Source organism: Streptopelia decaocto (genome assembly GCF_964273445.1).
Source record: "Streptopelia decaocto genome assembly, chromosome: 12".
NCBI classification, from domain to species: Eukaryota; Metazoa; Chordata; class Aves; order Columbiformes; family Columbidae; genus Streptopelia; species Streptopelia decaocto.
The window spans coordinates 8000822-8072477 of record NC_138667.1 but is presented as its reverse complement, the minus strand read 5'-3'; the positions used below and the strand labels follow the sequence as shown (position 1 = coordinate 8072477).

Here is a 71656-nt window from a genome sequence, read left to right as displayed (position 1 = left end):
ATTTCTCATAGGGGGAGACAAGTAAATTAAAGGCCGTAACATATCCAGAGACATCAGTAATGTAAATAAGTGAGGCTGATCTTAGAAATACCCAATTCCTGCTTAACTGGTGGAGGATATCCAGCTTTTAGCAGTCTGCTGTCTCCATCACAAAATACCCGGAGATTTAGCAGGTATGAAACCATCTGACTTCCCTGCAGCTTGAAAGACGGCAGGGGGAAGTCCATGCCAACCGCGATTAGAAAGCACTGAGGTTTGGGTTGACAATTGCACATCATCTAGAAGTACCATGTGAATTAAGAACGCTCTTTGCTAGAGGCAAGTTGTATGGCCAGACACTGGAAAGGATTGTGAAATACACATATTCTCCGCTGGAAAGAGCCTTGGGAGTGCAAACTATTTATTAAACAATAAAACCCAAACTGCTTGTAATATTCTATGTGAGGGGAAATGCATTGATTTCTATTATTTTAAAACACCTTTGGAGGAATGGGAAAGGGATCTACTCAAAGTAAGTGTAGATTCTCCACAGGCAATCCCAGCCTGTGTTTATTATGGATATTGTCACATTGCAAGATGCAAAAAGAAGAATCAAAGCTCAGCCTGTTGTGTTGAGTTGCTTTATACTCTAAAAAAAGCCAAAAGGGAGGGGGAGCTTTAGGAATGCTGAAATGACATCAACTCTTCTCTTGATCAAAATCAAGACTGAACAAGTAGAAGTATGTGATCTTTCCAAGTGCTGAATGCCAAATGACCCCATACCAGGAAATTCTGAGAGCTGCATTATAGATTGAGCCTGACATCTATCAAGGAGAAGCGAAGAAACATTTAGTGAATGGATGGGATTTGCCTGGAGCTGGTAATAGGTGACCATGCAAATTGGTCAAACACTAGCATAGCTGTGAAGCTCAAGAACATGAGAAGAAATCCCATTAAATGTGACTAATCAAAGATTTGGAGGAGAAGGGTCTAATAACGCCTGCTGTTTGCCTCTGTGCCGTGGTTTTTTCATGCTGCTGAATATTTTTGAAACTCTGTATCCTGGTCATTTGTGTGCTTGGTGCCTGGCCACAAAGGCACCTTCTGCTTGAGCTTGTTCCTGCTGCTGCCAGCTACGTTCTGGGGGAAAACAAGCAAACAAACAAACAAAATCTGTGGTGCAAATGTTGGTGAGCTGGACAAAAAGAAGTCAGTTCATTTCTGAAGCACTCTTCATAAGAGATTAGTTTAAAGTAAATCAAAGGTTATAATCCAACAACAGCAATGGAAAAACATCATAGAGACACTAGTTCAAGCAGTCACTTAAAGAAATGGGCAAGTATTGATAGGAGAATACGGCACTTTATACATTCCCTCTGGAAGTCTTTCTTTCTAGTCACAAAATGTTTGGGTCCAGGGCCTGCCTCCAGGAACAGGCTGTGTAAAGTACCAAAAAGCCCCAGCTGCACATGCAAACAAGGAATTAGTTGCTTCTTGATGGCCCAGATTGCCCACACATGCCCCCCACCCCCCAAAAAAAAAAAAAAAAAAAAAAAAAAAAAAAAATCACAGGTTGAAGCCCTGTGGGAAAATCAGTGCTTTCTATTGCAGAAACAGGAACATAACCCCAAAAAAGGGATCTCCCTTCTCTGGAAAATCTTCCCTGTTTTTCACTGGAAGAGCTTCAGCTTATTTACTCTGCCTAGCTGGGTATCACATAGCAAAGCCAACTGCAACAGGTCCAGAGGAAAACAGAAACAGCCTGGGAAAACAGTGGAAAAAGACTGAATGAACTCTTCAGCTGGGAAAAAAAAAGACCAAGAGAGGAACACAATGAGCTTCAAATGCATAGAGGGCTTCCCTACTACAATGGAAGAAGACACTTGATTTCCATGCTTATGATGGATTAGTTGAGAAGAAATGAGCTTCAACCAGAGCAAAAGGGATACAGAGTGGATGTTTGAGGATGTTTGAGGTCTTCCTGCAGCTAAGGAAAGCAAAGCACTGGACTAGATAAGATGACTGTGAGGGCTCCAGCCATAAGGCCCTTAAACACAGATTGAAGGGGTCAGCAAAGGCAGGTGTCATAACCATAGGGTCATACCTTATGGCAGGGAGCAACTTTCTCTTGTGCTCCCCCACACAGGGGGAAACCCATCTCCAGAGATAAGGTTGGTTGTGTAGGTTAAATTGCTAAGGAGCATTTCTCCATGTGGATCTGAGCTTTTCCAGAAAGCAGAAAACAATGCGACACTGAAGAGCAAGGTGGGCACATGGGGTCAGATATGACCCGGGGGGCTCAGCACTGTCCAACCTACAGCTCACCAGACCATGGGACATCGCTCACAGTGCACATAGCCCTGCAAGACTGAAGCACATATGGGGACAAGTGAGCTTTGACATCTCACAGCACAATAGCGCCAGCCACCCATCTCCTGGGTGCAGCTCCTGTTTTCCCATGGGACTGGAGGGAAACATCTGGGTCAGTCCATATCTGTATCCCTTGGGACTTGCAGCTTTCTCCTGTTTCTGCTTTCAGTTCACATTAAAAGAAGCAACACTTTACAGCCCCAGCCAGCACAGCACCTTCACTACCAAATTGCTGGTTAAATGAGAATTCAAAGGAACATTTAAAAATTTCATCAATGCCACTTGGACATATGCCTTCAGGCTGTTTATCTTTAAATGAGATGTCGCATGTAATTTAGTGGCTATATTAAGTATTGTTTTTCACTTTTAGCTGCATTGCTGTGGGCAGCCCTGTATCAGCGCACACCTTCATTCTTCATTAGGAGAGATAAATGAAAATGGCACCATTTTTCTGAATTAAAGTCCAAATATCTGACATGTCAATACTATCTAATGGAACAAAGCACTACAGATTCCTAGAGCAGGTGTTTAATTTGCATGTTATTACTGACAAGCAAGATTAATGCTGTGCTAAATACTTACACTGCAATAATAAGGAAAGCAGAGGGGGTTATACTTAAAATGGCAAACAAGGACAAATTATTTTCAGTTCCTTTTGTTCCTCAAGTGGTTGTCTTCACAACAGAACTAAAAGTCTTATAGCTTTGATATTTCTTTTTAAATTGGCTCCCTGTCCTGAAAAGGCAGCCTATGGAATAAGATCCTCAGACTGGAGAAATTTGTGTTTTCATAATAACAAAGGAGGTGCTGTACTGGGTACACTCTGCACCTGGAGGTGCAACAGCTCTCCTGCCTCTGCTGCCAAGCAAGCTTAGAGACATGTCTTTCCTCTCTGTGCCTCAGTTCTCCCAGCTGCAAAATGGGAGCAGTGACGCAAACCACAATCAGTAGGTCAGACTCCCTCCTTGATACAAGGCAGCCAAGCTCTGTTGTCCTCAGTTAGCCCAGATACAGCAACGCTGGGAATAGATCTGGCCCCAGGGAGCTGCACAGGGGTAAAACCAACAGCCATAGTGGCAGGATGCCAACAGGGTACATGTTGTAACAGTTCTAGTTTATCACAAGCACACGCCGCCTTTATAGATTTTGAGGTGCAAACCCAGCCTTGGAAAGGCAAGGATCATCCCAGGGCAGCTCAGCAGCCAAGCCGCACTTGGACGTTTCTGACAGCAGCGCAGGCAAACAGAGCCCTCCTTGCCGTGGGATGCGTTTGCTGCAGGAGGACGAGATGCTGCCCCATGCAAAGTGTTCCTCTGCCCTTCTGCCAGGGCACCACCCCTGCCATGGCCACGTTCGCCCTTCACTCACAGCCCTGGTCCTCTGTGGTTCCCACCATCGCTCACCCGATGAGTTATGGATGTGTATTATTCAGTTGCCCTTGAACTATGGCTTCAATGATTTGAGGTCTCATTTTTCCCTGGTACCTATGTGAATAACATCAGAGTGATGTGATCAAGAGATGGACCTGGGCTTTTCAGTGCCTCACCACAGTATGTCTTTAGGATTTTTATAACCTTATCTTCCATTCATTTTCAACAAAAGGACTTTTATTTGAGACAACAAAATAAAGGCTACTATTCACTAGCTGTCAGGTTAATGATTCAGAACAACCCTGCATGCATGGAGAAAAACAAGAGTTCAAGGAGCAAACCAAGCATTAATTGCAAATAAAAAGCAAGAGTGATGTTCATATTTATTAGCTGCCCTGTCCACAGTGCAGTGATGCTCCAGCACCTCTGCCAAACCAGCATCCTCAAGCCACGCGAGTCCAGCCCAGCAGGTCAGCACACACCACAGTCCCATCTCACAACCCAGACACAAGGGACTAAAGCTGCAGGGACTGATGAACCTCAGGCCAGAGGGGATGGTCTGAGTCACCACCTGCAACGAAGTCCTTCCAGGGCTTTTGAAAGCCTCTGACAGCAACAGTGACATTGGGCAATTTCCACCCTTTCCCATGCCAAAAGCTTTAAAAAAACCCCAATCCCTCAGCTCCATGTTGTTTTAAAAACACCCAGTTCCACAGAGAGTTGCCAGCTTGCAGGAGATGCTCATGGTAACGCCAGCAGCCAGCACCTTCCCCATCCCTGGGGCCAGTGTCATCAGAGCAGCCACTTGTAGCTTCTTTGTGGAACAAACCACCCACAGTAAACCTCTCCAACAGCTCTTCTTGCAGGCACAGGAAGGTGAAGTGCCCATCAGGGATGGCTATTGCTGCTGAGGGACGCTGGTGCATGGACAGGGAGCAGCTGAGGACACCTCTCCTTACAGCTGTGCTAAGGGACATATGCTGAGGTCCCACACTGCTCTGAATGCTTCCCTGCACAGCCACCGAACTGGGGAGACGTTCTGGCTCTGCCTCCTGACCCACAACCTGGGTCATCACCCACAGAAGGTAGACGTCCACCCCACATAACATCCATTTACAAGCCTGGCACCACTTTTCCAAGTGCTTGCTAAGGCATTTAAATGCACTGGGCTCTCCTGCAGTTCCTTACATTAAAAGATTTTTTTTTCTAAGAAACACTTCTCACCTGCTATCTCCTTTGATCCTCTTAAGGGTACAACTCCGCAGCTCCACAAGCCACTTCTGCACCTCAAAACTTGTGATCAGGACAAAATATTTCACATAATCACACAGACCCAGCCTGCCTCCAACCTCACCCACACCAAGCACTCCCAATTCCAGGGGCTGTCCCTTATTTATACCCACCCACACTGGGGCCCTTAGCTCATCCCTCCTTCTGGGCAGCTAACGGCAAATTGGCTGTAGGTTTTGGGGAATTATTTGCCCTGAAGTGATGAATTCAGCTGAGGGCACCACCTGGGCTAGGGGCGTGGGGAGGATCTGGCCCAGCAGCGTGGCTTTCCCCAGCATGGCTCAGGAAGGGTTGGCCCAGTGGAGTTGTCCCCGATTAGCAGCACCTTACCTCATTGTTAACATTTGCTTTATGAAAAGCCAGCCTCATACTCCTGGGGAGAAAACTCAGTAAATAAACAGCTCCTTCAGCTGCTCCTCTGTGACAGCTGGTGCGTTGCAGCCTGTGGGCTGGCAGGGAACTGTTGCATTCAGAGTCTTTAAATAAAGCAAAATCCAGTGTTGTGTATCATAGAAAAGAATGAAGAAAAAGAAACCACCTAAATTACAATTGATTTTAATAAATGTGCTCATGTTATCAGATGGCAGCAAAAAATGGCCAGAGGCATGGAAGCTGCTTTTCAGAAGCTGTGTGAGCGGCTGCCTGTGAGCCTGGCTGCACCAGAGGCTCAGCAGAACCCCAGAGACAAAACGGGACATTTCAGTCTCTTAGCCCTGATAAAAACCAGAGCTCGCTAATGTGGTCAAAAACTTCAGTGTCTCCAACCTGTTCTGATCCTGAATGTGTGCTTTCAGCAATTGCTTTAATGTTTGGGAAGGTAAACATTATTTTACCAAAAGTCCTCCTGGGCTGCAACACTGACCGGAGCCTCTTCACCACCTCCCCTCCAGCCCCAAGCTGTCTGCAATGCACAAATCCGGCTACACCATGAAAGTTTTGTGCATCGTCACACCCACCTCATCTCCCAGAGCCGGGGGATGTGGCCCAGGGCCACGAATCTAAATCTTCCATTGCCAAATGTGGCCAGTTTGTCTGGAGCTAATTTGGTTACTTCCCATTTGGGCTTTGCTGTTGCTGCCTTGTTTTGAAGTCCTGACATTAAAGGAGCCCTTTTAGGTGGGATGAGGCTCCTGGCATCCCTGCAGGGGTGGTGGGTGGCAATTTGTCATCTCCTGATAGGAGCAGGACAGACCCACCACATATTCCTGCCACCAGTGAGCAAATGGGCTGATCTCCACTGATGATGGAGAAGACCAAGCTCAAGGCACTGAGAGACACTTTACTCCACTGCTGAGCCACAGAAATTGAGGAAATTACTCAGCGTGATGAACTGGGCCGTCATGTAGTGGCCACAAGTACAGTCAATGCCCCAATTCGAGAGATGTGCCACCTTCACCCTTAGCCGACCCAGTCATGCTTAGATCAGGCTGGCTACAGATCCTCAGCTCTGGTGCAGGTTTGCCCCAAGATCAAAAAAAGAGGCTCTTTTAGGGAATCTCCTCCAGCAGCCTCAGTGGGGAAAATTTTACAGATCCAGCGGTGTCTGGGCGAATGGCTGGGATGTTTCCAGCATAAAACCTGGCAATGTTCAGTGGTTTGTACACAGAAAGACCTGCTGAACATGGGTTCAGATTTGTGTATGTGGCTTCCTCTAAAACCAGCAACGTGGGACAGGCTTGGGCTCTGCCATGACTCTTCCCCCCTCAGCAACAACTTATTACCATGGAAATCCTGAAATATCCATAGTAGCTTCAGAAAGTGCTTGTAAATACCATGGCCACAGTCAACACTGTGTTTACAACTTAGGGTCAGACTCTAACTTCTGGCCAATAAGTTTGATATGTGGCTTCCTTGGGTTCTTATTTCAGCAGTCTTCTAGAAATATGAGCCATACATCTTTAAATAGCCTGATAAGAGCCTGATCCAGGCACAATTTATGTTGCTCAAACGCTGGAGTTCCTTCCAGATAAAGCGTAGTTTCTCGTTGGAGCACGAGCCGTGGAGCCGATTGCTCCCGGCGTGGTGATTTACATGGCTGGATTTCTCCCTGGAGCTCCAATGTCAGGGTGCTGGTGCCTGCAGAAAACACTTCAGTTGCCATCAGTCATTTGCACTATTTTATTATCCTAGAGGAGAAAAAGTAGCATGGTAATTAATTCCACAGCTTCAATTGTGGTTTCGTTTTTATTTTATTTATTAGTAATTATGGACTGAGAAAAATGAAAGATAGCGCGTGTGCTCTATCTAAATAACTCCTTTGCCCACCACTGCACCCGTGCTATAATCTGCAGGGCTGGCTGCACTCTCAGAGTTAACTCTTTAAAGATTTAATCAAACAAATTAATCCCCTACCTCGCCTGTTCCCTCATAGTTGTCATTCAGGAGGCAGCTTATTTTCCGATTTCTAAGAGCCCAATTTCTGCCGAGTACCATTTTAAATGAAACAGTCCTTTAAAAACGGCCAGATAAAAGATCTGCTCAAAATTCCCCAGTTTATATCCTGGTGTTTGCTGTATGTGAAATTGAGATCCATTTAAATTCAAGCCCATGCCATGGAGCGCTGCTGAAGGCAGGGGCTGCTCAGAGCTATCAGAGGAAGCGATGGGATCGGCAGGACGGGGCTCTCCTCCCAGCCCTGCTGCTGTCTGCTCTGACCTTGGCCAAGCCATTTAAACACCCTACACTGTTTAGTCATCTGTAAAATTAGTATATTACTATTTACCCACCTCCAAGAGATATAGCAAAGGTCACCGTTTGTGAAATACTTGGAGACATTTGGAGGGAACAGACCTCAGGTCATGTCCGCTGGTTTCTGAACAGCATCCTGAGCCGGATCCTGCAAAGCCCCCATCTTTAATGGAGCCTGGAGGAAGAGACGCCAGTGTCCTGGGGCTTCTGGACCAGGACCAGCAGCTGCGATGGGTATTTTTCAGGTCTAGTAGCAAAATACTGTTTCTTGAAAAGTAAGCTGCAAACAGTTCTGTGGTTTGTAATGATTTGACTCATTTTACGCTTGAAATAACAAAATAAATAGCCCGGTGACTGCTGAAAGTCTGCAGTGTTCACCTTTAAGATGCGAACGAAGCTGAAAAACATTTAATTGGTTCTGCCAGCCACTTGGCCTGGAAACACTCCCTGTCCTGCAGACTGCACCAATTCTGCTTGAGTTACTGATGAAAACGGCCCTGAGAGCTGAGGTGCACAATGGCTGTTGAAGCAGGTCACAGCTCTTTCTTTTTGCCCAGACGTTTAGGATCTTCTCTGCAAAGAGATGCTAATGCCTGCTAATAGGCAGAAGCAACTTTAGAAAAGCTTTACAGAAAAAAATTAGATTTTTGAGCTTCAGGATCTATCAGTCCTTTCATTATAGGTGCACCAGAAAGTGATGCTGAAAGAGATGAACTAGAGGCAGGTGCTTGGGTCTGACGCTGTGCCCCGTTGAGCCCTCCCACCCAGCCTTTTGCCAGCACCAAAGCAGTCAAGGGAGCTGGTGCACCACAAGCAAAGACCTGTCTGGATCAGATTTAGAGACTGAAGCACAAGACACAAAGGAAACAATTGGGATTAAACCAAATTAAAACACCTGCATGCTACAAAGATGGGGAATGCTGTGCCCTGCTCTGAGCACCAGCCTGCTGAGTGCTCTCATTTATCTCCAGCGTGCATGCATAGAAAACAGGCTGCTGGAGAAGCAAGTTAATAGAGGCACTGCTGTATTATCATTTATTTCCCTTTCTTCCATGCGTTAGAGGCATTTGTCACCATTCTTAAATCCTGAGGGTAACGGTTGGGAGAGTGTTACACCAATACAGTATATTTTCTACACAGATTCTCCAGAATGTGAGCAAGAAAGAAAAGACTTTCTAAGTGCAGAAATCCTCAGAAAATGGTTAAAACCAAGCACAGCGACACTGGCACACACCCACATGTGCCTCTGCATCACCTAGAGAAACAACAGTACACACTTCAGCCCAACAAACCGTGATACATTTAAGATCTGGCCCTACAAAGAGATGAGCGGTGCCAATAGGAGCAGGGGTGCAGCTGCTGCCCAGATCCTCAGCGCTGAGTCCCGTGATAGGGCTGGACACGATTTACCTGCCCGGTGTGGGCACCCCACAGTCCCACACCCACCCAGGACCGTGTCCAGCTCCGTGGGGCTGTTTGCAGGAGCTGCTTTATCGGCAGCACTGAGCGTCCCACAGAAATCACTGTATCATTAACCTGAGCTTGGATTTGAACCAGGGCTTTAAGAGTTTATACAAGTAGTAGCTAAAAGGCATTTAATAGCACACTGCAGCCAATAAGCAATTAATTATTTAGAATATTTTACTAAGAATAATCGCTGTTTTTAAAGCATTTTAGTCCCATTCTCCCTGGGGCCTGTAAATGATTTCATGGTAGTAATAGGGAGTAAGAAAAAAACCCAAAATACAAAGCCACCTAATAGTGGCTGTCTGGGATGAGCTAAACCATGATGTAGGGGAGAAAGAGTATCTCAAATGTGGTTTCAGCCTATGTTTACTAGTTAAAGTAAATACACAACCGCAGACAATAAAGCAAACGCACTGCCAAGAGCCAGGTTCACAGCCCAGCTAGTCCAGGCAGGACTGTGCACACTGTTCCATTTTTAAAATGCACTGTAACTACCCCAAAATGCTAAAAAAATGTTGTTTCAGGTCCTGATCCCATGTCGGAGATGCAGCGCAGGCTCCCCAACACGATGCTGTACGCAGCCTTCCCGCGGGCACGATGCTGCACGGAGCATCACGGCACAGCCCGTCTTCCTTTTGCCTCACAGGACTGTCACAAAAATAAGCAAAAGCATTATTTTTTTGTAATTATTTGTGTACTTTTTTTTCCCCTCCTCCCCAATATTTAACAGGTGTTTGTGGGTGGGTGGGCTGGGGGCTCCAAACCTGAATTTCGACACAGAGCCAATTCCTACTGCTCGGGGACAAAGAGCCAAAGGCCACGGCACAAACTGTCCCCTTCGGTGGTGCCATGAGGTGGGGATGGCAGGACGCCACAGCCTGGGTCACCCAGCGGGGCTGGAGGTTTGATGCAAGTCACTCCATTTGGATAAAAGTGATGCCCAACAAACGCACCTGGTCATGGTCCTGCTCAGACCGGGGCTGAGGCTCCAGCAGCATCCAGAGGATGCTCTGCCTGCTGAGAGCCCCCTGTCCTGGAAACCCGGCAGCTGCTGTTTGCAAAAGCAACAAAATCTATTTCTTATTTACGGGCTCTTTCAGGCTGTGAGCACTGCTTGGGGGGACGGGTACAAGAGAGGAGGGATCAGAGATTTACTGCCCAAAGATTTAAGGGAGAGAGTTAAACGCAGGCAGGGGCGCCTCTGGCTTTTGCTCACATGTTTTGGAAAATCATTCTTTCCCAAAACCCCAGGTGAGGAACCTCTGTCTTTCTTTAAAACACAGGCAGGAAGGAGACATTCTACTCAGGACACAGAGGAGTTCAGAAGAGAAAGGGAAAACAAACACACCCCCAAAAACTCAGTTAAAAAAACAAATTGGGGATTTTCCAGCTGTCAGTCATTTCCTCTGGATTGCAAATGTTTCCTCTAATTAATAGTACTCTGCTCTTCAAGTGTCTACTGATGATAAGCTCCAGGCAAAAGACCTAGAGCAGGGAGCTCTCTATTGATTCCTGTATTGATTTTTTATCTGTTTCACTGTTGTTATTGTACATGCAAATGGCTGGTAATGACTCAACATTATGACCACTCTCTTCAAGTGACATTTAGGAAAAAGTGATTTAATCGGAGGGCCTAACAGGGCTGTTTTCCCTCTCATCTCCCCCAAACAAATTTTGTTTGAATGTGGCAGAAAGAGAGGAGAAGAGAAGAAGAAGAAGAAGAAGAAGAAGAAGAAGAAGAAGAAGAAGAAGAAGAAGAAGAAAAGAGAAGAAGAAGAGAAAAGGGAGAGGAGAGGAGAGGAGAGGAGAGGAGAGGAGAGGAGAGGAGAGGAGAGGAGAGGAGAGGAGAGGAGAGGAGAGGAGAGGAGAGGAGAGGAGAGGAGAGGAGAGGAGAGGAGAGGAGAGGAGAGGAGAGGAGAGGGAAGAGAAGAAAAGAAGAGAAGAGAGAAAAATAAAAGAAAAAGATAAAAAGAAAAAGGAGAAAAAGGAAAAGAAGAAAAAGAAAAAGGCAAGAAAGAAAAGAAGAAGCCCTGTAAGAAACAAGGGGTCTCGGCGCGGGTGGGGAGGCAGGACACCTGCCAGCATGTGTGCTCCTCTGGACAGTTCAGCTGGAAAGCCAAAGACTACAGATTTTCTTGGGAAATTCCTGACATTTTCTCCTTCTGGATGGGCCAGAAGATATCATGAGAGCAGCCTTTCCTCTGGTGCTTTGCTATTTCTTTTCTGGGAATCTCCTCAGTGCAGCAGGCAGAGCCAAGTCTCCCCTTTGGCTTTGCCCATGGCTCGGCTGGCCACGAGGGACAGCACAAAACCCCCTTTGACCCCTGGCTTTGCACTGTGGGAAGTAATGTCACTTGCCAAATAGCAAGGGGTTTGTTTTGTGTTGTTTTGGTTTTTTTTTCCAAAAAAATTTTGTAATGTTTTACAGATTGGCTCCTGCAGCCACGAGATGGTTTGTTCTTGCCCTGAAGAGAGAGATGGCGACACTCAACCCAGAGAAAAATGGTCCCTGGTGGAACCAGCTGCGCCATCCTGGGGTGCTCAGGTGCAGCAGCGAACGGAGCGGACGGGAGAGCAGCTTGATTGGAGCAGGGTCCGACCTTGGCTCCATCGCATCTCCAGCACCCTGAGGGAAGCCCCAGAGGAGATGGTGAAGCCATCTGACCTCCTCGAGCTGTCCAAATCCCTGCCCCGGGAGAGTTTCCCCTTGTGTTATGCAAACAGCTGCGGGGGTTTCTGAGCAAAGGTGTCCATGAGGTTAATGACATTAAATGAGGGTCGTCTCATGGTTTAAGGTGTGGTTCATCAAAGAGGTGACGCATAGCATCCAAATCCAGATATGAGAGGAGGGAAAGAAAGAAGTAAGAAGTGGGACAGAGGGCAGGAGCCCTTCAGAGCTGCACCAAGTCCTGGAGCCCTTTTCCCAGCTCTCTTTAAGAAACATAGAGCTGTAAATGCCGAATGTACATCACATTAATCTGATGACTCTCTGAGATGTCTAGACTATTGTTGGAGCTGATAGGAAGCTGGCATCATCCGAGCTCTTTGAGCTTTTCTTGCCTTTTTTTTTTAACTCGTAATAAGATTCTTTTCATATTATGCACTGCTGGAAAGTCCCGTTTGCATGCAGACAGCTGCCGTGTTTATAGACACCATCCAAAATGCAGCTAAACACGACAGCTTGATTTAAGCAGAGCAGCAGACATTTGTTAAAATGATCATTTCCAGAGGGATTGCTGGAGTTCTCAACTCTTTGTTGTTGTTGTTTACTATTTTAAAGTAAAAACCTTGTCTTTATGCAAATAAAAAGTGTCACATGGAAACACGCCTTGGGAAGATCCTAAAAGGAAAAAAAGAATCCTTGAAACTGAGTGACAGCCTGAAAATCAGCAGCTCCTATTAATGTCAACCAGAAATACAAACGCTGAACTAAACTGGCCATTCCATGTGAGTGGTCGAGGGTCATTTTGAAAGCACAAGAAGGACAGTTTGCCTTTAGCACCAACCAAACCAAAATCCTTCCTTGCAGATCTGCAGAGAATAAAAGAAAAAGGAATTGCATCAAAACTGCCTCCAATTAAAAACAAAGTCCATGAGAAAGACAGTTGGGGAGGGTTTCCTCCAAGCAGTTTTCCCTGTTATAACATGACAGAGTTATTGTACAGAAGAAAAAGAAGGATGAGAGAGTTAATTTGAATAAGTTTCAAATGAAACACCATTTCGGCCCCACACACACACATCTGGAGAGGGAGAAAATCAGTTTAGATTAAAGCTGTGTACAGGTATTCGGTGAGGATGCTTTTGTTGAAGAGCGATGCGGATGCTGCCCACACCACTGCCCAGATTCACCTCCCCCTTTTGCCCCAGCCCTTCCCATTGACAGCCCCTCTACCCCCTTTAACCCAGCATGTTGTACTGAGCAGCTTTTAATTCAAAGCCAGCATGGGATGGGACGAGGAGCAGGGAGCAGCTCTGGCTTCACTGGCTCTTTCCTCGAGAGTTTTCCCCCACAGCCGCCCACCTAAAATAAACTCATCCCCAACGCAGGTTCCCTTGGATATAGCAAAGCACACAGTGCCCTCTCCTGCCAGGCGCCACTGCTTTTTAAATCTTCCCCCAGACCAGCCTTTTTGCCCTTGTTTAAGTAAGGAAAATTAATTCCCAGCTCGCTTTTATAAGGTGTTGGTCATAAACTGCCAGTGAGCTTGAAAAAATGGTGCAGTTTTTCCTGACCAGCCACTTGGGCTCAGGCAGAGCCAGGGAGAGCAGCACAAACCCAGGCCCAACCGTGACATCTAGTGGGTAAGCGGCTGAATGCTGCTCTTCTGCTCTGGAAATAAAGGTCCTTTTCCCTTCGCAAACCCATTCCTGCGGTCCAGCACCAGCAGCCCCTTCCGCGTCCCCATCCCAAGGGCTCCAAAGGCCGCTGCAGCCCCGCGGTGTCACAGCTGGGCAGCGGCTGTTTGCAGGGACAGGACCCGGCTCCAGCGGGACAAGGGCAATGCCACGGTCAGCTGCAAGCACTAAGATTTAAACATGCTCCCAGCTCTTTTCTGGGATGGCAATAACAAGACTCCAGCTCTATTTTTTTCAAGCCACTTCCAGCTGCCCAAAGGCAAGCACCTTCCTTCTCTGTGATGCTATCTTGCTGCAGACCTCTGTATTTACGTACAAAAACATGAGGTTATGCAGAGGGGGCACGGGGCCATATTCCTAACAAGCCCCAAAGCCTGAAAAGCTCAGGCCCTTATGGCACCAGGTCGTATGTGCCTCTTCCTCCTGGGATGTGGCAACACCTGTGTGTAATAACAAGCATCATAAAAAAGGCAAACAAAGATAAAAAAAAAAAAAAAAAAAAAAAAAAAAAAAAAAGAGTTAATTAGTTTTCAAAATCAAGTTATGCAAGTTTGCTTTTTATTATGTTGTTTCTATTTTCTTTGCAAAAAGATTGCTATCAAACAACACAGGACTGCTGCCAGAAGTTTAAACGAGCTCAGGCTCCTGAAGTGGGGAGCACCTGGAACCAGAGCCTGTCCAGCCAAGAGAAATTTGTCCCGGGCCTCTTTCTGCAGGTGCAGAGAGAACATTTGCTTTGTTTCCATTTATTCACAATATTTAGCACAGCAAACAGCTCATGCAGAGTTAAAAAGACCTAAAGGGATTTTTTTTTGAGGGGGAAAAAAAAAGCACAGGAAACTGATTTTATTTTTAATTCAACTCCAAGAGGACAACAAGCGAGGAGACTGTGGGATTCACCATTCTAACATCATGGAAACCCAGGCTGAAAAAAAACCCAGCAAGAACAAAACTTTCAATTAATTAATGACAAACCAAGATAGCATCCAAGTCAATTTTAGATGCAAAACATGTTGACTATACATAGTTTAATACAATAATAATGTAATGCATTTTTATTGTGCCCTAGTTGAAGAGGAGAAAGTGCTGATAAACTGGGCTTATGAAACAGAGTCTAATTACCATCAGCTTTTGTGTAAAAGAAGTTATGAGCTTTTCTGTAGTTAGTAACCTCAACCACACACGTCCCTAGGCAAACTGACATCCTTTTGGAACAGTCACATCTCATCTGTCTGCAGTGCCAATGACACCCTACCAAAGGTGAAGTGAGGGTGCTCTGGTGTCCCCTGTAGAGCTCAAATGTGACAAAGGGGAACAGGCAGCTGGCACAGGACCCGAACTGAGGGAGGATGAATCCCACAGCTCGCCCGGAGGAACTATTTCAAGCACGTTAAATTTTAACCACGCATGGCAGCATCTCTGCGCTCCAGGGAGAGGTCATTGCACAGAATCACAAGCTCCATCCCAAGTCAGTCCAAAATAAGAAACAATTTTTCAAAACCTCCCAGCTCCCTGCAAGCCAAGAGTCTGGAACAGAGCTGCTCCTCCGCCTCAGGGCAAAAAATACACAGCTCCCTTCAGCACTGACCTTTAAATCGTCAGGAAACTAACACAAGTAATCTTCCCTGAGAAGCCATGGGGAAGGTGAAAGGAGAATGTGGTATATGAATAAATGTAAATTCAGATGGGTGGGGGAAATCAGCATTATATGGTGCTGTGACTGATGAATGAGGAGAGGAAGCACAGAGTAGATGAGAGTCCGGCTCTCATCCCCCGTTGATGTTGCTCTGATGCAAATGGAGACGCTGCATCCTTCTCGGTGCTGACATGCTTCACGTTGCTCTGGTGCCGCACCAGCACAAGAAGCGTGTGTGTGCATGAGGGGCAGCTGGGAAGGAGACCCCTTTCATCTGTTGTTGCCTCCTCTTCACGCACTGATGCCAAGGTAACATCAAGGTGAGCCATTAGCAAAAGCCTAAAAGAAGAAGAGCTCTCCCAGAGAAGCAGGAGCTAATGCAAGCACCCAAGTCAGTGCAGAGCAGAGGAGTGTGACACACTTCACTTTCACATGCTTTTGCCCTGGTCACCTTATCATACGGTTGGCTCTGAGTGATGGTTTCACACTTCCCTTGAGTGGTCAAGTGTCAAAAGAAGGAGCAGGTTGCCATCTCAGTGCAGGACATGGCTCTGCCGTTAGAAGCATGGGATGAAGGGCTGCTCGTTCCCTGGTGCCTGCTGCCTCCAAAGGGTCTTCCACGTGAGCCACTGGAACCAGTTCCAGTAATAAATGGGCTTGGTGACCATGACCAAATCCCCTATGTCCCACCAACCTCCTTTACTTCACCCACATTGAGTTGTTACAGCACCATCACTGTAAACGGGACCACAAAGGTTGGACTCCTCCCCGTCCGTCCGCTCTCAAACGGGGACTCCTCAGGTGTCCCGCTTCTCCATCCTGACCTAGCGGAGGTGGCCGACCTGCTCCCTGCCAGCGCAGCAATGAGCAGCAACGCCCCATTGTCCTGGACGGGCGAGCGGAGGTGCCTGCGGGGACGAGGCCAGAGCCGCCCCGGCCATGAAGAGCAGCTGGTGGGCACAGCTGCTGCCTCCCTCCTCAGGGCTGGGGGAAACACGTTAATCAATGAAACTGAACGCGATTCATCAGAAACTACAGCCATCTGTTAGATTATTAATAGACGTAGAACTCAAGTAAAGCACTGGCGTTAACACTCCAGGAATAGTTTATTTTGAGCAAAAGTTTAGGTTAGTGACAACTGCAGTTTTGGGGGGGAAGAGAGGGATGTTGATGGTGGTGTTTAAATCAGTTTATTATTTTCCTTCTGCAAAATCAAATTAGCGGATTTCACCTTCACCTGCCTCCAGTACAGCACCTCACCCTCAGAAGGCTAAAGCGTCATTTACTTTTTTAATATAATTCTCACTCCAAGCATTCTTTAGATTCCCAAAGCACTCACCTGCCTGCCTGCTCATTTCCAAGGATTCTTCCTTCTGAAGGGGGCGCAGGGTAAAGCGGGAAAGCGTCTCAATAACCCCCAGTCCTGACTGTGCAAGGAACACATCACAGCCTGCTCAGGTGCACAGAGTGAAAACTGGGAGCGATTTTCACATGGGAGACCAGTAAAACACTTACAGAAATTCAACAGCACTTAAAACAGCTCATTTTCAACTCTTGTACCAAGGGACTGAACACGTGGGGATCAGGGAGACAAAACGTTCCAGATTATTTTAAACCATCTCTACTATTCTTGAGATATGTATTTGAACTGCATGCATATTTTGCTCTTCCTTTTTTTATAATCCGGTCATGTCTGTACTGTGCTTATCTTGTGAGAACAGGCAGCTAAAATAAACACACCATATTTTTCCAAAAGGAACTGAAATATAACTGACGAGTGGCCTATTTTTCCTTAACCTCTGGCTTCATGTCCTTGAAACGTCATAACTGGAGGCAGCAGCCTCCCTCGCTTGCTTTGCTCCCTCCGAAGCAGACACAGCGGATGCACCACAGACGAGGCGTTTTACATCTGTGCAATTTTTCTTGCGCCTGACAGGTTAGTGGCAGCACAGCCAGAACAGATGTAATCCATCCTTCCCTAATGCATGTGAAGGGGAACACGAGGAGCCCTGCCCCTGCACCCCTGCACAGCTCTGGGACCGGCTCAGCGCTGCAGAATTCACCTCTGCAGCCCAGGAGTTAAACTAGTCACGGGTGGATGGCTCTCAAATGGGCCACCCACAGATGTCAGACAAACTGCACCTAACAGGCTGAGGTTAGGAAAGCAGTAGTAGTTCCTGGAGATGAGAATACACCAGCCATGACTATAAAGACGAGCAGGCAGCAGACAAGAGCAGCAGCTCAAGACCTCAACCCGCTGCGTAGAAAAAGCAAAGCTGGAGCCTGAAATAAGATCCAGGGTCCAGCAAAATGGACTATTTCCAACTATTTGGAAATCTTCAAACAGCTGTGGGGAGGAAGAAAACTCTCACAGTCCGTGACAAGGCAGAGCGAGACAGACACGAAAACAGAGGCTCCTCTAAAGCAGAAAGGGCAGTGAGTCTCTGACAACAGCTGGGGGTGCTGGCTGGGCACACCCCCACTGCTAAATGATGTTTGAGGAAAATCCTCCTTCAAGTTATTTGACAAGAGTGGCCCACTCTGAAGAGTCCCAAGAAACCATCACAGCCATAAGTCACGTCTTGCGGGCTCAGGAAAACACACGACCCGTCCCAGCGGACGACAGCGAGAGCTTCGCTGCCCCGGGTGACTCGCCAGCACACCCGACCTCCCCGCAGCAGCGCCTGGCAAAGCTGAAGCTGCTGATGTCCCGACAGAAGGCTGAGTACCAGTCAACACTTGCAAGGTAAAGGATTTTAAAAGCTGTGAGGCTTCAGGGAATGCACCTCCTCCTGCTGCAGGGTCCAACCTGCGAGCGGGGCCGGGGCCGAGACAGCCCCTCCGTGTAGCACCGCGACCGGCGCCAGGAGCCAGCAGGACTGGATTAGGTTCACAATTATTCAGAGCTGTTTGAATTAGTTTTCATGTGAAGTGCTTGAGAAACTCCAGATATCTGTAAGACTGTTTTTGCGGGGCTACTCAGAGCTCTTGAAAAAGCTTCTGGTTTATTGGATATTTTCTTCTTTTGCCTTAATTCAATATTAAGCTTTTCTCTAGGGAAAAACGTGCGGGCTTCTCAGCAGCGTGAGCAGTAACTCATTATTGTCTACAAACCGCAAGTCATTCATTTTAGCACAGACGAAAGGATTTGTCAGTATTTTCCCAATTTCTAAGATTAGAAATAGAGATTTAGCCATAGCTTGTGATATCAAGGAAGAAAAGCAGGAACATTTCCAAGCTCTGCTTTCCAAATAGCGATACTTTTCTGTTGTGTAGTTAAAAGGAATCAACATTTTAAACACAATATTGTTCAATTAATTATAAGACACAGGTATGTTGTGTGACTTGACTATTTGATTAAATTATAAAATACCTCAACATTCGCCATTGCAAATGGGTAATGTTGAATTACACCTTGCCCTGAACATTTCATGAAGAAAAAAATCTGTTTAATCTTTAATTTAATGAAAAAGTACTCATCAATTTCTTCTTAGTAAAATGAGCTATTCCTACATATTTGGCCTTTTTAAAACAAAACAAAACAACTCTTTGCTGTATTCTGCTTATATTTTCCCTTGCAGTTCAAGGGAACTGCAATATAAGCAGAATCCTCAGTGATTCCTAAAATATGTTGCATTGCCACTTGTTAGACTGCTGTAGTATTCCACTACAAAAGAAACCCACAACCCAAACACCCAAAACTGACTCCTTTGGCCGTATGGTTATTTCTGTTTATTGTAAATCAGGATAACTAAAAACTGTAGCTTTTATTTTAATATGTAACACCAGAAATTGGAAGAGTATTTGGGATACCAATACTTCTGTTTATGGGGATATATGTTTAAAAAAAGGTTATATCTAAAAAAGCCTCTAGCTTTATTAAAAAAGGGGGGAATTGTGTAACGCAGTGTGTGTCCCCAGCAGCCTGGAGCAGCGGAACCGAGCGCTGCAGCGGGAGATGCGGGACACGCAGCGGCAGCTGGGGCAGCAGCGCCAGCGGCACCGGCTGGCGGAGGGGAAGATACGGAACGCGGAGAGAGCGAAGGAAGATGCAGAGAGGAGGAATGAAATGCTGCAAAAAGAAATGGAAGAGTTTTTTGAAACCTTTGGGGAAATTAACAGATGGAAATAAAGCAGAGTGTGGTTAGTTTGAAACAGAGCGGAAGGGTAAGGGAGGGAAAGGCCCCATCCCAACTCCAGCACATACTCGATGTCAGAGGTGAAAGAACAAACCCAGCAGTAAAACCAGGCTGTCAGTTACACAGGGACAGCTGACAAAGCCCTTGGCATCCCTGAGCCCGGGAGCTCTGCACACCCGCTGACCCCAGGGACACTTGCTCTTCTGGACACCCCACACCCTGACTCACAGTTTCACAGTATGTTTGGGATTGGAAGGGACCTCAAAGATCATCCAGTCCAATCCCCCTGCTGGAGCAGGAACGTCTGGGTGAGGTCGCACAGGAACGTGTCCAGGCAGGTTTTGAATGTCTCCAGAGAAGGAGACTCCACAACCCCCCTGGGCAGCCTGGTCCAGTGTCTGTCACCCTTACTGAGAAGAAGTTTTTTCTCAAATTTAAGTGGAACCTCTTGTGTTCCAGCTTGATCCCATTACCCCTTGTCCTATCATTGTTTGCCACGGAGAAGAGCCTGGCTCCATCCTCATGGCACTCACCCTTTATATATTTATAAACATTAATAAGGTCACCCCTCAGTCTCCTCTTCTCCAAACCAAAGAGACCCAGCTCCCTCAGCCTCCCCGGGCAGCCTGTGCTGGGGAAGCACCCGCTGGGTTTGGGCCACCCTGGAGTCTTGTAGGGACGCCCTGAAAGCCCGAGTGGTTTTAATGGAGGGATGTCATGTGCATCTGGGGTTTTACCAGCTGCCCCAGAGGTCCCACAGGTACCACATGGGCTTCAAAAGAGTATTTACCTCTTCCTCAAAATAAGTATTTTTTCAAGTCAGCTGTACCTCTGTCTTGTTCAGTGAGAACAAAATGAAACAACACTGTTTGAGCATGAAGATAAAATTCCACCTAAGTCCTTTTACATATGTACATATACATACACTTGTATATAGCCAGTAGATTATCCAAAACTTGCCAGTAAGTCGGACAAACTAATTCTGATACTGTTTAACCTCCCGATGGCAACACAGATCTGTCAGAATTGCCAGGCAAGCTGCTGCAATTCAAAAAAAACCTTCCCAGATTTCAAAATACACTTGATAGTAAAACCAAGTGCTGTTAATGTGCCCAAATGTTTCAGCTGGTCAGAAGAAAGCAGCACCAACCAATCTCTCAAAACTGTTCTTCATTCATTTTTCATACCAATACTTACTTTTTGGTTAACTGGAAGCTGAAGTGGTAATTGAAACTTTATGTTCTAAGATAACTACGAGCATACATCATTTCAGTTATACACAACATTCCGTTTCAACACAGGAAGAATCAAGAAAAAAAATCGCTACAGTAAATAAGACAGACTGCTCAAATCTTTTAAGTATACATCTTTATTTGTAATTTTACAGTGGCTTTAGTACTGTTTTATGATAAAGTTTTTGGAGAAAACAAAACAAAAAAGCTTCAGAACGAGGCTTTAACTAACACTTCAGAACTAGTTATTGACAGTTTTCCATATGAAATTCTAATTTCCTTAAAGAAAATCAATCCAAAACCAAGGAAACACGACTGCTGTCCATAAAAAATGTCAACTTTTAGTCAACCCAAAAAGAAAAATCCAGCATCAGACAAAATAGCCACTGCATTGAAAGGAACAGGTTCCTATTGCACAAGCATCAAGAATGAGATATGACATTCAACGCCTAATTTCATAGGCAGAAGAGGCCACGTGTATCTATATAATTAGACTTCAAAGCACATCTTTCTTCTGAAATTTTATACCATACTGTAACGAATATTAAGGCCATAAAAATCAGAACACTCTAACAAGTGATAGGGCTTGATGCTACTTTTTGTGACATTTGGTAAACAGAAGGTGGGAAGGAGGCGTAAAACAAGGCAGACAAAGCGTTTGGAAGGGAGTTGAAACTTGAAGGCATTTCAAAAGAAGTTCTCAAAGAACTGATTTTTGGAGGGGGTTTGAGTCATTAGATAAAGCTGGATTTCATAAATCACTCCAGGAGCCTATTATACTCTTCAATAGCATGTGTTCTGGAGTACATTACAGAATATATTCTCTGGAATTAACATTTGAATTTGTATGAAAACAATTCTATTTGTTATTTCCTCTTTAAAATATATGAAAATTTGTATAATCTTTATAAATTATCTTAATGACCAGGTAAGGCTTCACTGTACTGAGTTAACTGCACACAAGTATCTGTGATCTCCTCTTAATTAGTTATCCTGATTACATTAACTGCTAAAACCACCTGGGGAACCCAACATGTCATGTAATTTAAAGAAAGGGATAGTGTGTATTGCTCTCTTCTAATGGTGTTCATTTTGTTAGTGTATAAAACACTGACAGGAATAGCTCCAGAGCAGCAGTAACTACCATGGAAGTTTAAACATTTTACTTTAGGAAAATCTGGGAATCTGATGAAGCTGAAAATGCACATTAGTCATTTTATAAAGTTTGGCTTGCCACCATTTAAGAAAATATAGTTATCAAAAACAGACAAATACACTGCTAACCATCTGTTACATTTTCTTTTAAAAAATTAGCACCAATTTAAGCATCTGAATTCATAGAAAAGCTAGTGACACACTTGTTTGTTCAAAAAAGTTTTCCCCATTAGAAGACAATACAATAGCGTACGCTCACGGGTATCAAATTAGCTCTGTTATCAGTAACAAATACGACTACTGTGTCAGGTAATGAACGTAAAATGTTGTTCTTACCCAATTTCTCTCTCTTCTGCTTTTGTTATCCTAAGAATCTATGAGGTGTGGAACTACAGCCCCAGCCTGGGAAACAAATCCCCACGTGCTCGCTGCAGTAACACCCGAGCAAGGGTCGGGTTTGGAAGATTATTTCGGAGCAAGGACAGAGTCTTCCCAGGGTACTCACAAACACTGACTGCAGTGGAGTCCAACCAGCAAATGTTCTGGCCTTCCCACGGCACCTACAACCACCTTATGATGCGTAGCCAAAGATTAATACAAAGTTTTGTGTCTAAGAAAAAGAATCCTAGTGCTCACAGCGAACTGACCTCGCTACAGGAACACACCGGTGTATCTTGGTATCACAGACGGCCGGGTAGTCACGATGCTATTCAAGTCACCCTACAGGCATTTGAGTGCAAGGTGGTTTCTCAATCTCTTACTACATGTTAAATTTCAGCCCCTTAAAAATCTTGTAATTTAAAATCTCTGAAAACAGGTTTATACTTAAAGGATTCTGATCAAATCTATCAGAATAGCAAAGACGGCAACCAAAACTTAAACACGCTAAACATTTTTCTTAATGTCGTTCCTTTTTATACCATATACTGGTTGCATTTAGAAGAATCCTAAAGTGCTTCAAACCCAGCAATTAATAAAGTTGATTTCTTTTGTGCAAAACTGCAAGCACCCTTTCCAAAAATAAGCAGCAGCATCAAGGAAAAAATTAAAATAGTTAAGTGTATTTTCTCTATTTTGGTTTGAATTCTTGGACCAAAATAATTTGCCGTATTTTCAATAAATCGCAGAAGAGTGCATTTTATTAATTTTATACTGGATTTGTTATACATAAACTGTTTGAAATAGCGGACCCAGGTAAGTTTATATCCACAAAGCAATGCTGTGGGATTGAAATCCAACAACTATCATTTTAGCTACAAAAATAGTCATTTCATAGAACACAAACAGAAATGATGGTTCTCTCTCCACTCTCCTCCAACACTAATATGAGAAAAGATAGTTCACCTAAAACATTAGTTTAGCTCCAGACACTTTTATCATGCATGGCGGGCAAAAACTAAAACTGACCTGGTAAGTTGTGTAACAAGCTTTTAGAACATCACTATCACTCCTGTAATAGACAATCTAAAATATATGTAAAATAATGAGCTGGAATACATTTCTTTCTGACATATTTCAACATGTTAAAAAAAATAATCAAAGACACTCTGGAAAAGCAAAGAATTCACTCGATTCATCTACAGGAACTCAAGTTCAAATTCTGTATCTGGGTGCAGGCGTCCCTGGATCAAAACCAGCGTTGAGCAGGAATCACACAATACACATCCCAGGGAAGAATTTGGTTCCCAGTATATGGTATCACTAAGTTTAGCATCAAGCCCTGATAGAATCCATGTGACATGTGTAGAATATACAAACAGGCTGTTCAGCATTTACCCCCACCACACTGAAAGCAATTCCATTGCAAGTGTCCCAAGTGCAGTGAAACGCTCCACACAAACTATGCTGCAGGACCCACCCCGGGCTCCAAACCAGCACTGTGGGCAGCAAGGATTTGTCTGCACCTTAAAGCTGAACCTCCAGCGCACACCAAACTCAAGGGCTGCACTTCTAATCCCCCCAAAAAAGGGTCATTCACTCAGTTCTTGGAGACTCTGTATGTCAGTTGTATTTTGAATGTCTTAATCCTACCTTATTCATAAAATTGTAATTTTAAGCCAAATACAATCAGATCTAGAAAGGAAAACAATTTAGCATTTAAGGTCCTTCCTCTAGGAAAGAAAAATAAACATATGGAGTCACTTTTTTTTTTGTTTTAATTAACTTTGAATAAACACTTATGATTTGTCTTAAAAGACAAAACCTCAAGAGCCCTCTGGTTCCTAACAGGTTTTGAAACTCACCAACCAACTAGTTATTTGCTAGTTAAGGTTGAGTTTAATTTGCATTATTTTGACAAAGAAATGCAAACCCTTACCGGAAAGATTACAAAACTTCAAAGGCTGTTTGCAAATACTAATTTCCAATCAATAGACTAGTTTATTTTGTATTATTCATGCAGACAAAGCCTTAATTTTGACATTCATCTCTCGTCGTCTTCAATAAAGAACTAGACTTGTCATATCACAGTATTTCCTCAAAGCACAGTCGCAGGCTGCTTATCCAGATTTCTAAAGGTCAAGCTTCTAAGTTTGGTTTTGTTGTTTTTTTTGAGGAAAAATGATATGAGCACAGATGAAATGAACTGTTTAAAACATACTCCATTTCTGCAATGCCATTCAGCTACTCAGTGTTCATATACTTTGCATAACATTTCTGGTAAATAATCTGATCAATAGCCATAGATTATTTTTTTCAGGTGAGCAGTTAAGACTCCAGATTGTATCTATGTTGACCACCACTTATTTTTAGTCAGATTTCATAAACTGTTTGTATGCCGCAGTAGTGTTTAACACTATACAAAGTCTCTCAAAGTAACATTCCTGTTAAGAAAAAACTGAGCAGGTTTCTTAATATATAATGTATATGTATACACACACACATTCTTAATCTTTAAATACATATAAATATTTATAAATGCCAAAGTGCAAAAAAATGGTCAACTGCATCACTTTACATACATGATTTTAGTATTAGAAATAAAAGTGATTATATTGCACATCAAACTCTCTAAACTTTTAAACCCCTGTCAAGTTACATGTGCATTTTGTTTTCCATTTTGTTCTCCCAGCATCAAGGACCATTTCACAAACGTGGCACTGAGCTTGATCTGCAGTCAGGAATATGACTATACACATCTACATCATCCCCATGCAGTGCATTGATAGTCTGGAAGTGCACAATGAACCAGCACGGGAACTTTAGCATGTGCCTATTCTGCATGAGTTTTCTGTAATCTGTGTATGTGCCTCCTTAAGATGGGTGTTCGTTCAGGTCACTAGCAATTTGGTTTTAAATAACAATGGAATCAAAACCCACAATATTCACAGACATTTCATGTGTGCTCCGGAGGCAGCAACATTTCTGTAACATTTTGGAGCTTCAATGTGTGCCACAGCAAGATGACATTAGAAAAATAAGGTATGAGGCAGCTTTTCCTGCAACAAGATTTACAAATAAGCTCAGTCAATCTCAGGAGGTTTTTTTTGTTCCAAGAGAACATATTCAAGCTACTAGTGTGTACTAGAAAGTTGGATACCAGTTCAAATCATGGAGATAGGGCAGTTGTGTTAAAAACCACCAAAAGATAATTTGAATCACTGAATAATTTAAGTTGAAAGGGACCTGGAGGTCACCTGGTCCAACTCCCCCTTGTTCTGAGCAGCCCAAGTCCAAGAGGAAAAATTCAACTCTGCAAATATCCAAAACATACACGCATAAAAAATAAAACTTCGTTGCGTTAAGTCTCCTAATGCAGTGTTAAAACTAACATAGCACAGTGCAACTTCAGCTGAAAACAATTTAAAAAAACCTTCGAAAATGAGATCCAGTAGATTACTTCCATAGTGAATCACTACTGTTCATGTTGAATAGGTGCCTTCAGTAGTTCTAATGTACACAAATAAAAGGGATTTAAAAACCACAGAGGAATAGCAACCTGTACCATTCTGCAATATGGTAAATAGGTACTTTAAAATGCTTTTTCCAGTAACAAAAATGCACTAAAAATGCTTCACATGCACTGTCAGTATCAAAGATAAATTAAGGTATCTGTAGGTTTAAAACAAAACAAGGAAAAAACCCAAGCCTAAACATCCCACAATTCAATTAAACAGAATTTTAAGAATACAAGATTCCAGATGACAATTTTGAAGTTAACATCATATTAAAATAAAAAAAAAACAAAACACCAAAGTATTTCATCTCCTGGGACAGTAAAACCTCAATATTTTTGCTACAGCAAATTAAGCCACTAAAAAGGGGCAAAATTGTACTATAAAAGCAATGTTTGCATATAGAGAAATTGCTGCTTTTCAAATTGTAAGGTCAGAAACCATGGACAATTTTCTTTTCCAAGAAAAATATGTCAGTAATGCAGTGGCTGGCTGGGCCAGTATATCTTATAAGTTCTATTTATATATTCAAGTCAAGAGTATCTGGATCAACAGCTAAATATAGTGCCTTTAAGAAAAGTGGTGTTTTACCTCATCGTGTGCATCTATTACTCTTATATAGTTTAATCTCACACACATGCACACACACACACACAAGATCCTTTAGCAAAGTTTCACACCTGTGCACTCCAAACTGAATGTGCCCAAATTCACAAGTGTGTAGTATAAAGCAATTTAAGCCCTACTCTACTGCAAATGCATTTTCTAATTCAACATATCATGCAATGTACAGGCAATGTTTGTACTACCTGATTCTGAAAACTGTATTGAAACAGCAAATAATCTCTTCTTCTCTGACACTGTATTTAGAAAATATGTATTAAATGTTTTCCTCCCCCAGTACAAACGGAGAGGTTTTCCTACTGTGGGAACAGAGCTAAGGTTTGTTAAGTAAGTACTTGATTTATAAGTGACTCAAAACTACTGTATTTTTATTTCTTACATTACTCACTAGATAGAATGGACCCATTAAAAAAATGGAAAACATTTATGCAGCTCTTTTTGAGGCTGCGAGTCTCTCCAACTCACCTGTCCTTTATCAGAGTTTGCAGTGAATGAAGAGCATCACATATTTCTTTTTCTGTTTGTTTTTGTTAAAGGACCAGTATCACAAGCTAGAAAATATAGAACATTTTAGCATTCTCTCCTCTTCTAAACAGGCACTGCTTCACAGGTAAGTCACTCATCCTTCCTTACAATTTCATTAAGCCACTGTACCTTCCATCTATGTTTAAAAAACTGAAGAAGTTAGAGACATAGTCATAGATGAAATAAAAAGTAATGGCCATATTCTTTAAACTTCATGTTTATCTCTTCTACAAGAAGATAGACAGAATCGTTGGAAAGTGAAGATAGGGCTCAATTAAAAAAAGTGCTATGTGGAAAAATAACTGCCCTTTAAACATAGTTCTGAGAGTGTTTGATGTGCGAGTTCACACTTAGATATAACACTCCAGTTGTTAAATAAAGCAAACTGCCACAGTCACACGGTAAATCCAACTTCATAGAGACGATACATTCAAAAAACCTAATAATGAGCAATACTGTATTAAAATGTAAACAACCATTGTGTCACAGAAGCCTGCCAGTTGGGACTGAAGATTCATGAACCCACTTAAGAGGAGCTATTGGCTAAAAGTCAATTATAACTGCTCACCTGAAATAGGCTGAAATGAAGAAAAGCCTGTAACAGTGTCTAAGTTTAAATTTTTTGTTCTTTAGACATTGATTTGCTTTCATTCTAAAACATTAAGCAGGCAATTTCATAACAACTGAGTAAAAAAACAGGCATTACTTTAGCAGAACATGCAGAACATGGAGTTTTTCTACTTGGTTCCATTAACTTACAAGCAATTCAGGCCCAATGGAAGCAAGAGTTCTTTTCCAAGATCAAGTCTGCAATCCTGGCTGATCACCGACATCCTTCGAGGGGTCCTGTCAAGGCATCGAGGCTGCTGTCTGTATCTGAGGCCAATGTTTGCTCTGTTGACATGGATGAAATGTCATTGATAGATGATGACTGGGAAGGACTGGTGTTGCTATTCACTGCTGCATCTGTGCTAAGTAAACCAAACATAATAAAATCTGAGGCAAGACAATATTGCAGGTACAGATAACCACACCTCTAGCATCTGAGCATCACTTTCCCCACAGAAATCCTTAGAAAATTCAGAAATTAATAAACAATAGAAAAGCAAGCACTAAGTTCCCTAGCACTCAAAACCTGAGGTGAACATTGAGAGATTTGGTTTTTCTCCCTTTCTAGGCAGGAGAAAAAAAAAAAAAAAAAAGAACATGTAACATGAATTATGACCTGAGCATCAAGAAATCTAATAGATATAGTTAAAAAAAAAGACAGTACAAGATACCAATGACTGAACCAAGAGAAAAGCGGCAAACACCAAGGGTTCAATCACAGGCATAAATACTTTGCGATATTAACTAGTTTAAAACAAGGTGCCCTAATGATGTTTAATCCTGCATGAAAGGGACTCATTCATGCAGAGCTATAGAATACGCATTCAGCATAGAAGATACCTACACAACAGCTGGCGCAGCACAGTATCGATAATTTCACTTGGTGACTGAGCCGTTTGGGGAGAAAGCAGCTCAGGGTGGTGGACATGCAAGTTTTCCTCCAGCTTACTTAATGACAATGAAAAACCACCACATGTGTATCTCCAGAGGCAAATCAGAATCAAGAGTCTTGAACAACAACGCTTTTGCCTACCTGGATTATTAAGCAGGGTTTCTTCATTCCCTAGTGCCACAGGTCAGCACTATGTGCCAGAGTTACAGGAGAACTACTGAAACAATGACTAACCTGAGGGCTGGTCTTTTACCACACCATTCTTGCTCCTTTCTTCCCAATCCATTACTTCTTTGTATATTAATTCTTACGAGAGAAGGGTGGGAGAATAAAAGAACAGAGCAAAAACACATTGTAAGACGACAAAAGATTCATATATAATTTACATATGTGTAAAGGTACAATGACATGGTTAAGGGTCAGTCTGGAAGTGCAACCCCCTCCTTTTTTTTTTTAAAGGCGTATGGCAATGATTAGAGAATTCTACGAATTTTCTTTATGTACCACAGAAAGACACCAAGCATGTACTAGTGTACCAAAATCAACCTATTTTATAAATACAATAGCTGTCCATTTAAAAATAACAACCATCCCACCCCAAAACTTAGTATTAGTACACGACAGGTATACATAAACTGTTAAAAAAAAGCACACCCCAAAACCAAGCTGATTTGGATTTTTTAAGAAAACATATGGATAACCCCCATGGAAATTTTACTTTCATAACAAAACCACACACAAATGTCTTTGTTCTTTAAAAACTATCTCCATGGATACTCTGAGGAAAGTCTGGAAATTTTGAGGCAGGCTAAACAAATAATTAAAATTGTGCATGAAAGTCCTCATTGATTAATCAAGGATGATTTAGGACACGAGCACATGAACAACAACAAAAAAAGAGAGGTATAACTTCAAAGAAGCATCCGTTATTCTGTTTGGTATGTCTGTGGCGTGCTTCACATAAAATGCATTACCTTGGCCCCTTCAGAGCAAAAAGATTATTACTGCTGCAGAGCATCAGGAACACTCACTTATACTTTCCATTCACTCTCAGTAGCTTGTGTATGTACCCATAGTCTTAAGAGAGTAACAGTATTTAAACAAATCTAAGACCTCTTTAATTCTGAGTAACGTTTACAAATGGATTCAATTAGATTTAACTCATCCATTTTAATTATCCGCCTTGCATTAATCCAAAATAATTGGAAGTGTATTTGTGCAGACATGCCCTAAAGAAAATATATATAAACCAGAATCAATACATGAAACTTAGAGCTATTTTGCAAAAACAAGCTACTCCCAAAGTACTAAGCAAAACCAGGCTTCTGATGGCAGATGTGTCAAACCTGAACTGCCTCACCTCTTAATGTTTTGACAAGACCTATAAGATGTAATTGATTTAAATACCACAATGCTGTTTGTTCAAGTCAACAGTTTGACCTATTTGTTCAATAAATAGGCATTGAGAGAAAAAAACACACATACACACACCAAAAAAACTCTTTTCTGCTATCTAAGACCTCTAGAACAAATTAATTAGTAAATATTATCAAAAGATATGGCTCAATGCACACTGAGAAGAGGCCCATGTTTCTTTCAGAGCATTTTCTATCAAGGAAAAAACCATTGAGATTATAAACACTTTAAAACAACAAAATAGTCAAGAAAAAAAGAAAACTCTGGCATTTTGTTGAATATATTCCAGAAAGCTACATGTATGTATATGTAAATATATGCATGTGTACATATATATTCACTCCAAATAGAACATTTTCCCATTATTGGTTTCTTTTCACACTGCCACAAGCAGCACTCCGTAATTGGAATAGTGGGTTCCAGTCAGTTACACAGTGCAGCACATGTACTGTGAGCCACACATTAATAATACAAGGTATTACAATAAATGGCATTTGTCATGATCACTTTTTACCTTTCCATTCTTCAATTGCATGTTCTCTTTCTTCCAGCTGTGCATCATAGATTTGAGGTGGAGGCTGCAAAGAAAAGAAAGCCTACAGTGTATCTACTACATCAGGTTAACACAACCAATCATAACTAAAACAACCCCCAAAATGACAGCTTTTAAACATTTTGTTACCTCCATCTTTGGCAGTCTATTCCCTGTACCTGAAAGACACATTCATTTTACAGCTCCAGAATTTGCTTTTAAGTTCTGCCTCTCACTGAAAGGCTGTTTCAAAGCATCAACTAAAGCAAAACTCACTGTAAGGTTTTGTGGGGCCTTAGAGAAATTCCCCTTTCCATAAAGCCCTGGATTTACCACAACACAGCAACTCTTTCTGTAAAGTAAAAGCAGCTATCAACACTATCAACCACTTTCAAACTTATATTATCAGCTCCACTCCAGCAGCTGCTCTTCAGGTGATCTGCCCCTGATGCTGATCTGAAGGCTTTATGGGTGATTTTCGCTAGCCAAAGAATGAGTTCAAAGCATGCGCTTGACTAAAAATGAAGCTATTCTTTAAAGTTATTAAACTGATATCTTAATGTTAATTTTAAATGCAAACTTACAGCTTCTGCTTCAGCTGGATCATACCAGACAGTAATATAAGGATGACGTAAGGCTTCATCTACAGAAATTCTCTTGTCTGGATCTACTACAAGCATTTTTGATAATAAATCTCTAGCTTGGCTGGCTGAAAGTAAAAATGAAAAGAACAAGCATGTAAAAGAGCTGCAGAGTTTAACATCTGACACAGAAAACGAGTTTGGGGAACACAGGACATACACTGTAATGGATTTCACTGTGAAAACAAGCCCACACATCCAAGCTTTCCCATACAGCTCTATATATTTTTTTAAAATGAGGTCTCACCCCTTTAGTGTTGTTTTGCTATTATCCAAAATAAAATAAACCCTGCAGCTGACACCAATCAACCTCAATTTTGAACAGTTCTGCTGTTACATGGGGCACAGTTTATTTGGCATTAACTACTGAACACAAAAACCAGAATTTTTTTTAATAAGCTCTTAAAAATACATCTCGGTACAGCAGTGACCTGGTTTCTGCAACATCAAATTAGTTTTTCCTTTAGAGCTGTTACTGCACAATAATTGGCTGCTCATTATTGCAGTGGCACTTCACTGACATGGTTTTTTATTATTACAATGATTTTTCAGACAAAATAGTCCATAAGTTATTTTATGTCAAAAAATATATTTGACAATCTAGAAAATAAGGGTTTTTTTTCTTTTATCATTAATTATCTAAAGCCAAAGTACAGCCAAATTTAATTACATGCACACATTAACTAGAAAAAGATAATTGCAAATAACCTCCATAACAAGTATTACTTTCAGAGAATATTTAAGCGATAGACATTATTCAAAGGATTAGAACTAAGAGAATTAAGCAGAATACTGTGGGTAGGGAAATAGCTCTATATTTAATGACTACTACTAAGATTTCAAGACATAAAAAGAAACAGAAGACATGAAACCTCTAATGTTGACCCATACTGCAATAAATATTTTATATTAGTTGTTTTGGGGTTTTTTGAATTAAACGTATTGCAGACATTTTAAATTAACAACTTAAAAAGGGGGGTGGAAACTCGCCTTACTTTTTAACTTGTCACGATCAGATTCTGATGGAAATATCCAGTCTGGGAAGAGCTCTTCAAATTTAATACCCGGATATTTTGGCCTGTTTTCTACATAATTCCTCACTGTAGGCTGTAGTTTCTTCATGAAGTCTGCTGACGGTGTTCCTAATTGTTCAATAACTTTATTCCATTGATCAATATCTGCACCATATCTTTAGGAAAATCAGCTGAAGAATGTGAAGTCTGCACTATACAAAAATATCACTTACAGACATGTGAAAATGTAATGAAAACTTGAACAAAGGACACAAATATAAACTTCATTCTAGCATCAACAGTGTTCCCAGCTGCCATGCAAAAAGCTAGATTGACAAAAATAAAAGTCAGATTCCCTAATCTTAAGGGCTGGCTAGAAGTGCTGCACAATGCATTATGCTTAGGTATCTTTTGCTTATTATTATCTGTTGGCTAATATTTAAAGCAATACTTTTTTGGAGTCCAAAAGAACCTTTATTAGACAACTGTAATGGCAAAATAACTATAAGGACAGAAAAGAAAGGCTGCTGCTGAACCTTCTGAATCTTCTGAAGTAGAACACGATACCATCAACATTGAAAATTCTTGACAGTGGGGAAAAATACGTGAAAAAACCCAAAGCAAAATACATCCCACTCAAATGAAGGAAGTTTGTGCCTAAGGAAATGAGGCTCTGGGTTGTGGGCTGCTTGGATTTTTGTTTTTAAATTCAACTTCAGAAAAGACTCAAAAGAATTTTGAACAGTGAAACCAGATACCTATTTTTTTTAGCAGGTTCTTTTGTTTAAGTGTAGCGACTGTGGTAATACCAAGAGACTATTCTGTTCTTAAATTCAGAATTTAAATGTTTTGTAGGAATTGCATTTACAAGCCACAAGTTGCAATTGTGCCTCACGTTCCTTCTGGGGTGTCCCTGCTCCCTCTTCCAAGTGAAGGCACTTCCAGACACGGTGACATTCCTTATGGCCACACCAGGTCGTTACCACACTGATAAGACACCGCTTTATCTAAGTTTATATAAGCTGATATGTAAGTTTACTCAGATTTACACTTCACAGCTTTTCTGATAAAAAGCTTGTGCAATTTCAGAGTCTAACCATGGACACTGCAAATATTCATAGCTAAGTTAATAATCTAGCACTTCAACCTATCCATTCACATAGACAGATTTCGTTACAAAACGAACTTGCTGCACATTGAATTAAGATGTATTTAAAAAACACTGAGGTGCTTTTATTTCAGTCAGTGTGCCAAGAATACAACTAGAAATATGTGCATAGTCACTACTTCATGCTAAGACTTCAGACTTCTGATACAAAGATTGAAAATTTTATTTCCTTACTGAATACATTCCAATGGAAAAACTATATTAAAATCAAAATTAAGAAGTCAATATTCTTAACTCTCATGCTAAAACAAAACACATACAAAGACAATTTTAACATACACCAGGAAATTTTGTTCTTAACTGTTAAACTGATTTGTGAGGGATCTCCACCAATCTAGATTCAAGAAGATGCTTTTTATTTGAGTAACAGCAGTCTAGACAGTGAGCTAACCAAATTAGAGTCGAGCCCATTGTGCTCTCAGAGCACTGGGGGGAGGGCAGAAAAACTTAATGACCTATCTTACTTTAGTAATAAAAACCAGAAAACATCAATTTGTCAGTTGGATTGTTTCAAAGTGCTTTACAGATACTGAAAATTGGAAAAAAATAATCCGCAGTACAGGGTTGGACTTGAAATAAGCTCAGTCTATTATCAACAACCCAAATGGGGAAAAAACAAAAAACCCCACAACACCTGCAATTTTAGCACAAAGCATGCAGAGCACATGATGTGAATAAACTTGCAACCTGCAGACAAAACTGCCCTCCCTGTTCTAGTGACCTCGAAATCAAAGCAACCAGAACAGTTGGGTCCACACCAGTGTGCTGCCTACTGCTGGCGGCTCTGCGAGAAGCTGAACACAGGGCCCTTATTACAGTCACAGTCACACAGGACTTTTCACAAGAAAGCATGAATACTCATACTTTCTGCATCAGTCGGCCAACTAGCTTCCTTCACCACCTGGGCAGAAAGAGCACTAAACCCCCTCTGGTGCTCCTAGGCTTTCCATCATTTCATCTTAGGTAGCTACGTTGCCTGTTTTTTCTGCATTTCTCATTCCCAGCAGGTCCCAGTAACTCAGGCCAGTCACTGGCAGAGCCCTGTTCACCCTCCACAGCACCAGCCAGGAGCATCCATCTCCCCGGAGCATCTCAGTCCACCCAGGGCACTGCTGCCCGTATCCCATTGACCGGATGGGAAAACACAAACTATTTCATCTAAAAGCAGGTTTTTCCTGCAGATAGTCAAGGCCACATCATTAGGAAACATGCTGAATGTGGTTCTCTACTCTAAATCCTCAAACAACGTGATATTTTTAAAGTTTAGGTCAATGAAAAAAAAAAAGGCAATAAAAAAATTCAACATTTTATGGCAACGCACACCAGTGTCCCACATAAACCTCACTGTCAAAACATGAAAGAAAAATGACAATCTGACTGAAGCAGCTATCACTCAGGAAAAAGTTCAACACCACAAAGAGTTATCAGTATTTCACATTAAAGGGAACTGAAAGTCTTACAAAAGGAAAAAAACCCTGCAAGTGTAACTCTGCACTTCGATAAGATACCAGGGGAGGAGAGCCCTTGAAATATAGACTGGTGGAACCTCAGCAACCTCCAGAGAACCACAAGTGATAACTTGTATATTTAACAAGTATGAACAAAATTTCCTTCCATAACTCATGAATAAATCAAAGTAGCTCATGCTAACATGCAGGTGAATGACAACATACATGAAGAATTGTGTTAGGTTGGTCTGAAGGCTTCAAAAGGTAAAACGATAAGTATAGAAAGGAAGAAAGGTGGAAAATAAAAAGACTTATTTAACAATCATTTGTATTACTAAATAATGCATGATCAACCACTGAAGATTAGTGTCATGAAATTTAGGATTTAAATTTAAAGTCCTCCTCTATTAGATACACAGGTATATATGACAAGATTCTGTGAAGATATACTTGGTATTTTTAGCGGCGGGCTCAACTTTTACTTGCTAACAAGCAAAAAATACTCCACTTTCTTCAAAATCTTGGACCACAAGTAGCTATGGCTTCTAACGAGCTACAGCCACAACTGGCAATTCTGGTTTAATTACACTGTCTGGGTTCTATTTATTTACTCATCAACCTTGAATGTCTAGGCCTACAACACTACTACTAAGAGAGGTTTTATTAATCAAGGATGACATCTGGTTTGCTCCAATATTTATAACTGTAGTTTGATAACAAGTCAAATGTTTTAAATTTTGTCTCTAGGGAAATATTTAGAAATATATTAAAATCTTCAAAGAACACTCCCTTTATTTACTGATCAATTCTGTTCACTTAGCACAGCATAAAGATCTGTTTGTGATCCAGTGATGGATTACTGAGATTCCCAGTCTCAAAGGCATGAAAACATATATATGGGGCATTTGTTTTTAATACAGCAAAGTTTCCTACAATTACTATCATACAAGAAAGCAGAATTTTGAGAAGACAAATCTGAGTTAAAAAAACAACCTGGAGGGCAGAATGAAGGAATGACAATCTTACAGAAAAAATAAGCCCAAAATAAAATGTTGATAGAAAGAAGAAAACTCAAAAAGGTTTCTTTTTATATTAGATAATAAAGAAAGCGTTCTCATGCAGTGTGCTTGCAATGAGGACACTGCTGTCCAGCAAGTGCTAATAAGAAAAAAATCTGATTGAAACTCAAAAAATTGTACAATAATAAAAAAGTTAGTCTACTGTTCAAAGAGTAAGGAAAATCCATGCATAGTAAAAGTAATTTGGTAGGCTTTTGCTTATAACACTTATCTACAATGAACAAGAGTAAGAAAATACACTTCCTGCTATTTGTTTTTTAAACCTAACTGTATGCTTTTTTAAGCTACCAAAGCTGAAGCTCTTAGTATAAATTCTATGTATTCAACTAGTACGAATTACATTAAATAGAGTCTATTAAGAAAATAAAACTGAAATCTCAACAATTTGGTTAATGACACTAACTTCAAATAGTACAGTAGATCTATTAAAACATATTATTGAAAAAAATGCTTATGCTTTTAAACTTAAACAGATCAAAAGAATTGTTTTTTCTGTTGGAAGTGGAATGGGATTCAAGGATGACTAGGGAAGGATACGATCAGTGCCTTGGAATATCACACAACCTTTCACCAATTCTCCCATGATGCACCCGACTGACCAGATATCAACTGAAAGTAAAAATGAAATGATCAAATTATGAAGTTTCATGAACCAAAGTGAGGAAAACAAATAAAAACATCTAGCATCTACAATAAAACACAACAATGTAGGAAACCAAACTGCTAACATGAATTTTCAATCATATCCACACCAACTGACTGTTCCTAAACTGTGTTATTAGCATTTGGTAAAATATAATCAGTGTTCACACTTCTGAAATGACCACGAAGAAGGATACAATCTCTTCCTGGGAACAGGACTTTATGGAGGACCATTTCTGCCATAATACACCCAACAGACCAGATATCCACTATCATATGTTAGGTGCAACAAGGACAAAAGATTAAAGAGGTTTTTTTAAATTCCACAATTATTTATTTGTAAGGTCACACTGTATTCTTACAGTCCTGCAGACAATTTGGGTTTTGTCCCATCCAGAACAGCCTCTACTAATGTTCTGATCCATATAGCACTTGCTCTATAACAAGCTGCCTTGTGCATTAATAGAAGCTTTCTGCAGCAAGGTCCTGCGAGTCCCTTGTATCACACAGCCCAAGTTACACGTACACAAAAAGCACAGTATCCCCAAGCCCCTATGACAATGTAAAAACATGTAGTAGCACAGAAGTCCAGAGGAGGCAGCATATTACTGCACAGCTAGTAAAAAACGGCAGGTAAAGCCCCCAACAATGCAATCAGGGACAACTTCCCAGCCAGCAATTTGGTTGGCTGAATGTTCAATACATTATCGCTGTGTTGGATTTAATAAGACAACACCCAGCCTCCTCGAGTGTTATGCAGATTTAAGAGAGTATAAAACATGGTTTATCATAGAGATCTGAAACAGATTTTAATAATAGGAGATGCAAAAGGGGAGACACTGTTAAAAGAAGATGCTTCAGAATAAAATAACATTGATTAAAAGGTTGATTATATTTTGATTTTTTAAATATTATCCAGCATAAATGTCTCAATGTTTTTTTTGGTAGGAAAAAAAAAAAGGCAACAAGACAACAGGACAATCCATGAAGAGATAACACAAAAACAGGAGAAGGAGCAGTATATGTTAAACAGAGATAGGTACACAGAGCAAAGAAAACTATTACCTTCTCCAAAATTATTACAGTGTAATTTTTGCTACTTCCAACACTATGATTAACATACTTTAATAGACATGGCAGGGGGAAACCAGCCCCTCCCTCCCCTTTCTTATGATCTGAAACACTTGAAATATCTTGTCTAAAGCATATGTGTTACTCCAGCAACTTACCATTCTCTTTATATCCCATTCCAAGGATAACCTCTGGTGCTCTGTAATACCGTGTTACCACATACGGAGTCATCATAAAGTTAGTACACGCTGTTCTTGCCAGTCCGAAATCAAGGATTTTGAGTGTACAATCTGATTTTACTACTATGTTGCTGGGTTTCAAATCCTAACAAGAAATTACTTCAGTTAAGGAAGAATCAACATATTGAACAACAACATAGCTATTAAAAATTAAATGTTCAATCGTCCATCACAAGCGATTAGAATAACACACCCCCCTCCTTCAATATACATCACCAGTTTCCTTCACATTAACAACTGCATAGTCATGTTCTGATGTATCTGTTTATTTATACACAGACTAGAGACAAGTCAAATGCTGAACAGCCAAGTATTCAAAAAATTCAGGGAAAACCAGAATTGAAGTTGTCTGCAGGACACATTCAGATGGCTTTTGAATATCTCCAAGGATACAGATATTTAAGGGGTAAATATTACATTTTAAAGACTCATTCTTTAGTAATTTGAAAGGTTCATGGATGGTCATGTTTTATAGACAATCTTTTTGTTTAGTACTATTCTTATGAATGAAAAATATAAACTTATGAAGTAACACCTGCCTTCCCTCCTGTCTCATAAGAATATCTGTGTACATAAAGAGTATTGTCAATGATCTAATACTACCTACTCTGTGGATGATACCAGCTGAGTGGAGATGTTTGATACCACATAGCATTTGGTAAAGAAGATAAGACATTCTTTCATGATCCAATTCCATATGAATAACCTGGCACAAATTTGCATCCATCAGCTCCATAACCAAATATCTAGAGCACAAGAAAGAAAGCATTAAGAAAACTCAAGTCTTACTTTTCATTTCAAGTTTAAGCCTAGCGTGAAATATGTTTAATAAAAGTAACTACTTTACTAGCATAAGTGTCAAAAAGCTTAGGATTTTTTTAAAAAAAATCATGCATGACCAGTTTCAAAATTAAATTATCTATTCAAATAATCTAGCTATTAAATGTTCAATAGTCCATCACAAGCAACTAGAATTCCACTAGTTTCATAAACAGTAATACAGAAGAATAATTCTGAATTTATGCAGCACAAAAAACTAAGACTGACTTAAGCTGATGCAGGAATTGCAGATATTGCAATGTATCAAAAATGATGTTTCCCTTCACTGTATTTTAATTAAAAAAAAAAAAAAGAAGAAAATTAAGAACAGTACAGTAAGGTCTATGAAGGAATTATTCATTTTCAAGTTAAAATATCATCTGCTTACCCCCTTCAGACACACACACACTCCTCCCTTTGCCCAAGAAGCCCATTCACAAACCACAACAGCATATTCAGCTGATGAATGCCCCACCAGTTAAACCACCATGAATCATTTCTAGATCAATTGGCACAGCCAGCAGAAAAAAGAAATACATTCAGTTCTTAATCAAGGCCAAAAATACTGAATGCAACTGATATGGAAAAAAAGTTATATCTGGTTATCCAGACGAAGTTATTATCTTGAGGTGACCCATTTAGCTAAAGGACAACACACACAAACCAGATGTATTTGCTATCAGTAAAGTAAGCCAGTTATATGAATAAAAGTTAAATAACTTTTTTTTTTATTTTCCGCTTTCATCTAACGCATGTAGTGAAACATCTATTTTAGTCTTTCTCAAAGAAAACTAGAAATAAAGACTAATGAAAGGTTAAATTCAGCCTTTAGCTACCCTCTATTTTCTAAGTGTGAAGTCTGCAGGATACTATAAATACAGCTCCAGGGCTCAGGCTCATATTGGTCAGGAAAATTTTTAAAAAATCTAATACTTACACATCCTGAAATTCTTCTAGTGACTTCTGTGGTGTAAATACATTTAATAAACTAATTATCTATAAAAAAAAATAAACATAATAAACTTGAGCTTTAATTCACATAAAAATCCACTACTGCAGAAATTACTATTCAAAAATCAAATGCACACTGCTATTATACTCAATTTGAATGTTACTTGGCTTCACTTAACGTATATACATTCAAAAACTGCTGATTCAGAAACAGTTCAAGACTGCAGCATGTATGCCAAAGGAACTAAGACAAGACAAAACCATTATTTTCTTTTAAAAACTATACGACACCTATCTCCCTGCCTAGCGCCTGAAATCTCTCTCATTTTCCCCCCACAATCCTTTATTTTAAATCCCACGTTGTGCAAGGCTGTCCAACAACACAAACTCAGAGGTGCCCCACACCATTCCATTAAACTTAGATTATTACATACTATTTCTACAAGAACTGCTGAAATTACTGGACTGCCGTCCTTAGTAACCACCTCGCTTTAATTCTGCTACTTCTGGGTTTCACCAAAAGCTTCCTTAAAAGTCAGTCCTAAAAGACTTATTGACTCCAGGAAGTTTGAGACCTCAGTGCACAACTTCAATGATCTGCAATGTTTAGTTCGTGTTAGTATCAGAACGTATCAGTCAACATAAACCTCACGTTCTTGAAATACTGACAGTAAGGCTTTTAAAATATACATGTATTGTCCATAGTATTTAACTTCTGTTTACCAATAAAAGTGCTGCATCCCTGCAAACCCCACTAGTCAAACACTGTAATAAAAATCTTGCTTAAGCTCAGAAGATTTAACTACAGTGCAGTTACAAGAGCCAAGCCCACAAACAAAGCCGCTGCCAACCAGGCTTTGCTGCAGTACGACTTAAAAGGGCAAATGCAACCCAGCAAGGCCAACTCTAAAAAGCGACACTGCTGGTAAACTTGTACCAACTGTGCAGCAAAACTTCAGACTCCAAACAGCTCACCCAAGAATTTCACCACAATTTGGAGAGAACTACATTACCCATAGCAAATCTTTCCAGACTTTCACTATTTTTACATTACTTTGGTTACTAGCAGCAAGTAAGAGAGCAAATCCAGAGCTTTTTAGACAACTTACAGTAATGGGAGAGAAATAGAAAGCCAAACTTACATTCTTGTGATTGACACATTTTAAAAGAACAAGCTCTCTGTAAGCTCTTTTTGCGTGGGTTTGATTCTGAAAAGGACGACTCAGCTTCTTTACAGCAACATTTATTCCAAGGACTGTATCAAATGCAGCACTAGAAGTTTTCAAAGACAAACAACGTAAGTTGGTCTGTTTGAGGGAAAGGAGGGGGCAAAAGGGAGGCAGGAGTGAGGAAAAAAAATAAATTAAAAAAAAAAAATCAAGATTTGAGACAAAGCATATCCACTAAGCTGTTTATACTAATTTCATCTAATTTTCATATCGAAAACAAACATCCTTTAAAATCTACACATCCTTTAATAAAAACAAATAGGCTAAGCAGAAGCCACTGACATCAGAAGTCTTCCTGCATTCCTTTCTGTCTTAAGACTGAATCTGCTGACTCAAGATTCATATTCAAAATTGCAAGGTCTAAAATTATTTTAAGCTTCTTTGAAATCAAGCAGCATTTCAACTGGCTAATCTGTGTATTTGGAGGGTTTGGTTTTTTTTTTTGGACACAGTTGCTGACTGACAATCACTTTGTATCCGCAATAGAAATTTCTCTTTGCTAAAGGAAAGTCGCAACCATGTTTTTGTGATCCATTCTGCAGCTATCAATACTCTCCTGTATGTAGGCTGTTTACAATTACACACAATTGTCATGCCTAGCAGAATATTACATTCATCACATGGTTTTGGAAAAAAAAAATAAAGAACAAATATGGAAAACTCAGATTGCAGGGAAAAATACCAAAGTTTAAAAGTGAACATGATCATTGGTTTTATCTTGTTTTTCAGTTGTGCTTGTTCCTCCCCTCTGCAGTTTGAGTACAGGTGTGAACTCGCTTTAACAGCTGTAAGAATCTAAAGCCAAATTATCTGTATATCCAGAACAAGACTAAAGGATTAATATTCTTCATTATTAACACACAGACTATTCAGCAAAATAAATGTGAATTCACACCACAAACTACTCATAAGTTCAAATCTTTAAATAGTTTCAATTTTAAACAAGGATTCACGCATTACTGCATTTCCATTTAATGTTGCTTTCATAAAGTAGAAAACAACTCTCATTCACATATATTTTCCAAGCACATTTAAGCTCTTTGTCAGCTCCTTCCCTACCTCATCAAGATATGTACAATATCAGACTTTAAAGGACTGTCACATTATAGTATTCTTACAAAACATACAGCTCTTCTGTGATAACAATAATAGTTATAATGAATTATATGCGTAACAACAATAACAACACATTACATTAAGTTTACCAACACAAGACACTGCTTTCCCCACTGCAAAAAACAATAGCACCACAAAGCAGGGCTCACCCATGAGATGTGTTTTCTTCAAGGCATGCCCCAAATTACATGTCCCAAACTTGAATCTATGTACCATTTGTACTAAAGGCTCGCTAGCATTTATTTCAGCTTAGCTCTGTGAAATACGCAAGTCATTATTCAACAATACAATCACTCTCAGATTTGAAGTGTTTATGTCTGTGCAAAACAAAACACAAATGGGAGAAATTCAACTGGCCAGACAACTGGATAAACTATTTTCCTCCCAAATATGAAAGCACTGATTCACTTCATATAGAAGATGTTATCTGTAAATTTAGGTCTTGGATCTATCAATAACTACACCTGGGAATTAGTTTAAAATTAATAATCAATTAGTTTAAAATCAATAACCAAGAGGGTTGACAAGAATGAGTTGTTGAAGTTAATCACAGGTCAGCAGCGGACGAAGGAGCAATGTTAAGGGAAGTGTTGCGATCTGGCAAATCAGGTCTATGTCAGTGCTCACTCTGAGCACATACAAATAAGTCCACCTGAATCTCTTATTTTGCTCATCTACATGGGAGTCACTGACACCACGACTCAAACTAAAACCCAAACCCAACACAATGCTATCTGCTGCCTACACAATCCAAGGAGAAGAATTAAAAACAGACGCATCAACAAACATTTCTGCTGTTACCAAGTAAGCTTTGCCCAACGAAGTACGGGTTGGCACTAAGTCGTGTAGAATGCATTGCTGCAGTCTAAAAAAAACATCTGAAAATGTTTACCTTTAGCTGGCCCAGAGGTGTGGTGCCACACAAGAGACTAAGCTTCAGGATCAGACTAACGAGTCTCCCGTCCTGGACACATAGCTGAGGTGACACACCAAGGAGGAGCGGGCCAGCCCAACCCCTCACACAGCATCCCTTTCTGATTAATCCATGGAGTGACAATGACACTGATTTGCCTCATCCTGCCAGTTAATGGCAAGGCACTGCATTGATGGCTCCTAGAAATGTACAGGAGTGATCGGGAATAAAAGGGGGGTAGAAAGGGGCCATGATGTAGAAATGAGTAAAACCCAGAATCTCTCACCATCTCATTGTCATACCTTACACTGCAATGTCATAACTACAGGGGGAACGTGAGAACTAAAACCAAAAATAAAGTGGTTAATGAGAAGGAAATTAGTTGACCATTTTAATGTATGCAGTTATCCAAATATTAGTTTTCCCCTAAAACAAAAAATAGTTTTGCACCTAAACTAGAGCAAGCAGGTGTTTTCAAATTTATTTAGTCCATAACCCTGTAGCGAGAGAGAAATTATCATCAGTATTTGACATTCTGGCACCTCTATCCGAAATATGTTCTAATTTATTTAAATAGAAAAAGCTATAAATATAAAATGAAAGTATTTATTACTCACCAAACAATCCCCTGTGCCCCTGATCCTATGGGCTTCAATTGCTGGTAACGTTTTAGTACAGTGAATGTTGAATCTGCAACTTGAACACTGTAAAACTGACTATCACATTTACTGTCGCTCATGGTGTAGTGTCATGTAGTTTTCTCTCTCAAGGGTCTGGTAAAGTTTTCAAGATCTTAAAGGGAAATAAAGAAAAATATTCAATCTGTCACTAAGACCAGGCAGACAAGATGGGAAAATATATTACACATATTTTAATACATATTAATTTTTCAATAGTGTACCATTAAATAAGGATTCTTTCAACTTTACGTGTTACCACTGCTAATGAAAAATACTTGCAGACAAGCAGCAAATAATTACAGGTTTCACAGCTTTAAGTAAATGCATGTTTCTATTCCAATCCCTGAAACAAAAAGCAGCTAAGTAAACAACTGTAAAAACAAACAAAACCATCCAAATCAACAACTCACTCTATTACATGAAGGATACTCCCTAACTTGGAATTACTATTATGTTCCAAGATTAATTTCTTTATTACAGAAAAAAAAAATAATAAGTTATGTCTTTCAAACACTAATAATGCAGATAAAAGCAACAGCAAAAACGCATGGAGTCCACAGACATAGAAAAAAAACACCAGGGTTTTAATAAAAGACTTGATTATAACTGCAAAACAGGTTTGAAACAAAACAACTGCCTGCCAAATCCCCACGGCTGCTGCAGTTTCTCCAGCATCCCTCTCAACATAGTTCAGTCGGAGGGCTCTGCCAGGCACCCCGTCCCTGATCTGTACCTATCGTAACCCGCCCCCCACTTCTAAACACACCACAACATTCTCTGCTGTCAGGCACTGTAACTATGGTCCTACAAGAATTAAGAGTTTTGTGCTATAGTTTGAAACAGACTTTCATGTCAGAAGAGAGAATAAGTTATATCCATCTGTCAAGAATGAATTAGAGGTAGGTAATTACATCGACGAGCATGGTAATGGGCTAAACCTCTTCAACTTTAAAGTGCTGCACTAACGAGCATGCAGACCCCTAGTTTTCCTGGGCCTCCATCCCTCTTCCAAACCTTACAAGAAAATTACCTTACTAATTACTGGAGAGATCTCTAACAAATTCTCCTACTTTCAATTTCACATTCACTAGGACAGACAGTGTCATTACAGCCTCGAATAAATTGCACCGTCAAGTGTTCCTTGAAAAGGGAAATGAGAGCAGATCACCTTCTCCCAGAGCAGCTGTCCTAACCCCCCATGTCTGCTTAGCTAAAGAAAGAGCAGCTATTCGCCCTCTTTGCTGGCCTACAGAAGCCAATGCAAAACAGAAAAACCTCAAGAGCAACCCAGAAGCCTGTCCTAAAAGGGCATACAGCCACACAAATAGCTTTTGGCTGCTTCAAGAATTAGAACCCCTCTCTTCCTAGGCGCACACAGGAGGTAGCAGCGTCTTTTCCATGGCTTAAGCCAGCAGATGACCTCCAGAAAATCTGCAAGGAAAACAGGCAAAGGCCTACAAATCCTAATAAAGACTGGGTTTAAACTGTAATGGTTAGTCTAAAGGGATTCTTGAGAAATATCTAGAGTCCCTTTACCTTCTATAGTTCCTCAAAATCTAAGCAGCATTTTAAGAAGTAGATATTCAACTTAGCCTTATCTGGCAGCAATTTAGAGAGTAAGTTTACCTGATATTTCCTCTTAGAAGCTCAAGAAAAAAAGCAGAGGAGAAAGGACCAGCAAAGAGAAAATGTGAGCTACCAACTTTCTGCCTCTGCCACAGCAGTAGCAGGGGGAGGAAGCAAAGTTCATTGAGACAATATTTTTAGGGCCTGTCAAATGTGGTTCCATAATCAGTTCATGGTAACACAAGACCAAAACACCACCTTAAGAGATGCTCTCAACCTTTTCTCCCGCATCCCTGGAACAACCCTAGTCTTCCCTCCAAAGCCAGAGACTCTGAAGTACCAATTTTTTTGATCATAGTCAATGAGCAGCCACAGTATTTTCAATGAAACTCCATACATCGAAAGAGAGGCATGGCTGGAAGGTCAAAATCCTCTCTCTGAAAAAAAGACAGTGCAAAACGGAAAAAGTATAGATTTTACATAAGCTGGGAATCAAGTTGAAGACTTGTTAGCTACGCGAGAACTATGCTGTACCTCTTCTGTAACAGAGGAAAAGGAAGTTATCCTGAACCACAGAAACCCTCCATTTAAGGAACCTTGTCTGTACAAAACCATCTTTTAAAATTAATTTAGCGATCAGGATAACTAGACCAAAAGAGGGATTTAGGCATTGAAATACACAAGTTTTATGTATTCTGACATCCCCTGCAATTCACTGTGCTAAGTACCACACTGCTCCATAAAATACGGAAGAAAAGCAAGGTGAGCCCTAATTTTTACTTGAGCTGCAAGCTGCTTGAAAGCATCAGGACACACATTATTTCAGACGTACACATTAATGTAAAATTAGGTGCCTAGGGGTTGTAGGTCTTCACAGGATGTCAGAAAGACAATCTACTTCAGGGGCCACAGCCCTTGAACAAAAACAGATTTCCCATTGCTCAGTGGAAAGTATATCCAGCAAATTAGTTTTTTAATCCTGAGCTAATTTGATTCATCACTGCAGCTAACATACTCTACACTCCTCCACTGCAGGATTTTTTTTTAAATAGACATTACTTCCATTTCTTAAATATAAGTTTTCATTCATGGTTTCCTAGCTGCAGCTGCACCAAACAGGACCAGCAGCAAACGTAAAAGACACAAGTATGGTCAGCAAACATACTTATTGATAATAGCATATTTCTGAATCACAGTGTTTTGGGATGGTTTTCTATTTTAGAGCATGCACAAGATGCACATAAAGTGAGTGGTTTGGGTTTGGTTTTTTTTTTAATACAATTTGCTTGTACAATTAGGGAAACTTAAGAATGACAAAATTGACTGAGCACATCCCATGCAGGAAACTTACAGTAGTGTTTTTCAACCTGCAGCTCATGAAAGGTAACTAGAAAAATAACCAACACATCAAATCCACCATCAGTCAGCTCGTGAGTTGTTACACAGAATTCCATGAAGAAATTTTCAAGAGTTGAAAGCAACTGCACTATAGCAAGAATACTGTATTCAACAGTCACTTCCCTAAAAGGCATTTATTAAAATGGCAACTTATTATTAACCAGATCTATCCTCTGGATATCTTCAAGTCAAAAGCTTCTGAAACAAACAGGTTATAGCAGTTGGGAACACACTCCTGGGGCTGTTTTGGTTACAGAAATGTTATTACTGACTATGAAGCATACAAACATCAAGAAACTTAGCTTGATTTTTTTTTAAACTTCAAGACAAAATTCTACAGCTGACAGAATGACCAGACAATGAACACATATGTGTTTTTTATGAAAAGACATGGAAATTCCATGCAGAAAATTTCCCTTCATTCTCTTATTCACCCTTGCAAATGCACTTCAAATCCAGATGTGCACTTTTAAAGACTCTTAGCCACTAGTGTTATGTTGTGCATTTTGTCTTTTAATCTTTACAGCAATAGATATCAACAGGTATGAGTCCAGCTGCACAGTCATCCAGAGTTATATCCTATCCCTCCACTACCAACCCTCGAATAGTCTGTTACAAAGGTAAGTATAGCAAAGCAGCAGCTGAGCAGCATCAGTGGGTTACAGCAGTGCAGAGGTACTCTGGATCTGTTTAGCTCTTCGAGAAGTCGACACTTTTATTTAGGTAAACCAGGCAATTACTGACCAAAGGTTTTACCAACTACCTGTTACAGTATCACTCGGCTGTTACACATACCCGAAGACAAACTCTGGATGTATCTCAGCTCCCCTGCTAGGGCTAGTTGGTGGAGAGAGAGATAAAGTTTATACGTGCATCTCCCATAACCAATTATGCGGTTTTAAAATTATGTACATAAATGAGCAAGAGCACTTCTAACATTTCTTCTAAAACTTCTGCTGAGAAACCGCCTTGGCTCAACAGAAAGCTCCGCTTCGCTTCGCTTCCCTCCCCTCGAGCGGGCGCGCAGCTCCGGCCTTTCCCCCGGCCCGGCCGTGCTCCCCCCGACCCTCTCGGGCCGGAGGAGCTCCAGGGGACGCCAGGCCCGGCCGCACACGGCGGCAGCAGCGGAGCGGCAGCCCAGCCGCCGGCGCTTGGCAGCGGACGGAGGAAAGGGGCGATCCCGCCCCGGGGCCGCGCACGAAGCAAGAGGGGCGCAGGCGGAGAGGCAGCGCCCGCCGCAGAGGAGCGGGCCGGGGCCGGCACTGCGGCACGGGGAAGGGCGGGGGGCTCGGCCAGGGCAGCCCCGCAGGAGAGGGGCGGAGGAGGAAGGGAAGGACCCTCAGCCCTGCCGCCTGGCTCCCCCATCTCCCTCCCGCTCGGCCGGGCCCGGGGCAGCGGCACACGGGGAACCGCGGCTCTACCTCGCCCCGGCGGGTGGGGCCCGCGGCGAAGTCGGCGACTTCGGTCGCCAAAGGGCCGGCCGCCGCAGCAGGGAGCTGGGCCCGCTCCAGCCCCACCGCCCGCAGTGCCCCCCTCGCGGCGGCCTCCCTCACCCTGTCCTCCCCCGGTCGGGCTCCAGCGGGACGGGGCGCGGCGCTCGCGGGCCGCTGCCGCCTCCTCCCCCGGCGCGCAGAGCTGCCCCAGCCACAATGGCCTCCCGGTGCTCCACACAGGCCGCGGCGAACCCACACCCGCTGACAGACAGCTGCTCAACCCAAACGTAACCCTCTGCCAGCAAAGATCAACCAATCAGGCACCGGAGGCGGGACCTACTGGCCGCTATATAAGGGAGGGCCATGAAGGCCTACAGCAGAGATGAGAAGTTGGGGTTAATGAGGTGGGAGACACCCACCCTCCGTCGTGATGTCATTATCGCACGTCAAACTGTCACCATATTTATGATGTCACCTCACAGGCGTGCCTCCTCATGAGCTGCTGTGGTGTCCACACTAATGGGTGGTACTGTTGTTTCCTCACAGCTGCCCTGCTCCAGAAGTGCTCTGTGAGGTGAACACCACTGTGTGTAGGAAGCCCTCAAACCACCACAGCAAAATGACGTTGCATATTGGGAGCCTGTCACAATACCACATACCACAGTCGCCTCACACCTGTGCTTTGGGACGATGACAGAGTCCCACGCGCAGGGTCCCACAGCTGCAGGTGCTGAGCCGTTGGGTCTGCGATGGCCCCAAGCTCTGGGGCAGGATCCTCACGCAGCTTTCCCAGGAGATGGGTCAGAAGGGAAGGGATTTATTCCCTGCCCAGGTAGCCCAGCTATTTTTGACCCCACTCGAAAACCATGAGCCTTCTATACAGTACCATACCATCTGCCTTGACATTAGGACTGCATGTTTTTTGAAACAGGTGTTGGCTAAAAATAAACTCAAAATATTTTTCCACCTCTCCTATGACTAACACCAGCTTGCTTTTTGTGATTTCTGTTCTCATAGATTATTTTAGAAAACCACACTTGTAAATGTTTTTAATAAATCAATTTAATGTATCATACAGACTACATGATGTGAGTTTCCTTTAATAGCTTCACTTTTTAATATGAAGAGGGTACTAATTCTAGACACAGATTTGATTTGACAATGTTTGATTTATTTTCTAGCAGCTTCTTTGTTACGTTTTCATACCAATCCAGTATTAATATTTTGCAAAAGTTGAGTCTTTCTAGTTATTGACACGTACCCTGGGGGGAGAAATACTGTTATGTGGTGGAAGCACAGACCCTTTGGAAGGCAGGGAGCGTTTCTGTGCTCTGGTGCATGCTGTGGTGCTACAGTTGGTTACTCTGTGGCTCGTGCTGCGAATTTGCACACTTGGCAGGGCACACCATGAGAAAAGGTAGGTGACTCCATGTAAGCATGGGATTAAGTGATTGAGAGGAGAGAAAAATATGTTACAAATAGTTTAGAGAGCTAAGAGAAAATATTCCAGCTCCTTAATTTTGTTTAAAAGCCTAAGTTTAGTAAAAATATGAATTAATTTCAAAAGAAAAGCTATGACAGTTTGTTGTCCTAAATTTGTGCTCTGTAATGTACTAGAAACTCAGAGAGCATTGTTGAGGATGTTATTAACGGATAACCTTCTACCTTTCGGCATTATCCATCTTTATCTGGCATATATTCCTGTTGAAATGAAGTTACCATCAGGTGATCAGGTGGTATTCATCAACACTGCATGAACTTTCTTATAATATCAGCTCTCTGGGTGACCTGCATCTTCCCATGCCCATACTTGAAAAGGGGAAAATAATGTGCTTGCTGTTGACATTAGACATGGGGCCCTAGAGCCTGGGCTGTCCCTGGAGTCCAGGTCCGTTCCAGAGGTTGGATTGGTTGTTTGTAGAGCCTGGGTGGTGTTGGTGCCATCATGTTTAGAGTTGGTATGAATTCTGGAGTTGGGGGTGGTGTGCTTTAGAGCAGGTTCTAGCTCACTTGGCAGGTCTAGAGCGGGTTCTGGCTAACTTATTGGGTCTAGACGAGGTTCTAGCTTGTTTGTTTGGTCTACAGTGTGGTTGAGTTTGGAACAGGAGGTCCTAGAATCTAGTTCAGGGGGTACTTCTGTTTTGTCATCCAACAAGGACTTGTGGTATGTGCTGCTGATTGCAGTTTTGCTGGGTTTTTTGTTTCCTATTTTCAATTTTTTCCTTGCATGCTTTTCTCCCTAATTGTGGCTTTTTTGAGTGGAAGGCCCATAGGATTAGGATCCTATCATCCCATAAAGTGCAGCTCCCCCAAGTTTCTAGCACACTGACTTGTGCTACCTCTGTGGCCCATTAATTTCTCTGGAGACAAAATTGGAAACTGGACAGAGGCAAGATGCTACTTGCTGCTGTCCTTCACAGCAACTGATTGTCTTGCTCTATTGTTGTCTGTTCTATGATTTGTTCTAGACAGACAGTAAAAGGGGCCTTCGCACTAAAACATGTTGGATACTGAGCTACATCTACGTCACATCTAGGTCAGATTAGCACTATGCTTTTCATTATGATTTGGGGTTATAAAAAGTACTAGAGCTGTTTCCAGTAAGAAGCTCCTATTACAACTAGCTAGTGTAACACTTTCAAGCTATTAACCTACATAAGCATTCAAACATCTCCATTTAGAAGCAAACCTGCAGAGGAATCCCACAAAGTAAACTTTACTAGCCCAGGATTTAGTTACTAAAATGCAGAAAACAGAAATTACTGACTGTTTTAAGATAACAAATGAGCAGAGAACTTCATGTGTGTATCTACCTGATTTCTTTGAGCTTTATAAATGTTTCCTACTGCTCTTCAGTTCAGTGTGTAAAGTTCAGATAGTGAAACGTGTTTTTGTAAATATATATCTTAATAAAACAGGGCTTTAGTCCTAGCTTGAAGATGTACTTGGTATTCTCTTATTTGGTGGTATAGGGTGTTGGGTTTTTTTTACATATATTCCAATATCTGTAGTGTAGATACTATATTAAAAGCAGAAAGAACTAACCCAAGAAACAGAGGAAAGAACTCCGATACCAGGATTTAGGCAAGACTAGGGAAGAACACTCTCTCTCCTACTTGGATCAGAGTACTGTGGTGTTGCACCTGCGTTCAGACCTGAGATGAGGAGTCCTAAAGTTAAAAACAAACAAACCCAACCAACACAACTGAAAAAAAATGAAACAAGAAGAATTATATGATCTTTTAATTGCATTTTAACTTCATTGTACGCTCTTCAAACAGAAATACCATTTGCAAGACATTCAGTTCCCTTATTTTGTTGCACTGTACATGTTGTGCAAGTAAGAGCTGGGGTGGCATACAAAACAAAATGTTGCTCTTGCTTTTCAAATATTTAGTTGAAAGAAGCAGAATTTTAGAACGTAGTTGGGAATTTGCAGCCACAGAAGAGCTTTGCAAAAGACTGATTAAATACAAAACACAGATGCAAAGAGGGGAGGGGAAGCTGGAAAGGAAGAGAGACAAAGTTCCAGTTTGAGGCTGAAGTAACAACAAAAAAAACCCCTGACAACTGTACACAAGTGTCAGCACGCTCAGTACTTACACTCTGAGCATTACCCATGCTACAGATAAGTAATGTACTATAAAAATAACTTAAAAAAGCTATACAATTGTAGTTATAAATACTATATCTTTAAAACTAGTTAAGTAGTGTAGGCTAAAAAAAATGTTCACAGTTACTCTGAAGAGAGCTGTACATATATATATATTGCACAGTAGAAAAGTTCATTCAGTATACCATGTGTAAACAATTTTTATCTTCTTTGGCAATTTCAGGACTTAGAAGAATATTTGCTGTGAGCAAAAGCACTTGGGTACAAGGCACATCAAGAGCTTTTAAAGCTGAAAGATAAATCCTTCTGACACTTTCCAGTTAGCACTGTCATTCTCTTTAGAAAAACGTGTACCTATCAGTTCAGAACAACACATTTCTACAAGTGTAACTCAGACATCTGGTGACAAAAACATCAGCTGTTCTTGGATCTTATTCTACAGTAACAGATTTGGCCAAATTTCTTGGAAAGTCCACCTAGAATGAAGAGACAGACTTTCAGTATTTGACAGAGCAATACACACATTCTGCATTTGACAGTTCATTTAGTGTGCTTTTTTCAGACTTCCTAATGAGTTCTGCTTTATTCTAGACACATTAACACACACAAGAGACTACAGATCTGCAGATAATGACTCACTGTTGAATTCATCCTTGCTTCCAAAACTCTCCCAAGAAATACATATTTGTTTTGCACAGAGTGGTTTTCCAAAGCAGTCATCACTACCAACTGACACACCTCGCCAGCATCAACAACCTAAGCTGGATAAAGCACTTAACTATTTTACATTTAAGTGCAATATCACATTTTAAGATCTAGTTATCTGAAAAAGTCCTATTTTCCCTCAAACCAAGCAAATTATCTTTATAATTTTTTTAGAAGGATACCAATTAAAAAAGTATAAAGCTGAAGACTTGTCACTGAAATGCTACCTCTACTACCACAGTCGCTGTAGGCCCCACTACCACAGTTCTTTGTTAGATGTGCCATATAACGGGGTGTCTCACTGTACACTGGTCGGAGGAAGTTCAAAACCGCACTAACTAGAGTGCTAAACATAGAAAGCACTTACGTCGTATCCTCTGAGAACAGCCAGGTGGAACGAAAGCAACTGGAGAGGAATAACACTCAAGACTCCTTGAAGGCAGTCAACTGTATGAGGCAGCTCGATGGTTTTGTAGGCAAATTTTGAGCTTTCTGTGTCTTCTTTGGAACACAGAATGATTGGACGACCCTGAAAATAAAATTTGGCAGTGTTAAGCTGGCTTAGAACTGCTTCAAAATATTGGTCCAGAATGTGCCTGTAGTATGTTTGAAGACACTTAGGTAGCTAACAAATACAACTGCCAGTCTTGCATAATGACTTTTGTCATTCACTGGTTTGTGAGACTCAAATGTTTTCAGCTTTCTGGAGTTTTAATGTTATTCCATTTGCTTCAAAACAAACAAAAAAAGCCAAACAAACCATCCCCCCCCCCCCAGTCAGTTTTCACTTCTGGTGTTAACCTTTAATGGCAACCTACAATGCAGATATAGCATCTTATTTATAACTTAATAATTAGGAAAAATATCACAAATGCATCATTTTTTCTGAGGTACAGTCAGCAGCAATACAACATGAACAATCTCTTTCCCTATGACGTTGCATTAGCTCAACAGCTTACCTGTCGAGCAGTGACCTGTTGCAGGGCATTCTGGCACTTGGTGAAACAAGGATCCTTCATTATCACCATGATTACAGGCATTTGTTTATCTATTAGGGCTAGCGGCCCATGTTTCAGCTCACCAGCCAGGATACCTTCAGAATGCATATAGGTGATTTCTTTTATTTTCTAAAACCAACAAAAAGACAAACCACCCAACATGAAGCTACCAGTAAATGGGATGAGATATAAAAGCCAGAAGAAGCAAAACAGCAAGGCTGCACATCTGACACTTAAATACAGACACACAGTATCAAGATGGTATTTTCAAAGATGAGTTAACAGTGAAAACAGCCAAGCTTGTCTGCTGGGATTTCCAGCAGGCTGCTGGTGGAAGGAGAGCTTGCCCGTGCACCTGCATTTGAAGATAAAGAAATGGAGTAATCAACAGGAATTTTAAGAACCAAAGACCCAGCACAAGCTTGGCTAATTCAGTCTACTTTTAACATTTCAAACTTGTGTGAGAGATTGCTATGGGTCCATTCCAACAGAATGTTCATAATGTGATTTATGCATTCCCTGCATCAGCATCTCATTTGAACACCAGTACATTGTGTTTTTCTGATATTTTCAAAAGGGTCAGCATTTTAAATGGTTTGTTTCTTGTCTTTTTTTAAATAGACTCATTAAAAACTGCATTTATGTGTGAAAGAAACAAGAAACCGGTATTGTATCTAGGTTCACCTTATGTATTTGTTCAATCCAACAGAACTAAATGCTCTTAGTTATAGATAGCAGTTTCACTACAGCAGAATTTAGTTGTAATTAAGTGTTAGAAATAAACTGTGTTGCAGAAGCTACAAAAGCTCATTTGAAATAACATCCAACAATATTAAGAAGTTCCTACCAGAGCTCCTTCCAGACAAGTGGCATAATTATATCCACGACCCATAACCAGCAGTGATCTTTGTTTGTACAGTTCAAGAGCCAAATCATGTATCTTCTCATCCAAGGACAAGACTTCTTTAATCATCTCTGTTGCAGAACATAAAAAGCACATATAGAAATCCCCCCTTTTTTAACTGGAAAAAAATAGTTTGCTTGTAGTAAGATGTTCCAATGAGCTATTACAACAAATATGCTTAACGTAATTCAACCATTAACTTTGCAACTTTGCCTGCGGTTTAAGGAGGTTTTTCTCCAGTCTTATTTACAGTAAGAAATTTAAAGCAACTATCAGTTTAACCAGTGCTCATATCAGTGTTCAGGTCATGAACGCGTGTTTTAAAGTCACCTTGAATTAGTTTCCTTTTATCTACCCTGATTTAAAGTGAAATGCTTTAACAATTTCAAATAATCAATTTAGGAGATCAAGTAATACTGCTCATACAAAACTATCTTATTGTAATGAGAAAACTGAACCCATGAAAATTCTGATCTTCCTGCCAAGTTTCTTGGAAGGGTACTTGTAAAATTGTCAAATAGTGCAGAAACTAAAAGTCCACTTTTCTAGTATTGCCCACCTTTCAGGAGGAGGGGGAGAGTGAAACTTAAGAAAGAAACATCCCAAAGTAGTATTTTACATTGCCCATTAAACAACATCCCCTATCCCTCCTCAGTCCCAAAATATCAAAATACCTGGCAGTGACTTTAGTCCACTAATGATTTCTTGTCTCCTTTTCTGCAGGGAAATCCTATCTTCAGACATCATTAGGCCAAACATTACAAGAGAGACGAATTGGCTCGTATAAGCCTGCAGACAAAACAAACCATTCAGCAACTAGGTCTGCAGAGAGTGAGTATGATCTCAGTTTGAAGTGCTACCATTAAAAGTTTAATTGGATTCCACAGGGGTGATGTATGAAAGTCAAACACTGAGCAGCAATTACCTTTGTGCTTGCCACACCTATCTCGGGTCCTGCATTGATATGTACCCCGCAGTCCGTCTCCCTGGATATTGAGCTTCCGACCGTGTTTGTGATGCCAACTGTTAGAGCACGACGTTCTTTACAGTACCTCAAGGCCATAAGTGTATCCGCAGTTTCACCTGGAAAACATTTACATTTTGCCTTTCGGCTGACAGAGGATAATAATGATTCCTAAAAAGCATGAAAATTCTACACAAGTGTGTTCTAAATAACTGCACTCACACAATGCAAAATGCAACTGAAATCAATATTTCAGCACTCACTCACTATCTATACATTTGAATCAAGTCGGAAAGATTTTTATTCAAGACAAACCTGGCCCATTAACCATCATCTTCCTTTGAAACATGCAACAAGTAATAAATAATTGGATTTTGTATTTCTCTACAGTTTTCACTCCACTGAAGAGAAGCAGTAAGAGCAGCTCACCTGACTGACTTATAAAAAAGCACACGTCATCTCTGAATACAGGTGTGTTTCTATCCAGGAAGTCACTAGCAAGTTCCACCATCACTGGTAATTCAGTTAATTCTTCCAATACTTGTCGAGTCTGTATTCAAGCAGCACACAATATTTATTAATATTGCCACCCATAAAAGTCTTGACATCTTAAGAATGAGTGATAATCTAAACAGATTCTTATTACAAAAGTTGATAATTACAGCTCACTTAGAGCTTCAAAAAATGAGGTGAAAGAAGTTAATTTCTAGCATAGCAGGTAACACCACTGGAGCATTAATAAGGAATGTGGCACCAAGGAAAGCTAAGTAAAAGGGTGAGATGGCTCAATGAAAGGCAAAGTTTAAGATATAGAATAAAAAGCAGATGAAGAGCTGTTGTCTAAAACCCCAGCAACTAGAAGCATTTCAGCTAAGGCTGAACATACAGCTACTGCAGCGTGGTAACTGGTGCCACAGCCAATAATGATCAATCTTCGGCATCTTCTGATTTCTTTCAAATGATCCTTCAGGCCCCCCAGCAGAACTGTGAACAAACAAGCATATCAATGGAGTATGTTGTTTTCTAGTTAATACATGCAAAATTTGCAGGCTTAGTGCAACCTGAATGCCTGTTCTGAGTTACCTGTGCTGCTCTCAAAATTCACCCTGCCCCTCATCGTATTGACAACTGATTCTGGTTGCTCAAAAATTTCCTTTTGCATGAATGCACTGAAGTTACCTGTTGAGAAAAACATTCCACGGTAATATTTAGGTACACGGTTTGCGATTTAAAGCCTATTATAGTTACAAAGAGATGACTTTAAGATGACCTGTGGTAGCATGCTAATTTGACCTTGTTAGCTTAAGCTTAGGAATAAGTGAGAAGAAAGAAGGGACTGGTAGTTCTCTTTATTAGGTTGGTTTCATTTCCCAACACTGACAAAGTAACTGAACCCCTTTTAAAATAAACTTCTCTGTTCCACTTCAGTTCTTAGTTTACAAAGTTTGCCAACAACTACAACAACATGTTAACATTATTTATATTTTCACTCCATGTTGAGATGGAGTATCTAGGACCTTCCCAAGGCTAGAAGTGGGCAGGGTCCCATACTACCTGTCTTCACTTGGTCTTAAAGCTTGGAATTGCCAGCTCACCGTACAAATAATATCAGCTCATTTTCACAACAAGTTGGCAGTTTTCTGCCTTATCTACTACAAAAACATTCAGTAATTATCTATCTTTAATTATACCGATTTACGGATGTTTCAACCCACCCTTCATGATTTGCTGCAATTCCATCTGCAAGGTTTGGATGGCCCGGGAAGGATCATCACTAGCTGAACGCTCAAGACGGTGTATTGAAAGCTTCCCATCAGTTACTGCTGCAATGTCATCATCTTCTAAAAAAATTACTCTGTTGGTGTGCTCAATGATAGCACTACAGTAAAAACAGAAGCAAGACAAACCTGACATGTCAGTCGGAGTTGGTAGCAGCACTCCCCAAAGCGATCAACTACACCACATCACACTTCCAGCCCCCCTTTTATCTTCCTTTTGGATATAACTAGATAGAGCCATCTTAAAGGAAATGGCTCCATCTGCTGCTCCTCCTGCACTCTCACAGGAACCACAGCATCTCACATCAGCAAGCTCCTGCTGATTGGATCTTGCCTTCCAGGGTCTCTGCTGGACCCCTAAGGTCAGGATCTTGCTTCTGAGAGAGACAAACGTGTACCTGATGTCCAGGTTACTGCTAAGTTTGGAACACCACCACTGTTTCCTCCTCTGATAGCTGGATTGAAATGCCCAAACCCAGACTAACCTATATTCTGCCCAAATACTCAGCTGATAGTGTCCATTTGTATGGAACTTACATTCCTACACTGGATTTATTTTACATAGAGACCAGCAATTGACATATATTTACAGTTCAAATGCTGATGTCAAGCCTCCAGAGTTTTCAAGTACCTGAGCCTGTAGGTTTTATTAAATTACCTGGATTGGAAGCTGTCCTATCAGAAGACAATTGTACAGCAGCAAGACAGAATAACATTTCCAGAGCTACCTCACTTCTAAGTAAAAACAATATTTTGAGAAGTATTTAAGTACTCTTACTACCTTGCATCCGAAGCAAAGAAAAATTCTACTGCCTTATCCCCAACAGCATGAAGACAGGTAGAGCTGTCCAGTCGTTTCACTCGGGAATTGCATATGTTCTTCACATTCTCAATGTTGCCTATTAAAGAAATGAGACACTTTAAAAGCAAAAGCAGGTCTGTTCCAGTTAGAGATTATAGACTATACAGGTTCAAGGTATCACGATTACGCAAGTATTTTGGGGAATGGGAATTTTACAAGAACTATTCATTCAGTAGTATAAAAATAAAATATCCTCAACTAAGAAGTTATTTGGGGCACCAGCTAGTAGCTTGATAGTACAAAGACCAATTAACCTAATTTCTAATCATAAAGTAAAAATAATTTTAGCTCTTAAAAATAACGTAATAGGATTTATCAACGTACATGTCCCATATAAAACAGGAATCTGTTCAGTGGAGAGCTTGTACTTGCTTCTAACCCCAATGAGCAATGGACTTCCTCTCCTACAAAGAGAAAACACACAAGCTTATAAAGTTGCATACAAAGAAGTCAAAGGACATCTGTGAAGCTGAAAGGCAATATCCCATCTAGCTTCCCAAATAGGAAGATCCTTCTCAACCCTGATTCTAAAGCCATTAAATGGCAGGAGCTATATAAACTTCGTTTGTTTGTGTAAGATTCACAAAATATTATTATATGAATGAGCATCATACGCCTTGATGATTCTTTCCCCATGAACTACATCCAGGTAGAGGAAAATGTATATGAAGTAGTTGTTTTCCTTCCACTAATTTCAAAACAGCTTAACACAGGCATCACTTTGAATACTGTTTTTAAACAAAGCTTACTCTGCCTCTAAAGTGAGCGAGCAATAAGCTCTGTCACTCTTCACTATTGAAACACTGTTCCACCTTTTAGCCTTTTACACTCAGAAATGTCAACTGCATCTCTGAAACTGTAGAATACTAAGACAATTTTTTAATTATATGTATCATGTGCCATATTGAAGAGCTTCATAAAAAAAAAAAAAACACATACACCACCAAACTCACAGGAATAAAAGAGTAATTTACCCTCCAACACCTCAGATTACAAATTTAGCTTCTCTTAATCCCTTCACTCCTAAAAATCCAAACCTGAGCCACATATAGAATAGTTCACTTCAGAAGATGTTCTCCAGTTAGAGAGGTACAGTTGGCTTTTTCACAATTTTAATATAGCCCTATTTTAGGCCCCAGAAGCAATGGGCTTTTTGATTGTAGTATAAAACAGTCTTTATTCCCAAAGCTACTTCACTTGCTACTTTAATATCTTTACATTTCCTGAAAGTTGTTTTCCAAGTCATAAATAAAAGTAGAACTTATACAGAAAACCCTCATAGATGCTATGACAGCTATAGAACACTATTTGTATAACCTATTAGTATGATGGCTTTTTAGTGAACCTGAACATACTTCTCTGTCTTTATTCAATGTGAAGTAAAATTGAACCCTTTCCCTCCCATTTTACATACAGAAAAACTACTAGCACACTCTTAATACAACTTTAGAAACAGAAGATACACTGAGCTTTTTTTATAGACACACTGTAACAGGAAAAAGGACAGACTATGGGAATAAGGTTGTCAGTGGTACTTTCTTCTGAGTGTGTAATTTGGATGATCTCCAACCAGAAGTGTATTTGCACAACACAAGAAAACATCATCTGATTACTTTTCACTACTGTCTTTGCATCCTCAAAAAGTGAGTAGTCACAGCTAATTTATTAAAAAAAAAAACAAACAAGTAAAAGATTACAGAGAATCAACACAAGCCTCTGGAAATTCTGTGACTTGCAGTCAGCATATCTCAAATTAAGTTATATTTAATAGTCAGCTGAAACGCTTAGCAGAGTTTTGCTGCACTTCACAAGGATTCCACTAGTGCATCTACCTACCTTCTGAGTGCTGGTTAAGTAAGCACTTTAAACATCAGTATTTGGGTCTTTAAGAGATGCTAGTACTATTTTTAACGTAAAAAAAGAGCATGAATTATGTGTAAAACAGACTTTTACTAACCTGGTAGCAACAGCTTCACCCGGGTAATGGATGCTCTTGAAAACCAATGCAAAAGCACCTTCCTGGAAACCATGCAAACAGAAGAGAGGAAGAAAATGCCTGAACAACTTATCTCAATTAGTTGCATCTCATTAAACTGGGGCCCCTCTTCCTGAGGAGGCTGTGAAGGAAAGCTCTTTACTGCTATCAGGAATCTCTCCCTGGAGGGCAGACCTTTAAAGGAATTGGTCAGAGCAGAACAAGCCAACATGCACTTAACAGTGCAAGGGCTGAAGGCTGAGGAGTGCCTCTCTTTACAAATAAAACCAATACCTTCTAATGCATGGTTACAAAAATCTCTGAGATGTTATGGGTAATCAACATGAAAACTGTTAGGCGTTTACTTTTAGAAAGACTTTTAATAAGAATGTGCATGTAGCTGCATTTCATCGTGCATTTTTAGCTAAAATGTCAAAGTTAGTACTTCTAGTTTAAGCAGCAAATTCCCAATAATGTATTAAAAAAAAAAAAAAAAAGGAAAGAAAAACAGAAAATCCACAATACCAGAACAAAAACAGGAACACACAACCAACTACTCTATAGTATTAATGCAGTTTGCAAATTTGAGGAGTATTCCAAAAGCAGGAGCAAAAGCCCCCACCAACTTTGCAAAGAGAAAAGAGATGGTCATGTTCTCTCCTCTCACAGGACTCCAGGCTGAGGCTGCTCTGATCTGTCACCTGAAGTCACCCTTCCCCACAACCGGGTGCCAGCACCACTATTCCCTCTTGACCCACACAGGCCTCTATTGCGTGTGCATTCCAGCCCTGCTCTAAGGGAATCCCACAGAGCTGCTTTACAGGAGCAAGGGAAGGTGAGAAGAGTATAAGAAACTGCAGGAAGGGGAGGGAAAACATCTGCCCGGAGCCTGGGGAAGGAAACAAAGCGAGCTTTCTCCACATTTGCAATGCAGCTATCGAAGTTTTTAAGCGTTGGTATACTAAGTAACAGTAGATTCCCACTTGACAGTTTGGAAACCAGCTACACCATGAATCAGTACAGCTTGTTGATCTCTTTCCAAATATGGGAGCCAAGGCACATTATTAGACAAACTTGAATCACAGCAGTGTTCTAACATGATCAGAATAGCCTTTAAGAACACACTGCCATTTATAAGAGATTTCAACTCCCAGAGGCTCCTACAATTTTAATTAAGCTGCTTTATTAAAAAAATGTGATAACTTCATTTAAACCAACAAACAAAACCTAAACCACCAAACAAAAAACATTGCAATTTAAAAGTTTATCATTGAAAAGCCTTGGAAGTTTCCAAAATTTTAATTTCTTGGTCTATTAAGCACTGTTTAGAGGCCAAAAGCATCATTGGCAGCACCTTCTCAGGACTCCCACAGAGTATCTGAATGCAGTATACTAAGGAACTCCACAAATAGCTTATACTGTAGTAGAGGAAAAAAGGAGCTTCCCACTTACCAACTGTTGAATAACTCTTTCTACCAAGGCTGAAAAACTGGTGTCCTCACTCTCTCTGTTGTCATACATGTATTTGATCAATTTGGGGATTGTTTCTGTATCTGTTTCAGATTCAAATTCATAGCCTTTGCTCTCCTGAAATACCATACAGAAGAGTAAGAAGGCAAGAAACACTGAAGAGCTTTCCAGCTGCCTCCCACCAGAACTGCACAGTAAGACAGACTGCCTGGAACACAATGCTGGACTAGTGGATACATATCACTATCGACAAAATATAAAGACTTATCCTGTCACAGCTACTCTTTCTGAAATATTGTAATAAGACATGTAGTGAGACTTGCTTAGCATCTGTCAAGCAATAAGAGACAGGAGGGATTCCACTCCACATGCCCTCTCCAAGAAGCTGAGTGCAAATTGCTCTCTACTCATTAAGTACTTTGCATTTAGAATATATTGCACTTCATCAGCTCCTGTGTGTTATTATTAGGCAGACTTCTTCATGCTACTACTTTATAGATGATACCAAGACACTTGAATTCAGAGTCCAACAAAGTCATGAAAGATCTGACAGTAGTTGGTGGGGCATTAACATTCTAGTTTTAGAATCAAGTTGCCATAGACTCACCAGAAACTTTCTCAGGTCCTTATAATTTGTGATGATTCCATTATGGATAACAACAAATTCTAAAATGAAAAAAAAAACATATACACACACATCAGTAACAGAAAATTAAGATATTTAACTCAGAATACAAAATTAGAGGGAAAAAAAGCTTAGAAGTACACTAGAAACTATCTGCTATAGCTTTCAGACCTACAGTTTATCATAACATGGACAACAGAAAGCAGAAGATTACAAATTCTGAAGGCATATGGAGATTGTTCCAAATCATCAAGACAGTTTTAACTGACACCCAGTAGAACATCACCAAGTCATCTCAAGTGAAAAACTATATGAAACCTCCCTTTTCCAGCCCAGATAATATTGATGCACTTACATTTTCTTTCTTACCTTTTAAAACACGAATGTTGGCCTTTGACTAACTTGCATCAGTTTTCAGAAACCAGACCTCATTAATCTTTTACAGTTTTACTTTAGCCTCACAAGAGGCTATTTTATTGTTAGAGTGTCTAACCCAGATAGAATAGCAACAGCTTAGCCCTAGTATAAAAGAACAGATACCATGACGCTCGTAAGAAGAGACTGCTTATGTACTATGTGGGTTCAACCATTTCAGATTCATCCAGTTCCAGAGATTACATACCATTCCTTTTATCTGATCTCTGAGGATGACTGTTTATTGCACTTGGTACTCCATGGGTCGCCCAGCGGGTATGAGCAATTCCAAAATGTGTTTCAAAATCTGCTTTTGAATCCAGGTCATCTTGTTCTATACACAAGAAACTCAGTTTACTGACTATTTAAAGTTGAGTTGCACACACACATAACTAGTAAAACATGAAGAGAATTCTTACAGTTATCTTCTGGCTTTCTTTTAAACCATTTGCTTTCTTTACATTACACTTCAGATAGTTCAAGCTACTGCTGTTAAAACGTTGTTTGCCAAGACTTAAGCATTTTCAGCCAATACCAACAGCTAACAGAGCACATCACTACAAATCATAACGTAAACGTATTAAAACACAACTTCAGTTCTTCAGAGATGGAAGCACTGCATAAAGCAGACTGTGAAGACAGCCAGCTGCTTAAATGGTTGTAAATTCTGTCAGAGTCCATGTTTTGACGTTTCAGCTACCAAGCACAAAAATCTTCCCAGTAAAGCACAAAGGGAGCCCAGGTCTTGAACAATGGAGCAATCAAAAGAGGGAAGAGCAGGCTGATAATTTCACAGCACTACACCTAAAGATCAGCTTGCTTTTCAAGTGCAGATTTGGGGGGCACGAATAATTTAACTGCCATTGGATTATACCATGCAGTTACTTCTGGTACAAAACCATAACTGTAATTTCATGGTCTGACTTTCTGCTGAGATGCAGATAATATCCGACTCGTAGACCAAAGTAAAGGGGTAATTTTAAAGGCACTTACTGTACAACTCTTCTTCCAGGGCCTTTACTTTTCCTCTTTTCTTAACCAGTTTGATGAACCTTTCTTTATCTTCATTATTATTTCCATCAATTGCTACTCCTACAATGCAGGTGTTATTTAAAGCACAAAATTCACTGGATTAAAAAAGGCTGAGAAAATCCATACAGACAAGCACACACTAGTGAAACAATTATTTTTAAATTATCCTTCAAAGGGATAGGCTTGAAGTCTGTCGCTATGTCTGTGTATGCTCAAATCAAACCAGATAAAGTCTATATCCACTGCATAGATGAAAATACGCATGAGCCATCTCAAATTTTGCTCAAGGATAGACTGATATGTTTTGCCCAATGAAATCAGCCAACTCAAATTTAAAGACAAGGTTAATCTTCCTCATCCTTTCACTGGGACTCCCATGCACAAAAAAGGCTGAGGCACAAACTACATGACCCTGTATGGAGGTCGCCTTCCCCATGCCCGGTTTGCTTTGCTTAGGTGAACTAAGCTTCAACCACCATCTGATTAAAGAGCTAAACAGTCAAGTCCTGAGGGAAGAAACTCCAAGAATCAAGGTAATTAGTTCTGATATTTTAACCTGCAGGATAAAAAAAAAAAAATCCAATAGGCAGAAGTTGAAAGTATCCAGAAAGTCACATAAGCAGCTATTGGTTGCTAAAATGAATTTATTGCGTTAATGTACATACCTGCAGAGTCATACCCTCTGTATTCCAGCCTCTGTAATCCTTTTATCAGGGTTTCAAATATTTCCTTTCGAGTCCGAGGCACTCTGTAGTTTAGATAAGCAAAAATTCCTGTTCAAAGAGAAAAGAGGAAGGGGGTGAAAGAGAGGCAAAGATATTTTTTTTTGTTTGAGTTTGCATCCCTTCAACTCATTTTAAAGGGTCTTAAAAACCAGTATCACAGCGAGGTCCTAGGGGGATCCAACCTCCTCTTTAGTACAATTCTTCCTACTGGATTTTTAAATGGAAAGAATTCAAATACAGTAAAGGAATCAGGACCCTTATTTTCACCACGCAACACAGACGCTTTCCTGGCCAGTTTCACTCCCCTCCTGTTACCTACCAAGAGTTAAACAGTTGAGAGAGCCTAAAAAAAATAAAATCTACTTTTCATGAAAACCGCAGATGAAAACGGGAACATTGTGATCTATTTCATATCCAGATCTAAACCCAGACATTCAAAGAAGGAATATATTCACCAGTACTAACACAAGGAGACTTTTGTAATCGAAGTCATGGCCTTAAATACCCACGGGTAGGTACGACGCACAGCATCTATTTCTGAAAAGCTCCAGCTTAATCCTGTATACAACAGTCACTTCAGCAACAAGAAAATAGAGAAGAAAAACATAAAGAAAGGGTAGAAGTCAAAAGGATAGGACAACAAAGGAAAGAAAGAGAAGACACAAAACCAGGGTCACCCAAAAACCATGCGCTCCCCCTTTGTGCCGCCTGCCAAACCCGGCTGGAGACACCAGATCCCTCTGCTCACCCATCAGGTCAGTGCTGGCACAGCCGCCGGGGCAGGGACATGAACTCCCTCCTTGTCTGCTGGGCAAACAGGGCCTGCAAGAGTCTGCAGCCCTGACCCCTCTGCTCCTCAATACACCAGTCATCAACCAAGATCAACCAAGACATGGCTTTTTTAGCTTTGAGGATGGTTTCCCCCCACCCCAATTTGGTTGCTTTTTTTTTTGAAGGCTATACTACACAAGCGTTTTTTTCATTAGAAAGAGTTTGGGTGTGCTGTTTTATCTTTAGAAAAGGTGTAATAAAAATGTCACCTGCAAAGGAAAACACAACCATTCCTTTGCCTACTGCTCTTGATAGGACTTCTGCGCTTATAAGGATAGAATAGGCCTTTTTATTAAGTCTCATCATCTGTACCCCAATCAAATAGAAGCATCTAATTTCACTGTTTCAAGAGTTTCTCCAAGCAACAAGTCAGGACTGGAGACTTCAGTGAGCAAAAACCAGACTTAAGAGTTCAACAGATAAGCAGTTCAGACAAGCAAGTGTTTTAAATAAAGCCTTTGTTTGAAATTTAACACCCTCTTCCCCTTCAATTAAGGCTTTTGAACTGTAAATGGCTGTTGTGAAGAAGCTGTTTAATGATACACCAGTAAATCTCCCTTATAAATATTGCTGCGAATCCAGTTACTCCACTGGTCTTAAGTCATTAATACTGTTGATTCAACAGTGAGACTAAAGAGACTATTACACTGTTCTCTGAATTTATCTTGGAAGGATTAAAGGGTGGAAAGCACTTTTTAGCTACACAAGTGAGATTTATGAGGAGCCCAGTCTAATTATTTCTAGAGTGTCCAACATTAATGGAGATATTAAGACAATAGTTGCATTTAAAGAAGTATTTGGGAATTTGAACAGCTAAATACTGTTTTTCATGGACACTTTGAAAAATAATGCCTCAGGTTATATACAGTCACCTTAGACTGAGAGCTTCTTGATCATTTTTCCAGACAGATATTTACCGTTCTCTGGCACTAACCACGAACCTCAAGAGCAGCATTCTTCAATTTCTTCAATATAAATTTCTCAACATCATTCCAAAACATTGCTACACACCTCATTTCACATCCAGCTCTACTTTTTAGGCCAGATTTCACAATGTATTTGAGATGCATCAGCCTTGTATGTTCCATGTGGCATCTTTTACTACACAGAGCTCCAGGAAAAACCTTCCTTCGGGACCATCCTTACAATGCTACCAGTGTGCTGCAATTGTTAAAAAGATCCTTGTTTCCAGGGAACTTGAGCTGTGCTTCCACACACGTAAATTAGGAGACGCAGAAGTCACCAGAGGCCATTTACAATGAAGGCAATAGCTGCAGCCTCACTTCTGAAGGAATATATTATAAACTGTTTCAGTTAAAGGAAATAAATCTTACTCTCAGCACCACTTCTTTAGTAATCTTCTGTTTCATGATTTATCCACTTGCATATTTTCTTCACTACTCGGTCATCATTTTGGCTGGATTTAAAGCACATTGCTCAACCCCTGTAGAAACAAGTTTTGATAAAGACTTCTTGTAGCTTAATTCCATCTGAAAGCAACCCAATATGACTGAACCTTTGTTGAATCATACTTACGATAAGGGTTTTGTGATGCTCAAAGTTACTTTATAATGTCCTCCCCAAGCTATTAGATGCCAGTTCCAGAGCTTCCATCTCTCCTCCCCAAGGAAGACTCAAATGTTCTCTAAGCTAATGCAATGCTGAAGTGATATGTATCAAGTAAGGTAATGTTTATTTGTCAGCACAACATCAGCAACAAAATACTTTCCTAAGTCATACATACAAACATCGAATCCAATGAAAGCATTAAAGAAGTGTTTTACTAGGGCATTGCTCTCTTGACCTTAATGCTAAATCTAGTTTATAATTTTCCATAATTACAGAGTTTGCATAGAGCTAGATCAGTCATGTATGGCTTACCTTTAGAATCACACACTCAGAAGGTTGTTAAATCACTGCTAAAGCCAACTTTAATCAGGTGCAGACACTGACAGCAAGGCTCTCCTTTCACATGCACATCAAGACTTTAGGGTTTCCCCTTCCCCTTCTAAGATTGCAAGCAGAGTGCCAAGAAGAGGAAAAGTTAATTGAGTACTTTTTGTGGGAAAAATCCACAAGAACTCTTGCAATTGCAAAACTTCCCCAAAATCAAGAAGGGGGCAGCCTATACTTGGAGTTTGAACAGAATTAATTATGTTTTTTAAATAAAAGGAAGCCTCTGTTGGGGTAAGCACATTGTTGATCACAGAAACTTAGCTTTGAGACAGTCCTGGTCTCAACTTCATATCCTGACAAAATTAATTTTGATTTAAAAATCATCAGTTTAAGACCACCTTATCCCAGTTTTAAACCTGCACACTTTTGCTATAGCGTCTTCTTACATGTGTGTTAACATCTCAAGGCTGTTTCCTAAAGGGCACTTTTATGGCAGTATTTAATGACCTATGTATTTTCAAAACAAAAAACAATGGGTATAAATCTTCACGTGCTACCTAAAGCCAGGGAAAACATAACAGGACATAATTTCAACACTTAAACCTGGGAAGATATGCAAAAATAAAAACAAACAAAAAAGTAACTTAGAAACTGTTGGTTGTAACCTCAGGAACTCCTGCACTTCCTGGAGCAGATCAACGTAGCAAGGAATACGTGGGACATCTTTCATGATAACAAATGTCACATAAAAGGTCTCCAAATGTTGATGGGAAGAACACTAGCACTGCTCTCCCTGCACTTCATGATCTGCTGCTCTCTTTGCCATTTCCTAATGAGTCAGTTGCTCCACCTCAATACTGTTTTACCAAACTCAGTTAACACCCTCATTTCCCAATCAATATACAACCCAGATAAGCTAGATTTCTGATACTCCCATTACACGTCTCACTGCTTAGTGCTTGCCGCCAATGCCTTTGGTTTGCTTAGGCACTGAGCCAAATCTCGCACCTGAAGGGGTTTTGTTTAGAAGACACGGAGTTTGTCACGTAGAAGCTCAAACGGTATCACCTCACGCTTCCATTCAAGTGAAAGAGGCTTCCTGGACTCCTTGCTCTTTCTGAGGATGTGGAGGCAGGGAAGATACCTCCCTCAGAAAGTCCATTTTTGGGAGCAGCAACTCAACTCACTTTCAGTCTGCATCTCACAAAAGAGGTTTTGTTCACGACAGCTAAGCAGTACAAGCACAAATTTTTCTACTTCCAACAAAAGTATCCTTCCAGAGCCGAGCGGAGCTATCGGTGAAGGGACAGGTAAAGTTTCACTACAATTTTCTCCATAACTAAAGTACATTGCATTAGCAGCTTCTGAACCCATGCTTTTATTTCAATCTGATCCAAAGCAATTGTATACACGATGTGGGTATTATCTTCATTAGATAAAGGAAGGTGAATAAACTCCCATCAGCTAAGAATTAAACTCCTCCACAACCTTTGTTCGAAAACCACAAACTTCCCATTGCCACAGCTGGGAAATGAGTCACAACTAATCCCTTGTCCTGGATTAGGAAAGACAGAGCCAAGGGCATCGAGAAGCGTGTCTATCAGCCCAAGCAGTGATGCACTGAGGCATCTGGACCCGTGGGAAAGGTTAACAGTGCAGTTACTAACACAGACACCCCCGGGCAGGGAACGGGAGGCTTTCCCGTCACCAGACCGAGGGACACGGCAGACACAGAGAGACGAGGCTGCGGGGACCGAAAGGCCCTCACCTTCCCTCAGTAGGAGAGGGCAGACGGAGGAGCTTCACCTTTACCTGCCAGCACCGCAAGAGCCGGTCTTCCCCTTCCCACCCCCACAAAACAGGGTCCCGAAAACCCGCTGTGGGTGCAACAACGTCGAGTTTCCGCAGCCCCGGGACCCGCAGTCACCGCAGAGCAGCCCGACACCCCGAGCAGCCCTTGTCCCGCACCCCGGCAGAGGGGCGGCCGGACGCGGGCTAGCCGCTTTGTCCGGGCACCCCGCCCCTCCCAGCGAACCCCGCACGGCCGGCGGTGAACCCAGCTCCGTCCCGACCAGAGGGAGAAGAGCTGCGGCGGGGCCGGGCTGCCCACGGCCCCTGACGGGCGGCGGGGCCGGGCTGCCCATGGCCCCGTCACTCACCGCACATGGTCGCCCCACACGGTCCGTCCCGCTGATAGGAAACGCTGCTCTCGCCCCACAGCCTCACTCAGCCACCGCCGCCTCTCGGCTCTTATAGCGCGGCCGGCTCGGCCCCTGTCTCCCTGCTCATTGGCCGGGGAGCGCTGCACGGCGGGGGCTGAGCCCGGCACGGAGGCGGCCCGGGGGCGGGGGGCAGCGGCGGTGCGCGCCCAGCTCCCGGCCCAGCGCTGCCCCGGCGGCCGCGCACGCTTACGGGGCTCAACCCTTCCGGGGGCCGCCGAGGGCTGCGGGGTCCGGCGGGCTCCGCACACGGAGGCGAAGCGGCCCGGCACCCCCTCTCCGAACTTGGCGGGGGAAACCGGCCACTGTTGTCCAGCCTTTTCGGCCACAGGCATTTAGACACTGGCGCTCAGCAGCCAGCTCCATCTGCACAGGCAGGACCGAGCACACCTGCGTTTGTGCACAGGGCCAAAGGCAAGGGCCATGGCCTGAGGGACGGCCTGTCCCGCAGTAGCAGACTAAACTGGTCAGTCTGTGTGGTCCGGTCCGTTCCGTTTAATTTGGCAAGAAAGAAACTGCAAATCGGCTCCAGGAGCCTGCTCCAGCCTCTTCTTCCCGGCTGGGCTCCGTTTGGGGGTCAGACACTGTGAGGGAGGCCACAGGCCCTGGGCCGGGCGTCATCTGCAGCGCAGCTCAGCGCAGGAGTCCTGCAGACCTGAGCTTTTATCTTCTGCTGCAGAAACCTGTGATCTCTTATCTCAGAGAGCCTCCTCCGAGCAAAGCGAGCGCCTTGCAGTGTGCTTGGGACTGCGGCATTCACAGAAGTAGCTTGAGTTGCAATTTGAGCATCTTTTTAAAAATACGTAAAGTTTCATGATGATTCAGTCTGCTCAAAGTTTCTCCTTCCTTATTAAAAAGCCTCAAAATATTTCATACAGATGATCCTCGTTACCTCATACATAGTTACTGAAACTCAAGCACAAGGCGTCTTGTTTAAGCTAGGAGTTAAGAGCTCACTTTTTCTTGCATTTCTTTTGTAAGTCATTTTTTGTATAAAGTACTGGTTCCTTCAAATTTCATCACTTTTTGTGTTGATGGAGAGGTTGAATGAAGGATAATGATTGGAACATCATCATTTCAACCACACAAAAAAAAACCCAAGCATTTTGTGCTCCTTTAAGAAAGAGAAACTATGTCTCAATTTTAAGGCAAAAACTTAGATTTAAAATATTTTCAAGTAATAAAGAAAATGTTAAAAGTCTGCTTTAAATTAGTTTATAAGAAGGAATAAATCGTGTTTTCTACTGCCTGTGTGAAACAGCCACGCACACTGTGCTCTGTAAAAAACAATTTTGTTTTCCTTCCCCGCACCCCCCAGAATAAGACCAGACCCATGATCTGTCACCATTTAGTCCCAGCTCTGTCACTGCCTGCTGTGTGACATCAGGCATTTTGACACTTCATTCCAGTTTGTCTTATCTGTTTAGGTTGCTGCGCTCCTGCTCTGAAGCAATCTCTGCTCTCGTTTCCCCCAGTCCAGTCCAAGCGAAGGGGGACATTCCTCATCTCAGCTATGCTCTTTAAGTAGCCTTGCTATTTATGTGAAATTATACACTGTAAAGATAAACTTTTTATTTGTATTCTCCCTGTACGATATGAATTTTAAGTGGTGCAGACAAAGGAAAAGAAGCACTTTTTTTTTTTAAACATCAGTGCAACATTAATTGCCAAAGATCGCAAGTCAGAGCCCAAAATTTCACTCATGCAAGACATTTCATGTTTCCATGTGACATCCCCAGGGAAGAAAACTAAACAAAAATGAGACTCAGCTGCAAGTATGAACTGCATTAGTTAGTGGTTAAAGTGTCACTTTGATAACTTATCAGTCAACACTTCCCAGACTCATCTGCCTAAAGCCATTTGACTTCTTCATGAATTTTTGGAGTATATTGGAAAATACACTAATTTTATTTACTGGTTAGTTTGTTTGGCTCGAAGGAACAGATTTTACAGCACTCAGATGATCAAACTGATCCCATCTCACCTTAAAACTTGTTCAAGTCTAAAAACCAACATACGTGAAAGTATCATCTACCATGTTCAACACAAGAAGGATATAGCAACTCTGCTGTACTCTGGAAAAGTGCTCTTCTCAGGAGACCATTAAAAAACCCCAAACAGATAGCACTTTTGACAAAGAGTTTGTAACTCAAAGGTTACCATTTTCATATTATAAGAGACGGGCATCTGAGAAGCAATGAGGAGATCAACTGATGCAGCTTCCCATGGAAGTCTGAACACAAATCCGAGTGATACTCTGGGGACCAGGAGTTTTTGCCCAGCTACTGCTTTCTTTTTTCTGTCTTCACACAAGTGATCAAAAATAGAACTAGGAGATAGTAGGGAACAGTATGGAGAATACCATGTCACTGTTTTAGCAAGGAGGTTGCCTGGGGAAGCATTAGGCAAAGGTGGGGAGCAATGAAAATCATTCAGGATATGGCTGGACAGAAGGGGGATTTGTGCTTAGGCTCTCTCTGAGCCTCATGCAGGTACTGGTTCTTACAGCATGGATGGCCTGTCCTGAAAAGCAGACAGCAGCATTTTAAGGACAGATATTTCAGTCTGCGTTTGCATATTCAAGAGATTCAGATACATATCTCAATACCCTGTTCTGTTCCAGACTAAACACCGAAGGAGACTGAATTTCCTACTGAGGAGTTTCAGGAGATTCAGTTGTCCCAGGGAGTAAAAGGACCAAAACACTCATTAGTAAACAGGGGCAGGAAAAAAGCAGTAGTGGATACGAACTGCAAAAAGGGAGAAATAGGATAAATATCGGGAAAAAACTGGGAGGAGCAGTTCCACAACAGAGCAGGCTGCAGGGGCTGGTTTCTGGCTCTTTGCTGGTGACACTGCTGGAGCAGACCCTGTCCTGTGAGGAACCACTAAAGCGAGTGCTCCATCTATGGGTGATGGGTGACCAAATGGAAGTCCCTTCCAAGTCCAGCACTATAGCTGTGTTATAAAACTCCTTTTAAATTATGCTTTTTGGACTGCTGGTTGAGTGGCTACTACATTTTCTGAGAACTAATAGCCTGTTGCTAGAATGATACTAGAATACAC

General features: G+C 41.2%; 3 protein-coding genes across 6 annotated transcripts; 1 reads left to right on the top strand and 2 right to left on the bottom strand.

Annotated features, from left to right (window-relative positions):
- The first annotated feature begins 17448 nt into the window (after window positions 1-17448).
- LOC309444991 (rho GTPase-activating protein 24-like) lies at window positions 17449-22818 on the top strand. Of its 2 annotated transcripts, none has more exons than XM_082063398.1 (3): window positions 17449-17902; window positions 19081-19299; window positions 22054-22818. In XM_082063398.1, exons 1-2 carry the CDS (start codon window positions 17646-17648, stop codon window positions 19286-19288), a joined length of 465 nt encoding a protein of 154 aa, XP_081919524.1. In that variant the 5' UTR covers window positions 17449-17645; the 3' UTR covers window positions 19289-19299; window positions 22054-22818. The 2 variants fall into 2 exon arrangements, with proteins under 2 accessions (XP_081919524.1, XP_081919523.1); XM_082063397.1 differs by having other exon boundaries at window positions 19078-19299.
- MAPK9 (mitogen-activated protein kinase 9) lies at window positions 19092-47811 on the bottom strand. 3 transcript variants are annotated; one of them, XR_014185192.1, is made up of 13 exons: window positions 47700-47811; window positions 43120-43294; window positions 40387-40516; window positions 39231-39289; window positions 38082-38220; window positions 37394-37559; window positions 36060-36131; window positions 31810-31992; window positions 30758-30882; window positions 30156-30219; window positions 28460-28531; window positions 27484-27690; window positions 19092-19228 (listed from the first exon to the last, which is right to left on the bottom strand). XR_014185192.1 is itself a non-coding variant. In XM_082063393.1 (12 exons), the coding sequence occupies exons 2-12, from the start codon at window positions 43239-43241 to the stop codon at window positions 27548-27550; spliced, it is 1275 nt and encodes a 424-aa protein (XP_081919519.1). In that variant the 5' UTR covers window positions 43242-43294; window positions 47700-47811; the 3' UTR covers window positions 20647-27547. The 3 variants fall into 3 exon arrangements, 2 of the variants coding, with proteins under 2 accessions (XP_081919519.1, XP_081919520.1); XM_082063393.1 differs by lacking the exon at window positions 19092-19228 and having other exon boundaries at window positions 20647-27690; XM_082063394.1 differs by lacking the exon at window positions 19092-19228 and having other exon boundaries at window positions 27544-27695.
- Window positions 47812-50807: 2996 nt separating this feature from the next.
- Window positions 50808-68583, bottom strand: GFPT2 (glutamine-fructose-6-phosphate transaminase 2). Its single transcript, XM_082063560.1, has 19 exons — window positions 68531-68583; window positions 63585-63692; window positions 62881-62979; window positions 62096-62221; window positions 61456-61514; window positions 60831-60965; window positions 59361-59422; window positions 57728-57807; window positions 57323-57440; window positions 56479-56642; window positions 55847-55942; window positions 55650-55747; window positions 55193-55313; window positions 54725-54882; window positions 54474-54588; window positions 53743-53870; window positions 52857-53024; window positions 52265-52426; window positions 50808-51668 (listed from the first exon to the last, which is right to left on the bottom strand). The coding sequence occupies exons 1-19, from the start codon at window positions 68535-68537 to the stop codon at window positions 51624-51626; spliced, it is 2049 nt and encodes a 682-aa protein (XP_081919686.1). The 5' UTR covers window positions 68538-68583; the 3' UTR covers window positions 50808-51623.
- Between the last annotated feature and the right edge of the window lie 3073 nt (window positions 68584-71656).

What these genes read in the sequence shown, in the direction of transcription:
- LOC309444991 (XM_082063397.1), top strand. Translation starts at nt 17,646, where the DNA reads ATGATGTTTGAGGAAAATCCTCCTTCAAGTTATTTGACAAGAGTGGCC. An exon ending in TACCAGTCAACACTTGCAAG is followed by an intron (nt 17,903 to 19,077) that starts GTAAAGGATTTT and finishes GTGTGTCCCCAG; the next exon opens with CAGCCTGGAGCAGCGGAACC.
- GFPT2 (XM_082063560.1), bottom strand. An exon ending in AAAGAGTTATTCAACAGTTG is followed by an intron (nt 59,423 to 60,830) that starts GTAAGTGGGAAG and finishes CATGGTTTCCAG; the next exon opens with GAAGGTGCTTTTGCATTGGT. An exon ending in AACAGGTCACTGCTCGACAG is followed by an intron (nt 52,427 to 52,856) that starts GTAAGCTGTTGA and finishes TTTTATTTTCAG; the next exon opens with GGTCGTCCAATCATTCTGTG.
- MAPK9 (XM_082063393.1), bottom strand. Translation starts at nt 43,241, where the DNA reads ATGAGCGACAGTAAATGTGATAGTCAGTTTTACAGTGTTCAAGTTGCA. An exon ending in CAGCTGGTATCATCCACAGA is followed by an intron (nt 37,560 to 38,081) that starts GTAGGTAGTATT and finishes ATTTCTTGTTAG; the next exon opens with GATTTGAAACCCAGCAACAT. An exon ending in TGCAATTGAAGAATGGAAAG is followed by an intron (nt 28,532 to 30,155) that starts GTAAAAAGTGAT and finishes TTCTCTCGTAAG; the next exon opens with AATTAATATACAAAGAAGTA.